The following is a 65,991-nucleotide window of genomic DNA, read 5'->3' on the forward strand; positions in this document are numbered from 1 at the left end:
CTGGGCATACATACATACATATATGTGTATATATACATACACACATATATATTTAGGGTCAAATTGCATAGTATAATAAGCACTCTATTCATTCAAAGCTAAACTTTGAGTCAAGAAACTAGAACATCCACAATTCATAATAACATAGTAACTTATCACCAGGGTGGCCACATGGTCTTAAACAGACACAAAAGTAATTTGCTCTTTTTCCCCCTCCAATACATATGGACACAAGGCCTAAAACAAAACATACTATTCAGTAGAACATAACATATACATTCTTATACATTCTTTGGGGGCCAAAATCTTTGAGGAGTAAGCTACCTCCTCACTCAGGTACTATTCCAAAATGCTTGTTTATACTACTCAGGGAGTCACAGGCCAGGGTCTTCCCTTAACACAGCACATTCCTGAGGGTAGCAGAGAACACCACATACTCCACTCCTAGGCCACAGTAGATAAAGTCCTCTTGGGGGTGTGTCATTCTCCCCACACTGCTGTTGCAGACTCCCACCTGACACTTTCAGGTGCACATATGCTTGAATGAGCCACAGAGTCTAAGTCTTAACAGTGCTTGAGCCCCTGCTTCCAAGTCCTGAGGGGTGGCTGGATGACAAAGCCAACAGGATGAGTCCCTGTTGGGGTTATAATACTTCTCCCATCCCACCATAGACAACGCCACCTCCTGGGTCCCAACACATCCTAGGGGCATGTAGCAGGAAAGCATACTCACTGCTTCTGCCTTGCTGCGAAGTTTTCATCTTGACCAAGGGCTGAGTTCTGAGCTCCAGGGTTCCTCCTCCTGCAGATCCAGGGCTGACCACTCCTTGTTCCTACCAGGGTCTACACACAGGCAGCTCTCTGCTCCTGCTCCATGTTTTACTTCATTGAGGAGGGGGCTGCTCCATTCCAAGCTCTCCCTGCTCCTACTTGGGTGCGGGCACAGCAGGCTTCAAATGCTTCTGCCCCAGCTTTTGTCTTTGGCCCACACCACCCCAACTCCAGAGCATCTTGTCCACCCCAGCTTCACATGGAGAGGGGCTGTTCCAGTCTGGGCTCTGGAAATAATAGCAAAATAATACACTAATTGGGAAATAACAGACAACTATCCCAGTGGCACTAAACCCCATACTTTCCTAATATTTATTCTAATCCAGTATTCCAGTGTTCTCACAAGGGTATTAGGGGTCTCCTCTATGTCAGAGGTCTCCTCTCCCTACTAACATCATCTGCTTATTCAGGGGAAAGGTCAGCACTCTGAAAATGGAGAACATCAGAGCGAGAGAGTACCAACATCTGGATTCACTTTCCTTAACAACTCTTATCCAGAGACTCATCCAGAACATCAAAGTATCCTTCCCATGAGTGAGCCCCCAAGGTAATATCATTCTTCCAGAATATATACACACTTTCGACTAAAAGGCACCAAGATTAGAAGGCACCAAAGTCTACGTGATTCAGTAACTGATTGGCTCAGAGTCAAAAAGCTGTGAAGTGGACAAGAGTTCAAAGGAGTAATTGACTGATCCTTCAGATGTTTACAATTTTAGCATAGGCCTAGGAAACAGATTGTTCTGGCCATGAATCCAGAAAACTAAATTCTAAGAAATAATAACAAAAACCCCACCCTGTTTGTGCTTACAATAACGAGGAGAGTTTGGTGTCTAAGCCAGGGAAGAACAAGAAGACCTCTACTGACAAGGAACACCAGACCCAGCTGTGCTACCAAGATGGGGAAGGAATCAGCACATGCTTGGTGAGTGCAGAAGCAGTGGGGTGGAATGCCACTGGCTCTGGGCAATTACAGGAGGCTTAAGATCTTGGTTTCAGTTCCAGGCCACAGGGGATAACTGAAAGAGGATCTGGGGCCAGAGGCACCATGTCCCATATCGCAGGAATAGAGATGAATACAAAAAATAAGCTACAACAATTTTTTAATGCACAGGCAAAGGAGAAAGAATCCAACCATTAAGAGTTATTAGGGAAATAGAGAAGACCAGAGTTCATATTCAGAGGAGCTTACTGAAGCAAAGGAAACCTCTTCTTCCCCAAAGAGTAATGTCAAATGGTCACCTGCCCAAAAAGAATCCACAGAAGAATTTTTAAAAAGACTAAAAAATCAAATGAGAGAGATTAAGGAAAAACTAATGAAAAAGGTAAGAACAATCCAAGAAAATCATGAAGATTATGAAAAGAAAGTCAACCAGTTAGAAAAGGAGATCCAGAATCTTAAAACACAAAACAACTCCTTGAAAATCAGAATTGGGGAAGGGGGAGCCAAAAAAATTATAAGAGATCAAGAAATAATACAATGCAATATAAAAAATGAAAAATGAGAAGAGAATGTGAAACATCTCATACGAAAAACAATTGTCCTGGAGCCAAGATGGCAGAGTAAAAGCAGATACCTGCCTGAGACCTCCCCCCAAAGTCCTCAAATACCTGTAAAAAATTACTCTAAACAAATTCTAGAGTAGTAGAAGTCACAAAATTACATTGTGAAACAGATTTCCAGCCCAAGACAATCTGGAAGGCTGACAGGAAGGGTCTATTGCACCAGATTCAGAGTAGAGCACAGCCCAACATGGGCCGCACCAACACGGATGGGGCTCCGGAGTAGGTCTCAGGGCACTAAATCACTAGCAGCTGTGGTGGCTTCCAGACTTCTCAATCCACAAATGCCAGACAAATTCAAACGTCAGTAGGAAAGCCTTCTCACCTGGGAGAGAGAAGAACATGTTCCAACTCCACTCCCAGGGTGGTCCCAGCCACTGTGGCAGCAGGCAGCTGCTTCTAGAGCTCTCAACTGCCTACAGATGTTGAGAGAATTGAGCAACTGATCTGGGTCTCAGTCCTGGGTGGTGGTCCAGGGGCAAAGACGTGTACTAGTGTGGCAGAGCTGGTGGTGACTGTGGAGAGGGAATCCTACTCGCAGTTCCAGGGCAGAAAATAGTGTTTGTGGCTGCCCACAGACTAGAGTGAAGGCCAGGAGACTAGTAAACACCTCCCACGTGATCATACCATTTTGGAGGAATTAAGAATGTATGGGTCCCTAGAGATATCTGAAAATAGCTGCATAAAACACCTGAAACTTGGAGCAGTACACCCTCCACTTAACAAATAACTCAAAAGTCAAGTGATTGACTGGGGAAATGACCAAAAGGAACGAGGGGGAAGGGAGAATTAGACTGCAGAAGGCTACTTTCTTGGTGAAAAGGTATTTTCTTACAAAAAGGAAGACTGAAGCATTCAACCAGAAGAAAATCTAAGCATACAACTGGAGCAAGAAAGCAAGGTCACGGCTCCTACATCCATAATCTGAAAGAAAAATATGCAATGGTCTCAGGCCATGGAAGAGCTCAAAAAGGGTTTTGAAAATGGAGTAAGAGAAGTAGAGGAAAAATTGGAAAGGAAAATAAGAGTGATGCAAGAAAATCATGAAAACCGAGTCAACAACTTGCTAAAGGAAAACCAAAATATACTGAAGAAAATAACACATTTAAAAATAGATTAACCCAAAAGGCAAGAAAGGTCCAAAAGACCAATGAGGAGAAGAATGCCTTTAAAAGTAGAATTAGGCAAATGGAAAAGGAGGTTCAAAAACTGACTGAAAAAAATAATTCCTTAAAAATTAGAATGGAGCAAATGGAAACTAATGACTTTATGAAAAATCAAGAAATTACAAAATAAAACCAAGAAATGAAAAAAAATAGCAGACGATGTGAAGTACCTCATTGGAAAAATATCCTGGAAAACGTATCCACGAGCAATAATTTTAAAATTATTGGTCTACCTGAAAATCATGATAAAAAATAGCCTAGATATCATCTTTCAAAAAAATTATCAAGGAAAACTTCCCTGATATTCTAGAAACAGAGGATAAAATAGAAATGGAAAGAATTCACCAAACATTTCCTGAAAAAGATTCCAAATGATAAATGGTCAAAGGATATGAACAAGGAGTTTTCGGATGAAGAAATTAAAAATATCTAAAGTCATATGAAAAAATTCTCTAAATCACTATTGATTAGAGAAATGCAAATTAGAACAACTCTAAGATATCACCCTACACCTATCAAATTGATTAATATGACAAAAAGGGAAAATGATAAATGTTGTAGTAATTTGGAACAATGCCCAAAGGGTTATAAAACTATGCATATGCTTTGATCCAGCAATACCACTAATATGTCTGCATCCCAAAAAGATCATGGAAAAGAGAAAAGGACCCACATGTGCAAAAATATTTGTAGCAACTCTTTTCGTGGAAGCAAAAAAATTGGAAATTGAGGGAATGCCCATCCATTGGGGAATGACTAAACAAGTTATGGTATATGAATGTAAAGGAATACTATTGTTCTATAAGAAATGATGAGAAGGCAGATTTCTGAAAAACCTAGAGATTTATATGAACTGATTCTGAGTGAAGTGAGCAGAACCAGGAGAACACTGTACACAGTAGTAGCAACAATGTGAGATGACCAGCTCTGATAGACTTAGCTTTTCTCAGCAATTCAATGATGTAAGACAATTCCAAACGAATCATGATAGATAATACTGTCCACATCGAGAAAAGAAATTATGGAGCTGGAATGCAGATCAAAGCAAACTATTTTATATTTTTTTCTTTCTCATGGTTTTAAATTTTTCTTCTAATTCTTCTTTCAACAATGACCAACGTGGAAATATGATTAATATGATTGTACATGTATAGCCTATGTCAGATTGCATGCCATCTTCAGGGAGAATGGAGGGAAGGGACAGAGAAAAAAATGGTACTCCAAATCTTGTAAAAGTGAATGTTGAAAACTATCCTCGCATGAAACTGGAAAATATAAAATAAAATACCCTAAGTGGAAAAATTAAAAAGTGAACTGAATGGAAATGAAACAACTCAAGCTCTGATTGCCACATAGTGGTATACCCAGATGTTGTGCCCTAAGTTGCTTTTCCAGTCCTGCCCCCTTAGGAAAGAGGCAGAGGAAGTCATGGTTGTGAACACATCTGCACAACCACTACCACATCCACCTTAAGTGTGAGCTCACCTCTCCTGCTAATGTAAAGGAAGTCCTGTTGTGAAAAAGAACACCCCTCTCATACATATGCAGGTAAAAACTGAATGCTAGATAGAAGAATATTCACAAAATACCCTAAGAAATTGGTTGAAAAATACAGAATACACTATCTTGTGAGAATTATGAAGTGATCCCATATGTCTTTTCCTGGTCCCATTTGCCAAACACAGACATACTTCATTATATGGAAATTCATATTTTAAAATTTACAGAGAAATGTACCAAAATATTTAGAATTTTGATAAATGTTTATGAATCAGATGAATGGTATTCTACCTTCTGTGTAGTGAATTCCAAAAATCAATCAACATCAAGCATTTATGGTACACAAATCACCACGAAGAATGTGTTCCTTTCTTATTTCCACCAATGTAGCCACCCCTACCCCACTATGCAAACTGCCGCATTCATCATTCCTCAAGCTGAACCACCCTAGGTCAATTAGAAGAGCTGAACTGGAAGCCATCACCGAATAGCTGAGAGTCTATTGAGAGATTATCCCAGGAAGATATCTGTGGATCCCTGGAATTCTGTTTTTCTCTCGCTCCCCATCCTAAAGCCTATAATAAGCTGGGACTTGGGATGAATACTAAGGTGGGAAAGAAATATCAAAGGGAATCTCTGCTTGAGGTTAATGAAATGAGGATACACACCTCACATCTGGGGAACTCCTGCAGTTGAAATTGACCTTCATTCACACATGCTGTTTGTGACCTTCTCTCCATCCTACAGAGGAGCATAAGAGATATTATTATACCCATTTTAGAGAGGAGAAAACTGGCATTCATTAAGGTTAAGTAATTTGCTTATGATCACACAGCTACTGTGTCAGAGGCAGAATTCAAACACACCTTTTCCTGATTCCCATTCCAACACTTAATACACTTACTCTTCTCTTGAAAGGGATTCCTGTGACTAAAGACTGTGCTGTTCTGTTACACATTTTGCTGATGCACTCAGTGAACCTGGCTCAGAAATGGTCAAAAACATTTTATTTCATTGACAACAGATATATAATCCTTCCAGAACATGTGACAAATACAAAAAGTCCTTGACAAATAAAAGGAAACAGCAAGAAGAGGGGAGTCACATAGCCAGGCAGTGCCACAGGACATATTTAAGTCCTACTCTTTCTTTCAGAGACCATCCAGTCAAAGAATCAGAGAATGTGAGAGGTGGAAAAGGCCTCAATGACCACCTAGTCCAACCCACATGAGAAAGGGATTTCCATAATAGTATGACTAACAAGTGGTTACCTCCCCCTCGCTTGAATATCTCAAGGAGCAACAACTCATCAGTTGTGAAGGTAGCCCGTTCCCTTTTGGAACATTGTTAAGGCTGTCCTTGGAAAGATACTAGTCTAATACCCTCATTTTACAAATGAGGAAATTGAGGCTCATAGAGGGAAAGAAACTTGCTCAGGGTAACCCAGAAAGTCATTGCAGAACCAGAACTCCAACCTCTGGATTCTGAGTCTCAGGATCACCAACTACCCCAACTCTTTTGACAGTTATCATACAAGTTTTCTCTGATTCCTAGGGTCAAAATGCAGCCAATTTCATGGAAGCCAAAGTCCCTAGGCTGCACGTCCTCAGGAACTGTTTCCTTTTTATCTTCATCTTCCCAGCACCTAGCACAATTGTAAGTGCTGAATCTTTAGGGAAACTAAAGCAGTCTTTCTCTCTTGCTTTAGGGGCTTTAATATATACACCTTTCTTCGCTTTGCTTGAAACATAATTTAATGATGACAAAATGTTTTCATTTGTATAGGCTCTAAGTGCACATACGTACACTCATATTCTTAGTTATGATTTACAAGTGTATTCCTTCCTCCCACAACAAAGAAGTATGGAATTCAGTGATGGAGAAAGGATGAGGGACTGGCCTTCAGGAGCCTGGTTTGCAGCAGAGAACTAGCTGAATCTATGCAAAGTAAGCACGGCAGAAGACAGCCACAGTCTGGAGGATGACGCCATTGATGCTGACAAAATTTCTTCACAAAAGCTTCTCTGATGTGTCTGTTAGCTTCATCTTGAGGGCAGCCTCCTCTTCCTTGGTCACTTTGGGCCCCTTCTCCTGGTCCAGTCCACAGAACATGTCATATGTCTTCCTGAAGCAGCTCTTATTGTCTTGAGGGACTTCTGTGTCAAAAAGCACAAGAGAATTATGGGACTTAGGGGGTGGGGGAACCTACAAACAGCAAAGAGGTAGACAGTCTCCTATTAAGAGGGCAGCCTTCCCTCTGGTTACCAGCTGTCCCAAACTGACTTTTTTCCTCCCTTGTTTACAGAAATGAAAATGATATAAAATATTTTTTCAGGAATGTGTCCAACTTGTCAGCAGTGAGATGAGCAAATAGGAGTGGAAAGAGCCTGAGTCATTGGTCTAGGACCCTTGCTCTCCAGTATGGCTAATGATACTTACACTTGTTGTAATAAGAAAATAATAATGGAAATAATAATAATTTTGAAATTTAAGGCTTTCAAAACACTTTATACATTTTTTCATTCTATGCTAACAGTAACCTGGTGAAGTAAATACTATTATTCCCATTTTGCAAATGAGGAAATTGAGGCTCAACTTACCCATAGTGACACAGTAGATAAAAGGAAGAGGCAAGATTGAAAACCAGTTCTCTTGACTCCAGTTTAAGCACTCATGTGATTTGCAACCATAAAAATCTTTGTGCAGTGATTTAGAGCTTTTTCTGTTTATTTCTAGCTTCACGATTTCATTTACTTAGTGAGACCCCAGTGATTTAATGCCCTCTACTGATGAATATTAGCAACTTGTCCTGCAACTTAGGTCTTATAAAACTGTCCAGGACACAGAGATGTTAAGTGGCTTGCCAAGGGTTACACCACCAGCACAAGACAGAGGAAAGGCTTGAACACAGATTGTCCTGACATCAAGGTTGGCCTTTTATGCCCTAATTCTCCCATAGAATTTAGTGCTAACGATTTTATTCCTCCACTAATAGCTTGCTCCTGTAGTACACTGGGACCTGGAGGTGATCCTGAGATCTCAAAGGCTATTATAATGGAGTAAAAGCGCTGAAAATTCCTTCCAAGTTGGAAAGAATGAACGTGGCTAGGTTTGGAGGGCTTCAACACTGAAACCTCTGAGCCTGGGATTTCTTCAATAACTTTGTGAAATGTTGGTAAAATTGACTATAAATCCAGGAGAATGCTTGAAAGTGCCCAGGAAGCTGTCCATGGTTCTTAAACCACACTACTGTTCACCCAGAGGAACGCAGGTTATACAGAAGCCTCCAGGTGATGAATTTATCAAAAGAAAAAATTGAGTTTTTTTAAACCCTTTCTAAAATATACGTATATGCTCAATTGTGAAACTAATTGCTCCTCTCTGGCTCCTTAAATGAGGTTGTATTTGTATTATTAGCTGTGTAACCCTAAAGCACTATATAAAGGCTAGCTATATTTGCTATTATTCCCTCTCCCCCATATAAAGTAAGCTACTTGACAGCAGGAACCGTTTTCTTTTTTGCCTTTGCAATTTCTGGTGCCTGACATAGATTAGGTACTTAATAAATTCCTGTTGAAGGGGTGGATGCATGGATATATGGATGGATTCTCTGCAAATGCCCAGAATGATAATCACTCCAAGTCACCTGATCATAATTCAGACAGGTGTTCTTGAAAAATGCACTAGGATGCAAAAGGTTGTTCTATGGCACAGTAACAGGGATAATTTGCTATTCAACTTTGGGTCTCATCTTTCCATGATATCTCTTTGAGGGAATAAGGTGTTTCTAGGTCTTAACTTGTCTCAAATCTTTCTAGGTCTTAACTTGTCTCAAATCAACAGAGTTAGTCTTGCCACCTCAGAAATCAGATTCTCTCCTTTTATCTTCCTTGACCATCTTTCACTTCTCCAGAGGGGATGTAGGAGAGTCATGCCCATAGAACTGAGTCAGTCCTGCTGTAGGAATCAGTAGACTAGGATTCTAGTCTCTAATCTCTCACTAAGAATCTAGGCAAACTTCTTCCCCTCTCTGGACCTCCTTTTCTCATATGGAAAATAATCAATATACTCATTATCTTAGCTGCCTTATGGGACCATTGTAAGATCACATGAATGAATGAGAATAAGAGTGCTTTTGTAAGTTATAAAGCACTTGATGAATGTAAGGGCTTAATATCAGAGATATCTAGTAGTATCATATCATTCATTATGAATGGTAACAATGATAGAGTTATGTCATCCTTCCATCAGAGACTCTGATGGTATAGTAGAAACAGTGCTGGACTTAGATTCAGAGGACCTGAGTTCAAATATTACTATACTACTTACTTTCTGTGTGATCCTAAGCAAGTCCTCTTTCCAAGCTCTTTCTCAATGCTAAAATCTATGACTTTTCTGAGATTCATTATGGGACTGAACTAAAGGATTTTAAGGTATCTTCTGCAATCAAAAACCCTATTAAAATTCATAATTATTCCAAAGGGATAAAATCAAAAAGGAAAATAACCTACATGTACAAAAGTATTGCATCTTTTTTAGTGGTTACAAAGAATTGGGAACTGAGGGGATGCCCATCAATTGGGAAATGGTTGCACAATTTGTTGTATACTATTGTGATACAATACTATGTGTATAAGAAATGATGAGCAGAATGGTTTATGAAAACACCTGGAAAGACTTACATGAACTGATGCAAAATGAAGTGAGCAGAACCAGGGCAACAGCATACACAGAAACAGCAATATTTTATGATTATCAGCTGTGAATGACTTAGCTATTCTTAGCAATACATGATCCAGGACAGTTTCTAGGGGCTTATAATGAAAAATGCTATCTACATACAGAGAAAGAACTGATCGAAGAGAAAGATCAAAGGATGCTTTTTTTTACTTCATTTTCCTTGGTGAGAGTCTGTGTTTTCTTTCACAACATGACTAAAAGGAAGCATATTTTGCATGACTGAACATGTATAACATGTCAAATTGATTGTTTTCTTAATTAGGGAGGAGGGGAAAGAGGGTGGGAGAGAATTTGGAACTCAATGTTACAAGTAATTGGTGGGAAATAAGATTAAATAAATAATTCAAAAAGTGAATTAAAATGCATTAATTATGAATGGTAATAATTTTATCATTTATTGATTTATTTTACACATAGTCCAGGAATGGATGATTAGTATCTCTCATATCTAGGGACAGGTGCTTTATATAGTTCATGCTTTGATATATCTGGGACTAAATGCACCAGTGACTTTCATTTCTCCCCTCCATTCTGAGAATGATATTTGTTAGTAGTCATGTAAGCCAGCAGAGCACATGACAGGCTCTTTTGCTACTAAGACAGAATTGCTGAAGGGTTCTACATACACTAGCCTGTTCTGGGGAACCAGATTCTGGTTTCAGAACCATGGACAGCTCCTGAATACATTCAGGCTAGCTCTAGCATTCGTGGCCAATTTTGTCAGAATTTTACAAGGAAATGGCTATAGGCTCATAAGTTTCACAACTGAAAGAAACCTTATGGATCATCTAGTATCTCCCTCTCTCCGCTGCTAATTTTACAGATAAGGAAATTGAGGCCCAAAGAGATGAAATCACAAAAGTAGTAAGTTCAAGTCCAGTCCTCCAACTTCAAGTCCAAGGTTCTTCCTGATACACTAAAAGACCATACTGTCCAAACTCATTTTATAAAGTAGAAAACTGAGACCCATGGATGAGGAATCATTTTAGCAAGAATATACAGCAAGTCAGTGGGACTGGAATCCAGTTCCCTTTTCTTAACTAACAAAATATAAGGGAAGCGGGAATGACTATGACAGCATAACCATAGTAACATGTTTTTGATTCTACCTCTTCTCTGATTCTGGTTCTACACCCCAATCCAGGCTGAATTACACAGAAAGGGTTCTCTTACTATCACTGTGGGAAGAAATAATTTGAGGTCTGTAAAAAGAATTGGAGTCCTAACTCACCTATTTCCAACTTGTCTTCAGGATCATCTGGGGCTTCCTTCTCATCACTTGCATCCAGAGCAATGTGCTCTTCCTTGCTGTTCCTCAAAGTCCAACACAGGTGGTAAAGCTGAGGGTATGGGAAAAACAGAAGCAGATTATCCAAGGGAAACAAACAGGACATAGCTGTTGGACTACCTACAGTTCCCAGAAGGGATATATCAGATCCCTGTGAAGGAAAGATCTTTCAGGAGGTGGGAGGGGGGCAGTTAGTGGTAGCTAGACTGGGAAATCAGGCACACTGATTCACTCTTGGCTGTGAATTGATCTAGCTGCTTTTACAAAGCAATATGGAAAGCAGTGTGTTCATCCTTCATTGCCAAAGAAGACCATGCCATCACAGAAATAATGACATGACTTGCACTTGACTGTTTTGAGTGAGGGAGGGCTGTGCAGGTCACCAGCCTCACTTCTTCTCCAGAGCCATCTGAATCCAGTGACCAGATATTCATCAGGATGACTGGAGATAACCCAGGATGAGGCAGTTGGGGTTAAGTGACTTGTTCAAGGTCACACAGCTAGTGAGTGTCAAGTGTCTGAGGTGAGATTTGAACTCAGGTTCTCCTGACTCCTGCACTGGTGCTCTATCTACTGCACCACCTAGGCGCAGTGGATAGAGAGGTGACCTCAGGAAGACTCAGTTTCAAGTCCTGTCTCTGATACAAATTACAGTGTTACTCTAGAAAGTTGTTTAACTTCTTAGGAGCTATAGAAAACTCTCTGAGACTGTAATTTATAGAGCAGATGTCGATGTGCATTGGTAGGTGGAGTTTCCTCACTGAAAGTTCTCTATGCCAGTGAAATCACAGATCCAATAAAAAGGAGGAAAAGCAAAACTATACCAAAAGATTACTGAATTGCTCTTCCACTTTGATGCAGTGATTCAACTGCTAGATTTATGCTCTCAAGGAAATCTATGATAGGAAGGAAATATTTATCTGTACAAAAATATTTATAGTAGCGCTATTTGTAATGGTAAAAAAATTGGGAAAAAAGTCTGTTCCCAAGCTGGGGAGGCAGGTGCCCATTATCATCACCTTTTTGCAGATGAAAAAAACTGAAGCTAAAAAGAGGTTAAATAATTTCCCCAGGGTCATATAGCTAGGAAATCCCTGACACCAAGACAAGAAGTCTATCTACTACGGCTTCTAATTGACCTGCTCCAATGCTTGGTACCATATCTGAGTGGCTTGGGGTTGGAGTCCATTTTTTGTAAAGGGCTGAATCTGTGATAAGATTTATCAGAGCCAAGCCTGACTGCATTGCCTGATGTGAGACTCTATCCCATTAACCTCAGAGTGTTCTGGGGAGGCCAAGTGTTTGGTTAATGTCATCTATCTCCTGAAATCACCTTGTATTTACTGAGCTATTGTATATATATGGTATATCTCTTGCAGAGTGTGAACTCTTTGGGGACAAGGCTGGTTAGTTTTTGTATCTACATCCCCAGCGCCTAGGGTAGTGCCTTGCACAGACACATTTAATAAATACTTGATGAATTGATTTGAATTAATCCAGAGTGAAGAATCAGACTGAGTGTGTTTAGGGCTCTACTCCAACTCTCTAAAAATTGTAGGATGTCCTCATGTAAGTACTCCCTTCAGTGATGAAGGCCATAAGTCACCCATGACTGCCTATTCCTTTAAAAGCTGAATAAATCAAAAATAAATGCTGCCAAATAACAAAGAACAAATTCCATAGATTTTGTGGAGTGGAAGCAAAACAAGAAACAGGAAGACAACTGTCAATGGAAGGAGAATGAAAAAGTGATACATGTATATCTGGGAAAGGCCTCATCAAGAGAGAGACAGTTAAAATGACAATGACGGACATGACAAAGAGGATAATGGCAAAGTCGGAGTAATGAACACCACAGATGATCATGGGATATGCTGGACTCCATATGGCTGCCTGCTCCATAGGAGAACTCTGCAATCATTCAAGACAGTACAATCAGGAGTCCCACAATCAAGCCCCAAAAGGCACCCTCTGAAAGGACAGAGAAGGCATGTTCACTGTGAAGGTAGACACTTTTCCTGGGCAGCCAAGCCTCTAAGGTTGAGGAGGTGGCTTGATGTCATAGACAAAGCACTAGACATCAAGACAAAGCAGATTTGAATTCTGCTTTCAGTCAAGTCATAGAACCACTCTGGGCCTTGATTTCCTCATCTGTAAAATGGAAATAATGACACTGTACTAGCTACTCCACTTTTTGTGATACATATGTAAGTCTTGCATCCTTAATGAAGTGGAAAACTCCTCAGGGGAAAAGATACAAAGTATGTCTTGCACTTGGACAAATGAACTTATAGGTGTGATGGCGGTCTTAGGTGAAGAAGACTTTCTCAAATAACCACATTTTCTAGCAGGAACCTAGGCTCAGTCATTGCTTGCCTGGACAGTCAAAGCACAGAATCTTAAACTAATTAACTATTAACCTTCGCAAAGGGAACTCTTGGTCTCATGCCTTTCTACCTTGGCTGATATCATCTGGCACAACTCCCTCATTTTACAGGTGAATAAACTGAAGCCCAGAAAGTAGAAGAGGCAGAGGTCTCTCAATTAAGAATTTGCTTCAAGGAGATCAAAGACAGAAATATAGATCCCATGGAAACCAATATATTCATAGGAGTTTGATCATAAAGAACTGAAAGCAAAGGATATGCCCATTGATTAGGGAATGACTAAACAACTTTCGGTACATGAATGAATGGAATATTACTGTACCATAAAAATGAAGGATATGAAATAGCATGAAACATAAGAAAACTTACATGAGCTGATGTATGTGTGGTTTGTCCTTCATTCTTAAAGAGGACCATGGCATCAAGGAGATGATGACATGACTTGCAATTGACTTGGATTTGAGTGAGGCAGGGCTGTGCCAAGTCACCAGCCTCACCTCACCTCCAGAGCCATCTGAGTCCAATAGCCAGATATTCATCAGGATAACTGGATATGGCCCAGGATGCAGTGGGAGACCTTGACCTGTTTTAGCTAAGGTCTTTTCAAGTTCTCACTTTGAGTGAGGCAACGCCCATTCAGTGGATAGTTCTCTTTAAGAAGTGAATCAAGGGGGGGGCGGAGCCAAGATGGCGTAGTAGAAAGACGCACATACACATAGCTCCGAACCCACAACCCATAGAACAACTACAAAGAAGTAACTCACGGCGAATTCTGCACCCAGAGGCCACAGAACATTGGAGCGAGGGAGATTTCTGTTCCGGAGAGACCTGCAAACCTCTCGTAAAAGGTCCCTCGTGCTGCGGACTGGGCGCCGGGACTGGGAGCTGAGTACAGCCCTGCCGTGGCCGCGGCACCGAGAGGAACAGATCCGAGCGGGCTTCAGGGACGGGATCTCCAGCGGCCGCACAAGTACCTCCACCCACAGGTGACGGGGGTCTGTGAGAGAGTCCCTTTGGCGGGTCGAGGGGGGAGTGGGGTGCCCCCATGGCTCGGGCCCCCTCGGGAGACAGAAGCTGAGGGGCAGCGGCAGACCAGGGCTCTCCAAGCAGGCAGGAGCCTGGATCCATTGTTGAAGGTCTGTGCATAAACTCCCTGAGGGAACTGAGCCTGAGAGGCAGCCCTGCCCTCACCTGAGCATCTGAATTTAATCTCACACTGAATAGCAGCCCTGCCCCCGCCCAAAGCCCTGAGGCTGGAAGCAGCATTTGAATCTCAGACCCCAAACACTGGCTGGGAGGATCAGGAGGTGAGGTGGGTGTGAGGAAAATATTCAGAGGTCAAGTCACTGGCTGGGAAAATGCCCAGAAAAGGGAAAAGAAATAAGACTATAGAAGGTTACTTTCTTGGTGAACAGGCATTTCCTCCCTTCCTTTCTGATGAGGAAGAACAATGCTTACCATCAGGCAAAGACACAGAAATCAAGGCTTCTGTGTCCCAGCCCACTCAATGGGCACAGGCCATGGAAGAGCTCAAAAAGAATTTTGAAAATCAAGTTAGAGAGGTGGAGGAAAAGCTGGGAAGAGAAATGAGAGACATGAAGTCAAAGCATGAACAGCAAATCAGCTCCCTGCTAAAGGAGACCCAAAAAAATGTTGAAGAAAATAACACCTTGAAAACTAGCCTAACTCAATTGGCAAAAGAGGTTCAAAAAGCCAATGAGGAGAAGAATGCTTTCAAAAGCAGAATTAGCCAAATGGAAAAGGAGATTCAAAAGCTCACTGAAGAAAATAGTTCTTTCAAAATTAGAATGGAACAGATGGAGGCTAATGACTTTATGAGAAACCAAGAAATCACAAAACAAAACCAAAAGAATGAAAAAATGGAAGATAATGTGAAATATCTCATTGGAAAAACAACTGACCTGGAAAATAGATCCAGGAGAGACAATTTAAAAATTATGGGACTACCTGAAAGCCATGATCAGAAAAAGAGCCTAAACATCATCTTTCATGAAATTATCAAGGAAAACTGCCCTGAGATTCTAGAACCAGAGGGCAAAATAAATATTCAAGGAATCCACAGAACACCGCCTGAAAGAGATCCAAAAAGAGAAACTCCTAGGAACATTGTGGCCAAATTCCAGAGTTCCCAGGTCAAGGAGAAAATATTGCAAGCAGCTAGAAAGAAACAATTCAAGTATTGTGGAAATACAATCAGGATAACACAAGATCTAGCAGCTTCTACATTAAGGGATCGAAGGGCATGGAATAGGATATTCCAGAAGTCAAAGGAACTAGGACTAAAACCAAGAATCACCTACCCAGCAAAACTGAGTATAATACTTCAGGGGAAAAATTGGTCTTTCAATGAAATAGAGGATTTTCAAGCATTCTTGATGAAAAGACCAGAGCTGAAAAGAAAATTTGACTTCCAAACACAAGAATGAAGAGAACCATGAAAAGGTGAACAGCAAAGAGAAGTCATAAGGGACTTACTAAAGTTGAACTGTTTACATTCCTACATGGAAAGACAATATTTGTAACTCTTGAAACATTTCAGTATCTGGGTACTGGGTGGGATTACACACACACACATGCACACACGCACACACACATAGAGACAGAGTGCACAGAGTGAATTGAAGAGGATGGGATCATATCTTAAAAAAAAATGAAATCAAGCAGTGAGAGAGAAATATATTGGGAGGAGAAAGGGAGAATTGAATGGGGCAAATTATCTCTCATAAAAGAGGCAAGCAAAAGACTCATTAGTGGAGGGATAAAGAGGGGAGGTGAGAGAAAAACATGAAGTCTACTCTCATCACATTCCACTAAAGGAAAGAATAAAATGCCTACTCATTTTGGTATGAAAACCTATCTTACAATACAGGAAAGTGGAGGATAAGGGGATAAGCAGAGTGGGGGGGGATGATAGAAGGGAGGGCATGGGGAGGAGAGTGCAATTTGAGGTCAACACTCATGGGGAGGGATAGGATCAAAAGAGAATAGAAGTAATGGGGGACAGGATAGGATGGAGGGAAATATAGTTAGTCCTATACAACACAACTATTATGGAAGTCATTTGCAAAACTACACAGATTTGGCCTATATTGAATTGCTTGCCTTCCAAAGGGAAGGGGTGGAGAGGGAGGGAGCTAAAGAAGTTGGAACTCAAAGTGTTAGGATCAACTGTAATGTTCTTACCACTAGGAAATAAGAAATACAGGTAAAGGGGTATAGAAAGCTATCTGGCCCTACAGGACAAAAGAGAAGACAGAGACAAGGGCAGAGAGGGATGATAGAAGAGAGAGCAGATTGGTCATAGGGGCAATTAGAATGCTTGGCGTTTGGGGGGGGAGGGGAGAAAAGGGGAAAAATTTGTAACCTAAAATTTTGTGAAAATGAATGTTAAAAGCTAAATAAAAAAAAAAAAAAGAAGTGAATCAAGGGATGACCCCTTTGATTAAAAAATTAAATGGGGAGGGGAAAAAAGAGAGACAGTTACTATTTACATTCACTTTGAGCCAGGAGGGCTCCCCAAAAAATCACCATTAAGTGGTGCTTGAGCAGGAACCTATTATTGTTCAATCCATGAGCTCCAGAGTGAATTGAGTTGAAGGTTTGATCTTTGAGAAGGAAATATATCCAGTAAAACCCAAGTTAACTGTGTGAAGTCCTAATTATGACACCTACTAGGTGTGAAGTACTGGGTAAGTCACAACCTCTCTCTGATTTCAGTTTCCTCATAAGGAAAATGAGAGGAATGCACTAGCTGGTCTCCAAGGACCCTTCTAAATGAAACATTTTTGTTCTATGACCTCATGCTCTTGAAGGTTCTTTCTAGCTCTAGATCCAATGAACCCTATGAACCTGAATTAAAGCCCTGACACTGCTACTAAATTATCCTGTGACCTGGAAACCTTCCCTCTCTGAGTCTCAGTCTTTTCATCTGTAAAATGGGGTTGAGGTTATTGATGGATGATTGATTTTTAGGTTTCTTTTTTCTTCTAGCATTTTATGACTTGGCCTAAAACCTGAGGTTGAAAGTAACTTCATAAGGATAGCTTCAAAATTACCAGATAAAGGCAATGTTCAAGGAGGATACAAAAATAACCACAGAAGGACATTCATATTCCACATAAGCCCTGGCCAGTATGGGAGACATGGGTATGAGAAGGGAGCTATTGTGGGTCTATCTCAGTATACCTAGTTTTAAGGTCCCTCTCAACCCTGGCTTGCAATGTTCTGCTTTCAATCAATAAATATGTATTAAGCACCTATTATGTGCCAGGCTCTGTTCTAAGTACTGGGGATAGAAAAAAAAAAAAACAAAAGACAATCCCTGCCCTTGAGGAGCTCACAATCCAACAACATACAAACAGCTATGCATCAATAAGTTATAGAAGGATAAACAGGAAATCACCAACCAAGGGATTACTCTAGAATGGAGAAGGTGGGAAAAACTTCCTGCAGATAGTAGGATTTCCTGCAGAAGAGGAAAGCGAGAGAGAGTATTCCAGGTATGGGGAATGTCAATGAAAGTGCCTGGAGGGGACAGATGGAGAGTCTCCTTCAGGGAACTGCCAGGAGGCTAGTGTCACTGGAACAAAGAAGAGGGTAGAATGGGCAGAAGTATAAGATGACTAGAAGGGGAGAAGAGGCAGGTTAGGAAGGGCTTTGGATATCAAATGGAGGATTTTGTATTTGGTCTTGGAGATGATAGGGAGTAACTGCAGTTGATTGAGTTAAGGGGGAATGAGGTAGGGTGATGTGGTCAGACTTGTGTGATGGGAAATCACTTTGGGACCAGTACAGGATGTGCTGGAGTGGTGAGAGTGTCAGGCAGATTTTCCAGTAGCCATTGCAATAGTCCAGGTGTGAGATAATGAGGGCCTGCACAGAGGGGGCCAATTGCAGAAGAGGGACGAGGGTTTATTTGAGCGATGTCCCATATGGACAGGCCTTGGTAGCAGCATGGTTATGGTGGAGGAGGGTGAAGGAAAGTGACAAGTCAGAGAGGATGATGGTGCCCCCAACAGTATTGGGGAAGTTTAGAAAAAGGGAGGGTTGGGGGGAAAGATTGTTGCCCGGGGCAACTCCCGGGCCTTCGCCTTCTGCTTACCTATCCCCGGTCCTCAGACGTCTCCGGCCCTCCTCCTGGTTCAGGGGAGGGAATTCCCTCTCCCTGTTGGGGAAGGGGAATAAACAGGCAGAGCACCCGAAAGGAGTTGCAGCCAGCAAGCTTTATTCCGTTTCTCTCTCTCTCCAGCTCTCATGGTCATCCCCTTTTATTATCCCCTGTCTCCTCCCCCGTACCTCCCATGGGCGGGCAAGCTCCTCCCAAGTGCCTCCCCGTGGGTGGAGCCAGCCTGTTACCAGGGCCATCCCAGTACCTCGTGGCTTGCTAGACCAGCTAGCCTGCCACGTAAGCAGGTTCGGACCCTCAGGCGTCTCACGGTCCTCACGGGGGACCCCGGTCCAGAGCTGTCCCCCAACAGATTGTAACTTCAGTTTTGGAATAAGGTTTCTTCCCGCTCACTCTACCTTCTTAGGCATGGAAGGTCCTCCATGTTTTGACATTTTGTCATCTCTGGATCCTTACAGCTAACACATGCAATGTTCTAAGGTCCTTCCTAGCTCCAATATTCTAAAGTCTATCCAGGTCCTGACAGTGCTGTCCCAAAGTCATTCCCAGTTCTGACAATTCATGTTCTAAGCCCTCTGCTAACTCTAACACTCTATGCTCTGAGGTCCTTCAGTTCCAAAAATTCTGACATTTTATGTCCTAAGGTCCTTCCCCATCCCCACCCCAGTTCTGACATCCTCTGTCTCAAAGGCCTTCCAACTTCTGACATTCCATGTTCTAAAGTCCTTCCCACCTCAGACTATATGGATTCTAAGGTCCCAAGAAGCATGTCTTTGTATCATTCCTCAACCTCTGCCAAGTTTGGCAGAAATACATCCAAACTGGGAGTCAGGAGACCTGGAGGAAAGCTAGGGCTCTGGCCCCATGTGCATAACCTAGAGAGGGCCATGATATGTCTAAATTCACACAGGGAACTAAGCTCTAACCCATATACCACACAGTCAGTCTTCCTTACTCTCAATTCTGTGGCTTTCCCACTGCCACACAGAATATGCTGACCAATGGTCACCTTTGCTTGAAATCTTTCCCAACATGGCCTCCCAAAGCACATCCTTTCACTTTGGCACAGCTCACATTATCACTTTGCCTGTTGGGGCCTCAGTTTCCTCATCTCTAAAATAAAGATGGTAAAATGCACTCTGCCCAATGTAGGAGGATGGATGAGGTTAAAATAAGGCTATGGATCCAAGTCATCCACAAGTGTAGATTAGTCACCTATGATGACTGAGGCAATGTAGGGGATCCAGGGCGTGTGAGAAGCTTTGTGAGATCAGCAGGAGGGATTATCAACTACTATTCTTCCAGTCTGATGGGGAGGATGAGACTGGGGAGGGAAAAGAGGAGAGAGTTTAACATTTTCCATCAATTCAGGTCAACCCACAAGACATGGGGAGACCTGGATCTAGAATCAGACACCCTGGGTTCAAATCTCAGCTCTAACATTCTATCACTCTGTGATCTTCCAGGTAATTGTAACCCCAGTCTAGCCATGTTTCCCCAGGGTAAGAAACTTCAGAGGGGGCCAACAGTATCCACCAGGGGTGTATTTTATCCCCTCCCCCTTGGCCCTCCCCATTCCCACCACTGATAACATCAGCCTCATTGGATCATAGAAGAGACCACAAGGACCAAGTTCAAACTCTACATTTTACAGACAAGGAAACTGAGGCTCAAAGATTGGAAGGACCTCACCCAAAATCACAGAGATGAATAAGGACTTGACTCCAGCGCTAGTGTTCCCCCTTTATACTCCACTGCCTCATACCAAAACATTCCAGTAACCATTCAGGTACCAATTCAGACACCATCACCTACATCCTCAACAAATGGGTAGCAACTGCCTACATGGAGGTCACCATAGCCCCAGCTGGGACCCAAACAGCCACTTCAGCCTTTTGTTAATTATGAAGCTTGATCACCAGGCATTCCAGTCTCTGAGGGTGGAGGAGTGTCTGAGAGGTTATTAATGATTACCTCTGGTTGTTGTTGGTTTATATTTTTTTGTCCAAGGTTATGAATTACATCTAGGTGGGAAAACTCCACATTCTTCCCTTAAAACCCAAGGCATAATATTCCAGGCTAGTGTATGGAGTCAATAGCTGCTCATGTGACCTTGATTAAGACCTTTCCCCATCCAGAGCCTTCCTTGAGCTCAAGATGGGATAGGCATGGTTAAACAGCAGTAGGTACGAAGAAGATCTTGGGATCTTAGGGAACTGAAAGCTCAATATGAATCAGCTGAGTAAGGCAGAGACCAAAAAAGAAAAGAGGAAAAAAGGAATAGGATCTTAGTTTTCGCTCAGAGAGGCCAAGATTCCAGGAATGGAGAGGTGACAGCCCCACTGTCCTCTGCCCTGGTCACACCTCACCATTCTGTTCAGCTCTGGATCACACAGTTAAGGATGTGAATAAGCCAGATTGGGTAAGGGTATTGAGACTGAGGAAATGGGAGTGCTTACCCTGGAGAAGAAAAGGGTCTGGGGGAGATATGAGAGCTGTGTACAAGTGTCTGAAGGGCTTCATGTAGAGCAGGGGTTGCATCTACAGTGTCTGGTCCCAAGGCGGGCAGAACCAGGAAGTGGCACACAAGCCAAATCTGGCTTGATGTCTGGACAAGTGTGTGATCCATGAGAGCTGCCTTAAAGTGGCAAGGCTTACAGCAGAGGTAGTGAGCTCAACCTGCTTGGAGGCATTCAAGCAGAGATGGAATGAACTTTTGCCACTGAGCATCCTTTCCATGTGGGTATGCATTGGACCAAATGGTCACTGAGGCCCCTTCCAACTCTGAAGCATTGACCCCTTGAGTCTTCTTGTTCTTTATGTGACCTTGGGCAAGCCAGCTAAACTCTGGGCCTTGTGAGGTAATTGGAGTAAATAACCGATGATGGACCTTCTTTGGCCCTGATGGCCCTGACCAAATGCAAATACTTGCATGGAAAATCACTGTGGACCCAGTCCCTCCACCAGCCCCTTCCTTCCCAAGATCCCCTTGCCACTTTCTCTCCCAGAACTGGTGCTACCAGCCTAGCCAGTCCTTACCATTTGGCATGATTTCCACCACCAGGGTTGGGAAGACAATGTTAGTACAGCCTACTTTGGTCCCACATTGGGCTTCACACTCTGAGGGAAGTACACAGACGACCTTATCTGGAAAGAGAAGGCAGGTGGAAGGGATGAGAACTTGAACTTAGGATTCCTGCCCCACTGGGACCTCATCAAAAGCCTACTGTCATCAGATCACTCCCCTATTCAGTAACCTGCCTTGGTTCTCCACACCAAGATCCAAACAATCCCTTTGCCTAGCATCTCCAGGCCTCCATAATCTCCCTGGATCTTCCTCAAAGATCCAGCAACCCCTATGCCCACATGCAGTTGCTCTAGCCCCACCCCAAACCCTGGATGAAGGCAAATATAGCTTTTGGGCAGGAGAAGAGAGAGGGGAAGTTTTAAAGGTGGAACTGGAGGAGGAGTCCTATACCTCTTTGCTGTGGGAACAATTGTTTAGTTCCTCCTGAGAGGTGCAATGCAGAAACTCAACTCAACAAACACTGCTACATGCAAAAGACTAGAGATGCAAGGACGAAAAATGACAAAGTTCCTAGCCTCAAAGACAGTTTGATCTAATAGAGGGTATATCCCCCTCCCTGCCTCCTCTGTCCTGGAAGCATCCATCCCACCCCCATCATTTCCTTCCTCTCTTCCTTCAGAATCCTCCACAATCTGACTCCCACTTCTCTCCCTAATCCTATCTCATATTACTCCCCTTCATTCAGTCTCTCTGTCCCTGTCAAATTGGCTGGCTAGCCATTTCCTCTACACAACATTCTCATCTCCCACCTTTGTGACTTTGCACAGAGTGTTCCCCACTCCTAGAGTGCCATCACCTCCACTTCACAAAATCCTTGGCTTCCACGCAGGTGCCACTGCCTACATGAGCCTTTCCTCCTCTGCACAAGTGTTAGTACTCTCTCCTTTTTTAACTGTTTTGTAGTGATCTCATGAAGAGTGTTGTATATACATATCTGTGTATGTTCTGTGGCTCCCAGAAGAATGTAAGTGGCTTGAGGAACAGGGCTGATTCATTTGTGTCCTTGTACCCCTGGCACTCAGCACTGAGTCTAGCACACAGTTTGTGATTAATGAATGATTGTTGATTGAGTGGTTGGTCTGGTCCAGTCTCCTCTTGAGGATGAGGACAGATTCATCTTTGTTTTTGTACCTCAAAACCTTGCATTCACATGAATGCCCTCTTAGGGGATGGAGAAGAGATATAATTGAAAATGAAATTTATGTCTAATTTAATATGCTATGAAAACAAAAGAGCAATAAGTATTTTCATAAACCACTAGTTTGTTAACTAAAACTGGAGAGCATTAGATTCGAGGCCCACTACAGATGGTGGCCCTTCTGAGCATACATACTCACTTGACCCCTTCTTCTCCCTTCTAAGTTATGACTCCCTCCTGGAACTTCTCAGAGAGCTCTACCATGCTTCCTTCTGCCTGGACCCCCACCAAATTCCCTCCCTTCCTCTGATTTATCTTGAGCATGTGTCACATCCCCCCATAAGAAAGTCAATTTTCCAGGGGTAGCAAATGAGGGACTGGAGAGTGGAGATAGGAACAGTCTAGACTCTTGACAAGCAAGTAATGACCAAGTTCAAGGCTAGGCCAGCCTCACTGAGGAGCCAAGGCAAGAAAGGAAGGGGTAGAAGAAGCTGCTGAGAAGGGGTGGGCCTGGGCCTACAGGAGCTGGATGCCTGTATAGACTATCCAACCGATCATGCCAGGCATCATCATAAGAAACATGGGCAGCAGTTTTATATAACCACACATTATGCAGCCAGTCTTCATGTGGGATATGTTCTTGCCTGAGAGGCACCTCTGCACAATGACTTGCCAAGAAAACCCAGAGAATGAGGGGCACAGGCCAGGGTCTTCCAGCCCCACCATGCCTGCCACCTCCACAGCTAGAGCTCTTGAGGACTTTCATTGAGTGGGAGATGGGCTGACAGTCTCTCAGCAGCAGAGAAAAAAATGATTGAGCTCAACTCAAAGAAAAATTCCTTTATGTAGGATCACCAGGTGCTTTTTCCATCTCCCACCCCCCATGGCTGTTCATCACCCCTACATTTCAGGTCATTTGACCCAGAACACTGCTAACTATCTTGTATCTATCTTGCAAATTTCCTGCATCTATACTTGTTGTCTCTCCCATTAAGAATGGCAAGGCACATTTGTGGGCAGGGCACATTTCAATTTTTTGGTTTTGGAGCCTTGGTTCCTAGTGTAAGAAGTTTGCTTCCTCCAGAGAGAAAATACTTATGAAGCTAGGAAAGTTCCTATTACATTAATTTTACATTCATTGTGAATGGGTAACTCCCTAATGGAGTATGCTTGCTCAGACAAATGCAAAGCTATTTATGCTCTGTTCCCAATTCAAATTCTCCCCCTTGCTCTCCATTGGCTAGATGCAACCTCCCGAACCACCCACTTCATGTTCTCCTCCTTGATATGCTCCCCCTCAAAGAGTTCATTAAACATATGTACAAGTTTCTGACCTTTTACTTAATCAGAAGCCTAGTTCTAGTAGGTCACAGCTCTGATTAGAACCACTTACCTCTCACTTACATCTGTTACATCTCAAAGCTGAGAACAGTTTTAATCCCAGTGTGGTCTGGGGACACATGGACAACCCTGAAACCTTTTTCAGGAGGCCCCTTGGGGTCAAACTATTTTTACAATAATACTAAGTTGTTTTAATTACTAATGTGGTAATTGTTGATGTTTATAACCCACAAAGCTCTTGGAGGGACTTGAGAAATTTTTAAACTATCATAGTTTGAGGAGTACTAGATCACGTCACGCTGCCCCTTAGCTGAGTCTATTCTTTTAATGATTTGGTTTTCCCATTATAAACTTGACCTTCTCACAAAAATTAATAAACAATTGAAATAATATTGCAGCTGAAACTGTAAAAACTGGTGCTACTCTCCTTTTGGTTAAAATAAAGAGCTAACAGAACATACACTTTAGCAGAATGAGGAGGGACAACACAGCATGCTGGAGAGCCAGCCTCTGGCTCCATCTGGCTCCAAAGGGATGGGGCCCTGGACTTGGAGTCAGAAAGGCTTGGGTTCTAATCCTGCCTTAGCCTGCTGTGTGACCCTGGGCAAGTTGGATTCCCCTACTCAGTCTCAACTTCCCCATCTGTAAAATGAGAGAGTTGGATTCAATGGCCTTGACACCCCTTCCAGACTTACATGTTGTGGTCCTACCACCACACAAAGAAATCAGAATAGAACCCCTGGTGTGACCTCATGCATTTCAGGGCCATTGTAAGATTCTTGGGAAAGGGCCCAGTGTCAAGTTTAGAGATCCCCAACAAACCCATTGGGTGGGCAGCAGGAAACACACACACACACACATTCAAACTCACACAGAGATTTGCACAGGCACACACTCACAAGTGCTCACACTGACACACACTCTCATGTGCACATGTACACATGTGTTCAAACTCACATGCACAGACACACATGCACAGACACACACGTACATATGCACGCACACACATTCACACTCACACACACACATTCACTCACTCATAGGGGTCTCTTACCTGATTAGTATAGCAATACTACAGGGCAAAGATGCCAAGGCCAAAGATAAGACCTGGCCAGGAGAGGTCCCATTTATGGGATCACAGAACAGATTAAATGAATGTGCCCTTGGTGTGTAGCACTCAGGGTTAGCGGTGATATTCCCATTAGAGATTTTTCTTGGAATGGCTTTCATGTACTTTGCCATAAAGGCATCATAGCTTCCAACTTCATTAAAGACTTAAAAAAAATCACAAGCACTGCTGAGTAATCAGTCCCCACCCATGGCAATCTATTAGTATCCAAGGAATACCCAAGGGGAAGAGGAACCCAGGCAGAAACACAGCTAATAGGCTAACTGGTGGGAACCCTGAGTTCCAGGCCTTGATGGGCAATTCCTTTACCCTCAGAGGGCTTCAGTTTCCCCATCTGTAAAATTAACGGGAGTTGGACTAGATTCTCTTTTAGGTCCCTTTCCAGCTCTGACACTCAAAAATCTGTAGGTTTCTGAGGAGGAGAGGAGAAAGATCACATCAGATTGAGGTCAGGAGGCTTCTGTTTCTATCACAAACTCCCTGGGTGATCCTAGGCAAGACTCATCTGTAAGAAGGACCTAATGAGTCCCCTCCCTGCCCACCACTCAGGCCTCCTGTGAGAATCAAATCAAATTATTCATTCATTCAACAAATATTTCATTAAACTTCTGACAAAATTAGGTTTGTTCACTGCAAAGCCCTGTATAAATATGAAATTGTTTATAATTTTTTAAAAAATACCCCTCCTCAGCATAGCAGAAAGGACAGTGATGAAAACCTGAGTTCAAAACCCGCTTCAAACCCTTCCTAGCTGTGTGGCCTTGGACAAGTCAAGTGACTTGCCTTCTGGTGAATTCTCTAGGTCTTATTGCCTGGATCATAGAGAGCAGTGCAATCTATCTTAGTGGAAGGAGTTTCCCTAGCCTGTTGGACTCCAGAAACAGACTCACACTGACTTCTCTTTCCTTTCCCTGCCTCTGGAAGTGTGTGCACATGAACACCCACATGGGTGTGAGGAATGATTAAAACGTTTGTTTTCACAGAAATTATGTAATATATGACTTGTGAAGTCTAGGGGATTCACGTATGCCAGATAGTCTTTTGACTTGCAGCAAATGCAGGAAAATAAATTGATTGAAGAAGACACTATCAATATAGATGAGTACTAGAATATCTTCTAGCAGAAGAAGAGGAAAATTGAGAGACATAACGGAGAAATTGATTTCCACAAATTCAGAATAACAGTCAACAGAATGTGAGAGATGACAAAGGAGTTCTATTTCACACAGAAGATAATGGGTAAAGCAAGGACTTAATTGGCTTTTATCTTGTTTTAAGGTTAGAAGTCAGCTAAGTAGAGTAAAAATTAAGTCTTACTTGGAATGCTTGTGTGTAATAAGCTGATTATAATTAGTCCTCTGGGAAGACTGAAGGCTCATTTAATAGCCATATAATGTATGTAGTGGGAGGAGGAAACATATCAAGGGGAACTATGTAGTAGGCGTATCAGAAAGTTGTGCACCCTATATTACTCAGCCAGTGGGGAGACAGGGGAGGGACTTTGTGGTGAGACATACGTATTTAGGTTTGCTTTTGTTTCTATAGAAAAAAATATGTAGCTGTATATAGCTCTGGGTACCCACATTTAGGAAAGACCTTGGTTAGCTGGAAAGCATGCCAGGGATGGATAACTAGGATGTGGGAGAGGTTTGGGGAACTATGCCATATGAACCCAGGTGATAGGAAATGGGGGTGTTTAGTCTGGGGAAAATGACACTTGTGACAGCATGGGACAAGTGATCCTGTCGTGGGGAAAGAAGGATTTGACTTCTTCTTAGGGCAGAACCAAGAGCAGTGGGTGGAAGTGGGGAAGTCAGATTTAGGATTGATTTAAAGAAAAATATCTTAACACTCAAAACTCTCTCCAAGAGTGGAGTGAAAATTTATAATAATACAAGTCATTCCACAATTGATAAATGGACAAAGGATATGAACAGTCAGTTTTCAGATGAAGAAATTAAAGCCATCTTTAGTCATATGAAAAAAAAAGCTCCAAATCACTATTGACTAGAGAAATGCAAATTAAAACAACTCTGAGCTACCACCTCACACCTGTCAGATTGGCTAATATGACACACACAAAAAGAAAATGATAAATGTTGAAGAAGATGTCAGAAAATAGGAACACTAATACACTGTTGATGGAGTTGCGAACTGATCAATGACCCCATTCAGCCTCAACTTCCTCATCTGTAAAATGAGAGAGTTGGATTCAATGGCCTTGACACCCCTTCCAGAACTAAATGTTGTGGTTCTACTAGTGTCCACCATACAAAGAAAGCAGAATAGAACCCCTGGTCTGACCTCACGCATTTCAGGGACATTGCAAGACTCTTGGGAAAAGGCCCAGTGCCAAGTTTAGAGATCCCCAACAAACCCATTGGGCAGAATGGAAAGGAGTTTGGAACTATGGCCAAACAGATATAAAGCTGTGATTACCCTTTGATCCTATTATACCACTACTAGGTTTGTATCCCGAACAGATCATTCAAAAGGGAAAAGGAACCACATGTACAAAAATATAGCAACTCTTTTTGTGGTGGCAAAGAATTGGAAATCGAGGAGATGCCCATTGTTTGGGGAATGGTTGAAAAATTGTGGTGTGAATGTAATTAAATACCGTTGTTCTGATTACTGAGCTGATGCTGAGTGAAGTGAGAAGAACCAGGAGAGCATCATACACAGTAACAGCAGCATTGTGTGATGACCAAATCTGACACACTTCACTCTTCTCAGCAATACAAAGTTCAAAGACAATTCCAAAAGACTCAGGCTGGAATACGCTATCCACATCCAAAGAAGAAGCTATGGCGTCTGAATGCTGACTGAAGCACGCTGTTTTCTCTTTTGTTCCTTTCTCATGGTTTTTCTCTTTTGTTCTGATTTTTCTTTCACAACATGACTAATGTGGAAATATGGTTAATATGATTGCATTTGTATCACCTATGCTGGATTTCATGCTGTCTTGAGGAGGGGGGAGAGGAGGGAGGGAGGAAAAAAATCAGAACTCAAAATCTTAAAAAAGTGAATGTTGAATTCTACATGGAATTGGAAAAAAAATAAAATACTTTTAAAGGGGGAAAAAAGAGTGGGTCAGACCATCTCGATGAGTTTCCCACTTGCTGGAATTCTCCCAGTGAAGCCTGGATGATGATGTATTCCATGGAGGGGGGACCTTGGTCAGGACCCACTTGGACTAAATGACTTGGGAGGGTCTTTCCAACTGAAATTTTGACAGCAGGAAAATCTAGATCAAGGGTGGGGAACCTTTGGCCTCGCCTCAAGGCCTATACATCTTTCTAGGTCCTCAAGTACGGCCCTTTAACAGAATCCAAACTTCACAGAACAAATCCCCTTAACAAAAGGATTTGTTCTGTAAAACGTGGACTCAGTCAAAAGGTCACACTCAATGACCAGAAGGCAACATGTGGCCTCAAGGCCACTGAGTCACCACCCCTGATCTAGGCTGCTCTCTGGATGAGTCCCATACTGAGCTCTGATGACCCAAATTTCAATCATGAGAAAAGGTGTCCTCTATTCCTATGTAACTGATTATTCACTTAGTTTTGTGTATAAAACATGAGCTCATCTTCCTTCTTGGTATTAAAAAGGATGTCTACTTCTGGAGTTTCTTTGTTTTTCTTTTTGTTTTTTTTCTGAGGAGACATTGAACCAACCCCCTCACGTCAGTCTCTTTCTTCCCCTGTAGGACAAGTTGACTACCCAGAGAACACATCCACAAGACCAATAGTCCCACAGACCACCCTCCCTTACTCCACCTATATTCTGTCCCACACCCAAATCCCCATTCAGTGGTGGCCAGTGTTTTCAGGATTTCACACACACAGACACACACGTGCACACACACACATCTCCTACAGCCTCACTTAGCAATCCCTGTCAGGATGAGGCACTCCAACAGCATGATCCCAGTCTGTAAAATGTCTGTATAGATCACAGTTGCCAGGCCTCCTGGTAAGCAGAAGGAAACAAAATTAGACCCCATCAGAGGACTTTTCTCCAGAGCCTTGGGCTTAGAGTCAGGAAAACTTAGATTCAAATCACATCAGTACCAGCTGTGTGACCCTGGACAGGTCACATTATCTTTTTCACCTCAGTCTCTTCATCTGTAAAATGGGGAGAATAATAGCACCTACTTCACAGAATTTTTGTGAGGATCAAATCAGTGTCCCCTGGGCTATTTGGGACAAGTTTGGAGACAATGGAAATGAACAAAAAGTAGGGACAGGAGGTGATTGATGATGATGATGATGACTTGCTATGTGCCAGGCACTGTACTAAGCACTTTGGAAATATTATCTCATTTGATCCTCACAATAGCTCTAAAAGGTAGGTACTATCATTATGTCCATTTCAAAAATAAGACAATAGAAAACACTTGGTAAACCTTTAAGGGCCATATATATTTGAGTCATAATTATGGTGACACAGTAGACAGAGAGGCAGCTGCAGAGTCTGTAAGTCTCACCTCTGACACATGCTGGGCAGCCAGGTGGTGCACTGGACAGAGAACCCAGTACAGAGTCAAGAGGAACTGAGTTTAAATCCAGCCTCAGACACTTACTAGCTGTGTGATCCTGGACAAAAATCACTATATGCCTCAGTTTCCTCAGATGTGAAATGTGGATAATTATAGCACCCCTCCCAGAGTTGTGGAGAAGATCAAATGAGATAAAAATTGCAAAGCACGTAACACAGTGTCAGGCACATAGCAAGTGCAATATACATGTTAGCTATCATTATTATTAGCTGTGTGACTCTAAGCAAATCACTTAACCTCTCAGTGCCCAAGGCAACTCTTTAAAGGCATGAGGTCCACACCAGTCTGACCTGCTCCACTTTGGTGAAGGAAGTCTCTATCCATACTGAGAGTCCCCCACACCAATGAAATTACAGGTCTGGACCCTTCCCCCAAAATATGTCATTGTTATTGGAAGCAATGTGAATGGAGGCAAAGCCAAGATGGTGAAAGAGCTGGAGGGAGCAGAGGTGAGCTGCTCTCCATAAAGCTCCAAACAGAGCTAAAAACCAATGACCAGACCAAACACTGATGGGAAAAGCTGGAAGCACTGGGTCACAATGGAGACAGCCCTGAGTGGAATCAGAGGACCTGGGTTCAAATTCTAATCATGTCATGTGCTACCTAGTGACCTTGGGCAGCTCATTTATCCTCTCAATGTCTCAGTTCCTCATCTCACCTCTGATATTACCTGTATGACTTTGGGTGAGTCCCTTCCCTTCCACCTCAGTTTCCTCCTCTGTAAAATTTGGGGGTTGGACTAGATGACCTCGAAGTCTTTGATCATCAGTTCACTCTCCTTCTCCTAAACCATTAGCTATATCCCTCAGCTTCTGCTTGTGTAAGGAAGAACCCCAGTCTTCCCCCAGAAAAGGACACAGGAACAGTGAGAGGAGAGAACAAGGAAACTGGATGTATTCTAGAGGACCGTTCCTCAGCCCCCTGCCCCCGGCTCATTCTTGTCTATTGGCACACTGCCAAACACAACTTGAAGTAAAGTCTGCATTAACTACTTGGCCACAAGAGGAAGCACATGGGTCAGCAGCATGTGATTAGTCCCATACTCACAGAGCATTTTAGCTTGAGAGGATCAAAGGGTTCATACAGGAACATAGTTCTTGTACAAAAAGGGACTTTAAAGGCCATCTGGCCCAACCCCACATTTGACAAATGAGGAAACTCAGGTTCAGACTTGCCCAAAGTCACACAACTAGTAAGAGTCGAAGTCAAGATTTAGATTCAGTTCCTCTGACTCCAAATCCAGCATTATTTCCACTCAATCTTCCCATTTTCCAGATGAGGAAATTCAAGGTATGACTAAATGCTGAACAGGTTGCCTTAGAATTTAGTGAATCTTCCTTCCCCTTCCCCCTTCACAGAAACTCTTTAAACTAAGATTGGATGTCATCGAAAGGGATCAATTCAAATCTGGGTTGACCAGGGCCACTGAGGGTCTCTTCGACCTGGCAGGCTGCTCCTTCTCCATTTCTTTGCTGGATCTGCACCCAGATCATTCCCACAAACGCGGGGAGGGGTAAGGCTCTGCTCTGGGCAATCCTCTTCTCCTTCTAGATAATTTTCCTTGGTCATCAGTTCCCATGAATTCAATGATCATCTCTGCGCAAATGCTTGCCAGATCTATAAATCCAGCTCTAATTTCTCTCCTGAACTCCATGTCACCAACTGTCCCTTACACATCTCAAACTGAGTCCCATAGTCATCTCAAACTCAACAGATCCCAAACTGAACTCATTCTCTTTCCTCTAAATCCAAGCTTTCCTATTACTGTCAAGGGTACCTTCATTCTCCTAGTCACCAAGGCTCACAACCTCAGTATCATCCTCACTCCTCATCCTCATTCTTCTCCCATATCCAATCAATCTGCTGTCAAATCTTTTCATTTCTATACTCATGATATCTTTCACATTTATAACCTTCTTCTCTGACAGTGTCTCCACCTGGTGTAGACACTTACCATCTCACACCTGGGTCTGTCTGCCTCAAGTCTCTCCCCACTCTAGCCCATCTTCCATTCAGTCACCAAAGTGATTTTCCTAAAACAAAGGCCTGACCATGTTACCCCTCCTACTCAATAAATCCAGATGCCCTATTGCCTCCAGGATCAAATATAAAATCCTCTGTTTGACACTGAAAGGTCTTCACAACTTGGCCCCTTCCTACCTTTCCAGTCTTCTCACATCTTACTCTCCTCTAAACCCTTGGTGATCCAGCTACATTGGTTTACATGGTGTTTCTCAAACACAACACTCCACCTCCCATCTTTGTACCTTTGCACTGTCTATATTTCCCCTGCCTAAAATACCCTCCTTCCTCCCCTACACATTCAAGACTCAGCTCAAATTTCACCTTGTGCAGGAGACTTTTACTGGTCCCCCTAACTGCTCATGCCTTCCCCTCTGAGATTACCTCCCATTTACATTGGATAAACCTTGTATGCCCTTCTTTATTTGCATATTGTGTCTCCCCTTAGAATAGCAGCTCCTTGAAGGCAAGCACTGATTTTGCCTTTCTTAAGATCCCTGGCTGCCAGCTCTAGTAAGCCTTTAATAAATGCTTGTTGACTGGCTCACAGGTGGGAACTGTGGGATTCAGAGGCACCCAGCCCCAGGTTACAAATGAACAAAGGGAAAGTCAAGACTGGTACCATGGAGAGAGCACTGGGCTTGGAAATTAAATTCTCATATCAGATCCTTGCTAGCTGGCTGGTGAACTTGAGCAAACCAGTCCATTTCTCTGAGCCTCACTTTTCTTATCTGTGGTATCTCCCACCTGATGCTTTCCTGTGAGGCACATGTCAAGCTTATTGCAAACATTTCAGCAGTTCCATATCTCAGTTGTTAATATGATTAATATTAACACTAGTTAATAATTAATCATCCCAGGATTGTTGTGAAGATAAAATAAGCTAATGATTGTTAAAATGCTCTGGAAACTTTGAAGTTCTGTATAAATGTTGGCTGTGATTTTTGCTGATTGCTTCCTGGCATTGTATATGGAGTTGGAATCAGAAGAATTGGTTTCTAATTCTACTTCTTACACTGGGTGAACTTGGATGACTTCTCACATTTCCAGGTTCACATCTGGTCCCATGCAGGCTCGATATCTAATTCCAGATGCCGCAGACCACAGTTACCTCTTTCCTACCTGCCTCTAGTGCACTTGGTCCCTTGGTATCTTGAAGACATTCATCTGAGACCTTGTCTTATATCAGTGCTTAATGACTTTATGGTTGTAAACTTTCTAACCTTGCTTTCTAACCTTGCTCTCTGAGAGCAGAAAGTGCTCTCCCACTTTCACTTCTGTGTGTCTCTCCAGAATGCCTGGCACAGAGCTGGCCACAAAGAGCACACTCCAAGTCTACTCCTCCTTCTCCCAGTGTCTCACCTGTGATGGCATAAAGGCCTCTGAGGGCCAGGAGGATAAAGATAGCCAGATACAGGTCAAGCCCCAAGGCCAACTTAATGAATATGGCTCCTGAGAAGATGTCAGCCTGAAAAAGAGAAAGAGCCATTGCAGTCAATGGGTACACAGTAGAACTAATGTTACTTTAGCTTCATCCTAACACCTAACTTTGCCATCTAGGTTGATGGAGCCACCATTTTCCCAGGCACCCAGGCTCACCACCTCAGAATTCCCCTGGGATCTTCCTTCCCATTGTCCTCCAATCTGTTGTCAAGTTTTGTTGACTCCCCCTCCACACCATCTCTCCCATCCTCACTCTATTCACACTGCCTCCACCTGGGGACTTTCCTGGTGGCCCAGAGTGTTTCCCCTGACACACCAATAATCACCTCATATTTATTTTGTCTCTATTTTGTCTATGAGAGACAGTGTTGCATAGCAGCAAGGAAGACCTGGGTTTGAGTCCTGCCTCTGACATCTTGACTATGTGACCTTGGGTATTAAATCTCTTATCTTCTCAGAATTCTAGCCAATTCTCTTCTGTTATAAGTTAGCAGAGGAGGCACTGACTTGCATTAGTAAAGAGTTGCCTTCTCCAGGAGTTCTCTAGGTCAATGAAATCATTGACCCATGCCATATTCTTGTCCTTATACTTAGGAACAAATTGGTGTATACAAGTTGTACACCTCAGCAGAAAGTAAGCATCCTGAGGGCAGGAACTGTTTCATTGTGTTGTTTTGTAGTAAGCAAAGAAATCTGAACTCTCATCTTCTGAGTCCAGTTCTAGTTTCTCTCCTTTTTCTTTCTTTCTTTCCTTCTTTCTTTCTTTCTTTCTTTCTTTTTATATTTCCATATATGCATGTTATCTCTTCCATTAGGCTGTAGTTACTGGAGATCAGGGACTGGTTTTTGCTCTTTATCTATCCCCAGAACTTAGCACAGTGTCTGACACATAGTAGGACCTTAATAAATGTTTGTTGACTGTTGACAGACTAAATGATGTTTGATCCTATGACGAGTGCACATATTAGACACTTGGTAAATACTTACTTAATTGAATTCAATTAGATAAGATTGAATTGAAATGAACTTGTAAAGAGGCCAGAGCAAAAATACAAGGAGGTGAAAAAGAAGGGATTGTGTGAAGATTTCAGTCTATCCCCAAGAGAAATCTTCTCAACTATTTTCACAGCCCCATCCTCCAAGGTGATCCTGTCCTGCTCCCTGTTTCATCATCCTAGATCAGTGACAATGAACAGGGAACTCCAAGGACCTGGATTCAAATCCTTCCTCTCCTATTTACTGGTTGGCTGGTTTCAAGCAAGCCAATTCAATTGCTCTGAGCTTCTACTTTCTCATTCAGAAAAATAAGAGTCCTGAACCAGATGACTTCAAAGGGTCTTCTGAACACTTATACTGGGAGGAGTTGGTTTCTGCATTGCTGGAAAAATTCTCCCACCAATAAAATCACAGATCCCTTCTAAATTCTAAAGAAGAACAGATCCTACATCCATGTATTTGTGGAAACCCTTTCAGTCTCCAATTATACACTCAGCCAATAAAATGAGAATGGATGGATGGATGGATGGATGGATGGATGGATGGATGGATGGATGGATGGATGGCAAATTCTATCTCTTGATTCATCTTCATGTAAGGCAGAATTTTATGCCCTTCTCTTTACTGAGTATAAGTTCAGGGCATTCAAGAGAATTCTTTCCTTTCCCTTCCTGACAGAAAAGGTAACAACATGGTATAGTGGGAGTGAGGACACCTGAGTAGGAAGCCCAGATCCCACAACTATCCCTGAAGAACTGATGCCCATAGGAATTCCATTCGCCTGAATGGAGTGGAACTCCTGGAATGAATGGAACACCTGGAACTCCATTCTCTCAACAGTAAGACAAGCACAATAATTCTTTCATTAAGGGGTTGTCATAGAGAAAACATGCTGTAGATCTTGCTGTGTTCAAGAAATGGAAATTATTAAAGAAGGGGAATGGGAAGAAGGGGAAGGAAAATAAGGGTAGTAGAGGAGGAAATATCACAAGATTTTGGTGTCATAGATGATCCTAAGACTGCCCCCAGATCAAAAAAACTCTGTGGGTCTGCCCTCCTAAATTGTGTAGCTCATGAGCCCCGCCCCGCTGTTTCCCTTAGTTCTCATCAGCCAGAGGATACAATTAACTTAAAGCAAACTCAGTCCCTGAAATGGCATAGTCAAGGGAGAGGAACTCACTGAGATCTTGGTAGAAAATGTAAAGGAACAACGAAAGGACATACAGACAGACTTGTATACCTTTCCCACCAAATCTCTTCCTTAGATATTCTGACATTGTCAACACCTGTAGTATATGTAAGATATAAGATCAGTTCTAGACAGGTCACATAGAATTCTAAAAAACAGGAAATTTCTCTTGTTGAAGATGGCATCAATCCATAATTCTGAGTTCCCAGGCCCTGGTTTAGTGATGGCTGGGATAAAGACAGTTCTGACTTGACTGTGGATTCCCAGTAGTCTGTTTTGTATATAGATAATAAAAAAGATATGTCACACATAAATAACAAAGAAACAACTTTTTTTAGGTGCATATATGGAAGTATACTCTGAACCATGGGAACCCTGAAGAGCAAAATGTATTATGTGCATATTCCCACAATTACGCAATAACCACTTCCAACTTCTGTGGGGAGGAAAAGAAACAGAGAGAAAGACTTAAGCTGAACAAGCAGAAAAAGGAAATTGTGACCTGAAGGAGATTTGACTAGTGAAGAAGACCAGAGATTCAATTTGGAAGAACTGAAGATGAAGCCAAAGCAGAGACACCTATGTGAAAAGAGATGAAGGGATCAATGTGAAGGAGGAAAAAGATTAAGGAAAAAAGGTCCTGAAGACCAGAACACAAGGAAAGGGGAAGGCAGTTGGTGAGACAAGTACAACCAGTAAGTGAAACAAACAGGTGTAGCAATTAAGCATTTGGTAAGAGAAGAGGAAGGACAATGGTCAAGTTTTTGAAAGAAAAGTTGTATCAGCCATCTCAGGCACATTTATATTCACGCTTTCAAGAACGTACCCAGAATCTCTCAGACACAGGCAAAAATTCCATAACCAGCGCTTAAGTGCACACTCACACAGATTGACACAATTGGAAGCGAACACCTCCACATTCACACACATTCACATTTGTAGACACACTGTCCCACACAATTCCAAAATATACACAAACATTTAACTGTTGCATGCATTAACAAGTACACTTGTGGGCAGACCACTTCTCTCATACACACACACTTTCTCACTAATCTGTAGTTTCCCCCACACTGAGACCAGATGAACATTTGTCAGAAGGAATTCTCATCCAGGTAGAAGTTGGCTCTGTATCCTTTTGATCAATAAAATCCTGTGATTCGGGACAAGTCAATAGCTTGGGAACTCAGGGCCAAAGACCAGAAGCTAGTCAGTTGTGTTTCCCCAGGATTTTATCAGCTCACCTTTAACACTTGCAGGTAGGCAACCAAGTTACAGAGTACAAATACTCACCCCAGCCTTGATGTAGATTAGTACAAACACCCAGCCCAGGACAACCACAAACACCAGGGCCTGAAACCAAGAAGGAATTCTTTAGAAAACAACGCAATTTGTCTTCCATCCTGGCCTATGCATTACCTGCAAATCTAATGACCCTAGTGGATTTGAACTAAGATGGATCATCAGATGATCCAGAGGTGTCTTTTGGCATCCAGTATAATATAATTAAGCTTTTCCTTCCTTTTGTCCTTAAAGAAACTTAAGGATAGAATTTCTTGGAGAGCATACATGGGCTGGACCATTCCCCATCCAATGGCCCCAGTGGGGACAGGACTTGGTGGACAATGGAGAAGAACTCAGAAAGTTCCACATTCTCAGTACAGACTCAAGGCTAGCAACATCTTTCCACAGTTCTCTGACCTCCAGATGAGGCTACATTCTTACCTTTCAAAGATAATCTAATGAAAATGTTTAATGAGGAAAGTGCCATATCCCTGACAAGAACTGATAAGGTGGATTTGTGGGGTCAAAAAGAAGATAGAAGGAGCAAAGATATTACTGGAAATTTGCTATATATCACAGGCCAAGTCATTTCTTCTCTGTGACTCAGTTTCCTCCTCTGTAAAATGAGGAACTTGGTCTAAATAAGCTCCCTTCCTAACTCTAACATTCTTGATTTTAAGGTCCCTCCCAGTTCTGACATTCTCTGTTCAAGGACCCCTCCCAGCTCTGACATGTATGTTCTAAGGGTCTCTCAGCTCCAACATTTTCCATTTTCTATCTACAACTGTTCCTCCTAACTCCAATGTTCCATGTCTTTTACTCAAATTCCATTCAAAGCCTCCTGTGGTGATGCCTACTGCTGCTCCAGTCCCAGCCAACCTGACAAAGTGGCCACTGCTAATATTACTGGCAAAGAGAGAGGCACCAATCTGGAAGGAAAAGATAAGCCAAGTCAGAATCCCTCATTCTGGACCCTTGGAGATCATCTCATAAAAGATTCGTTCCCTGGAGCTCTGGTCACCATCAGGAGCCATGAAAGAGAGCAAGGATCCGGCTAAGTCAGAGTTCAATTTGGACCCACATCCAAACCTGGATGGGGAGAATTGGCAGACAATGCTGATGAGATGATGATGGATTTAACTTAAAGAAGGAGTAACATGAACATTCAATTTGGTATGAAAATCTATCTTACACCACAGGAAAATAGAGGGGAGGGGGATAAGGGGTGGGGGATGATAAAAGAGTGGGCAAATGGGAATAGGAGGTAATTAGAAGTAAACACTTTTGAGGAGGGACAGGGTTAAGAGACAGAATAGAATAAATGGGGGGGCAGGATAGGATGGAGCGAAATACAGTTAGACTTTCAAAACATGTCTGTTAGGGAAGTGTTTTGCATGACTACACATGTATAATCTATATTGAACTGTTTGCCTTCTCATTGGAGGGGTTGGGAGGGAGGAAGGGAGAGAAGTTGGAGCTCAAAGCTTTAAAAACAAATGTTAAAAATTGTTTTTACATGCAACTGGGAAACAAGACATACAGGCAATGGGGTATAGAAATTTATCTTGCCCGACAGGAAAATAGAGGGAGAGGGGATAAGAGAAGGTAGATTGTGTTCATCCTTCATTGTCAAAGAAAACCATGCCATCAAAGAAATGATGACATGACTTGAACTTGACTTTGTTTTGAATGAGAGAGGGCTGTGTAGGTCAGCAGTCTCACTTCTCCTCCAGAGACATTGGTGTGATAGAAGGGAGGACAGATTGCAGGAAGGGATAATCAGAATGGATGCTGTCTTGGGGTGGGTGGAAGGGAGAGATGGGGAGAAAATCTGGAACTCAAAATCTTGGGGAATTGAAAGTTGAAAATTATTAATAAATTTTTAAAAGAAAAAAGCATTTAACAAAATAACATACTAAGAAAACCAACAATAAAAATTATAACAAAAAAAGAATTACAAATTGAGGGGAAGCCTATCAACTGGGGAATGGCTGAGCAAGTTGTGTTATGTGATTTTCATGGAATACTATAAGAATCATACACACACACACACACACACACACACACATATATATACATATACACATGCATATGTATGAGTGTATATATATGTATATATGTGTGTGTGATCTAGCACTATAAGTACCATAGGAAATGATGAACAGGATGCTCTCAGAAAAACCTGGAAAGACTTGCATGAGTTGATGAAAAGTGAAATGTACTGTGTACAAAGTAACAGCAATATTGTAAGATGATCAACTGTGAATGACTTAGCTATTCTCAGCAATGCAATGATTCCAGACAAATCTGAAGGACCTGTGATGAAAAATGCTATCTATCCATACCCAGAGAAAGAACTGTTGATGTCTGTGTACGGACTGAAGCATACTTTTTTAACTTTATGTTTTGAGGGGTTTTTCCCGTCTGTTTTCTTTCTCAACATGACTATTCTCAATGGGAAGAGAGGTGGGGAGGAAAGGCAGGAGAGAATTTAGAACTCAAAGTTTTGAAAACAAATGTAAAAAAATTGTTTTTAATTCATTTGGGGAAAATAAAATGCTAAATAAGAAAAGAAATATGGACTCTGCCACTTGCTTCCTTTACGACTGTGGTCAAGTCCCTTGACCATGGGGGAAATAGGCACAATTGTGTAAAGAAAAGAGCACTGCATTTGGCATCTGCGAAACCAGCCTCAAATGCGAACTCTGCTCCTGGATACCTGGGAACCCCTTCTCCAGTCACTTGTCCTATCTACCTCAAGAAGGTCTTGTGAGAAAATCCATTCAATCTGAGGCAGTGTGGTCTAGTGGAAAGAGAGCTGATTTAAGCATAAAGCTTGGGAGTGCTAGACTTGGAGTCAAGAAGACCCAAGTTCAAATAGAGCCTCAAATACATACCAGCTGTGCGACCCTAGGTAAGTCATTTCATCTCTGCCTACCTCAGTTCCTTCATCTGCAAAATAGATACAAGAATAACAACTACTTTATAGAGTTGTCGTAAGGGTCAAATACGACAATATTGGTAAAATGCCTTGCCATTTCGTAAGTACTATATAATAAAAATAACAATGATAAACATTTATAGCTTAGCATTTCTCTAGTGCCTTAAAGTTTCCAGAGCGCTTTACAAATATTATCTCATTATGTTCTCACAACAACCGTGGGAGGCAGGTGCTGTTATGATTCCCATTTTACAGATGAGGACACTGAGTGGAAGGGAAGAATAAGTATTTATGCAGCACTTCTTATTTGCCAGACATTGTGCTAAGGGATTTTTACAAATATCTCATTTGCTCCTCACAACACTTCAAGGTAGATGCTCTTATCCCCATTTTTGTTAAGGAAACTGAGGAATATAAAGGTGAAGTGACTTGCCTAGGATCACACAGGTAGTGACTGTCTGAGGCAGAGTTGGAGCTCAGGTCTTCCTGACTTCACATCATCATAGTTTTTAATATTCTTTTTTTATACATTTTGAGGTCCAGATTCTCTCTTGCCTGCCCCTCCCCCCCATTGAGAAGGCAAACAGCATATCAATTATACATGTAAAATCATGCAAAATATATTTCCATATTATCCATACCACAAAAAAGGCAAAAAAATTAATGAATCGAAAAAAATCTACTCCAATTCATACTCAGAGTTCATCATGCCTCTCTTTGGAGATGGATAGTATTTTTTTAATCATGGGTCCTTTGGAATTCTCTTGGATCATTGTACTGATCACTGTAGCCAAGTCTTTCACTTTTGGTTATCATTACAACATTGCTGTTACTGTGTACAATGATCTCCTGGTTCTTCTCACTTCACTTTGTATCAGTTCATATAGTTCCTGCCATGTTTTTCCCCCAGAAACCACCTTCTTAATCATTTCTTATAGCAAATAGTATTTCAACATAACCATATGCTACAGCATGTTCAATCATTCCCCATTTGATGGTAAGCCTCAATGTCCAATTCTTTACCACCAAAAAGAGTTGCTGTAAATGTTTTTGAACTTATAGGTACTTTTCTTTTTCTTTGGTCTTTTTGGGGTATGGATTTGTAGTGGTATTGCTGGGTCAAAGGGTTTTACAGCTTTTATTGCTGAAGGATTATTATCTTCTGGATCTATTTTCCAGATCAGTTGTTTTCCCAATGAATTATTTCATGTTTTCTTCCTTTTTTCATTCTTTTGACTCTGTTTTATTGTTTCTTAATGTCTCATGGAGTCATTAGCTTCCATTTGCTAATTTTTAAATAATCATTTTCTTCAGTGAGCCTTTTGAAGTCTATTGCCATTTGGCCAATTCTACTTTTTAAGGAGATCTTTTCTTCAGTGAATCTTTGTGTATCTTTGGCTACTAGGTTAATTCTGTTTTTCAAGGTGATATTTTCCTCAGTACTTATGCCTTTTTTAATCAAACTTAATTCTCTTCTCATAATTTTCTGATGTCACTCTCATTTCTTTTCTCAAGCTTTCTATTACTATTCTAATCTCTTTCTTTAATTCTTCCACGAATTCTTCTTGTGCGTGGGTGCAATTAGCATTTTTCTTTGAGGTTTTGGTTGTAGCCGTTTTCACATAGTTGGCTTTTTTTAAGTTTATGTCTTGGTCTTCCCTGTTTTTTGTTGTTAAATATTTGCTGCTGATGTTGTTTAATCATTTTCCAGCCCATTTCTCATCTTTGAAATTTGTGTTGAAGTTGCACTTAGCTCACCTTGTGATGGGGAGGCACTCTTCAAGCATCAGGCTTCTTCAGGGATCTGTTTGCAGAGTTAGTTCTGGAAGTCTGCAGGGTTTAGTGTTTCCAAGATACTGTGATCCTGGGAGAAGTGTGGTCACTGCTCTCCTTGTCTATACTCTGCTCTTTACCAAGAAAGCCACAAATACTACTATTGCTCCTGTCTTGGAACTGAGACCAGGGTCCCTGTTCCCTTGGGACCAACCACCAGCACTCTTCTCTGCCCTGGAACTGCAACTCAGAACTGGTTATGAGGAATAGACTTGCAAATTAGTTCCAGCTGCACCCAGTGCCAGCAATTGTTCCCTGTAATCTCTTTCTGACCAGCTCCTCACTGTCTCTGGGCTGAGAGCTCCTGAAGCTGCTACTGCCATAGTGGCCACCTCCAAGGCCCACTGTTGGTGGTCCTACCATCCTCTAGGCTTCTATGCACCCTGATGTGGCAGACCTCTCCTATAGACCTCTAAAGTTGTTTTAGGGCAAATAAATATCTCCCTCTGACCTTTCTTTGTCTCTGTTGCTCCAAAATTTTATTTAAGGCATTATTTTAAACTTGTTTGGAGGGAATGCTGGGAGAATTCAGCTAGGTCATGGCCTATACTCCCCCATCTTGGCTCTGGCCATCATGGCTATTATTACTCCTTACCACATACTCTGTGTGTGACCCAGACAGTGGCCTTTCAGTTTCTTCCTTTGGACAATCCATCTCCTCTCTCCATGCCTTTGTCCCCTTTGTTCCTCATACCTGGAATATGTGCCTTCTTCACCTTCCAAACAAAACTGAAACATCCACATGAGATTTTCTCTGATCTTCCAGATGCTGTTTGCCTTCCCCATTCCCAAAAGTATCTTGTATCTCTTTTGTGTGTGCCTATGGATGTATATATTGTCCTTCTGACTAGAATGTAAGGCCCCTTGAGGGTATAGACTGTTCACCTTTGCCTTTGTGCCCCTAGCACTTAGCCCAGGGGTTGGCGGGCTCATACCATAGTGACTGGCCTGGAACAAATCACCCTTCTGAGCCTCCCCCAAGTAAGACCCTGAATTATAGAGTGAATGCTTCTCCATCTGCCTAGGGTAGAGAGGGAGGCAGCTTGGTATAGTAGGCAGTGTTGGATTGGATGTCAGAGGAATTGGATTTAAGTTACCAGCTTTAGAAAGTCCCTTTCCCCCTCTGAGTTTCAGTTTCCTCATCTGTAAAATGGAGAAGTTGGATTTTATTTGAGCCCAAGGTCCTTTCCAAATCTATACTTGATGATACCCCTATCAATGAAATCAGTAACAGAATGTACCAGTCTGATATGAATTATTACTGTTACAACTTTTTCTATAAACCCAGCCCCCAACCTACCTTTTGTAATGTTAATAGGATTGAAGATCTTTCCCACCCATTAATAGGCTTCACTGGAGCCCATTAAGGACAACTTGCCTAGGGGAGACTTGTTTACTTGAAGGCTTTTACATCTTTAGGTAATTAGGCACTGAAGCATGTGGGCTCTCTATATATTCTGAGGTTAGCATTTTGCTTCAGGGCTCACTCATTAAAAGGGTATTCATGCCATTTGGCCAGACGAGACTCTGAGTAGCTATTAAGGAGCCCCCCAGCTTTGAAAACACAGATATTGATACTTCTTTCTCTGGTAAATATGTATATCTGTAATGGTCAGACAGTTGGATCTGTCTGTTGATCTTTAATACATGTATTGCTTATGGTCAGACAGTTAGAAGCCCTATCTGCTGGTTTTTGTACTGTTTTCTCTGTTTGTATTTTCTCTGAAGTTCAGGGTATTGACTTTTCCCCTGAATTAAGTGAATAATATATACATTTAATTAAAGTGATTGGTGATTCCTTAAAAGTTGCTTTCCTTTAAGAAAAGTAGATCCAAGAACCTGTGCTAGTAGATCATCTTGAATATGCTAGAGTGCTGGCTGTTATACCTTTGCAATCCCATAAATGTAATGATGAAGCCAGCCTATGCGTAATGGCATGACTCCTGTCTCACCAATCAGTTATCTTTTAAAATCACAAGGTAGTTGGACTTGCTGGATATAACCATGAATATAAGTTCATTATATAGATATCATATATTCACATCTCTTAGATGCTATGTATGGTAGGTGCATTAGATATAAAATGTGCTATATATGTACATATATTATATATTTGTATTTGCTTATCGGTGTTCATGTTACCCACCAATCCTCAGTACAATGAGCCCTTTGAAGACAGGGGCAATTTCCTCTTGTCTTTGGGTCGCTGACACCCAGGAAGCACTTTATGAATGTTTGTTCAATTGTCAGGAAGCACCAGAGACAAAATTAAAACAGCCACTGCCCTCAAGGAAGTTATATGGGGAACAATAAGAACACAGATAAAGGGTGTAGGGAGTTAAAACAAAGTGACTGGGGGAGGCGAGAACAGAGTGAAAATAAGAACCAGTCTGCAGGTAGCAGTTAAGCCAGGATCTGATGGACAGCGCCCATGTCAGGGCTCCAGGTAAATGATCAGCCTTGGTCTGGCGGAGGAGGGGATGGCAGAGGAGCAGTAGAGGGTGGAGCAGAAGAGGGATTGCACCAGGTTTAGGGGGCGAGGAGTGGGTCCTTCCTGGGCAGGATGTTGAGTCGTAGAGTGGGTCCAGGAGTAGAGTACCAGACTCCTGGGATTCAGAGAAAGGCACATGCTGGGTCGGGGCAGGGAAGAGTAGGTGTACAGGAGGGTTCAGGGAGGAGCCCAGGTTCAGTTTCAAAAAGTGAAGACAAGGGGTGAGGGCAAGTCAGTCCTCTTCCAGGGGTGAGCAAGTCCCACAGATTGTGCTATGAACCCTATGAACTTATTAGATAGTAAACTCCCTGAGGGCAGCGTAATCTTGTAAGTGCAGGTTATACCCTAGTACAGAGCACAGAACTCTACTCAGAAGCAGTACTCGACAAATGTTTATTACATTTTAATTATCCATCAGTAAATAAGTATTTAAGCTTCTACCATAGGCCAGGCACTATGACCATGAGCTCCTCAAAAGCAAAGAATGTCTTCTGCCTTTCTTTGTAACCCCAGCATGTAGCTCAGCACCTGACACATAGTAGGCACCTAATAAATGTTTAGTGAATAAGTGCTGAGGATAGAACTAGGAACAAAGCTATGCTCCCCTCAGTTGTATGAGACTGGAGGGACAGATCAGAAGCAGTCCTCAGAAGGCCTTGAATGTCAGACAAAGGAGGAGTTGGGGGTGGGGGAAGGAAATTAAATATATTTCAAAAAGTATCTGAAGGACTGTCACTTGGCAAAGGGATTAAACTTGTTCTGTTTGGTCCTGGAGGGGCAGAACTAATGGAAATATGATGAACTATTAACAATGCAAGCTGGGCACAGTTGGCTGCCTTGGGAGGAGACTTGCCCAAGAAGTTGTAGAAGGGTCCACAGGGGTGGGATTCGATTTCTTCCAAGCTTCCAGCTCTGAGATTCTGTGGATTCACAGCTTATTGGGTAAGGGGAAGCTCATTGAGAGACCATATGAATGGCACTTATCTAAGAACCAGTTTGGATGGGGAGGGAAATTACAGAGACAAACTGGGGAAGTTTTCATTCCAGTTAGATTTGGAATCAAGAGAGATGAGGTCAAGTCCTGTGTGACTCTGGGCAAGTCATGTAACCTCTCTGAGCCTGTTTCTTCATCTGCAAAATGAGGGTGATAATAATAGCAACCACATCAAAGAGTTCCTGGGAGGATCAAATGAGGTATTGTTTGAAATACTCAAGCAAAATATGCCAGTGTTGAGTGAGGGAGGGAAGTAAAAAGATCTCTGCATTCAATGGATTAGCCTGGTGGGGATGTGTAGGATGAATTGGAGGGAGAGGCTGATACAAGGAGAAGTGGAGACCACCTGGGGTGAATGACCAAGGTAGCTATGAAGACCAAAAGCAGGAGGTGGTTAGGGAAGATGGAGAAGACAAAGAAATGACAGTATTTGGGTACTGGTTGAATGAGGGGAGCAGAGGAGAGAAGGAGTGAGAAATCAAAGATGACTTGGGTTTTGAGGTTTGGGTGCCTGGGTACCATTACCAGAAAGAGGGAAAGGAAAGGAGAAGCAGATTGAAAGCGGATGAGAGAGTGGGATCCCTCCCACTCTGATACTCTGGCATCCAGCCAAATAACTCTTTTTTCTGTCCATCAAATACCACTGTCCATCTCCAATTTCTGGGTCTTGCTCTGCCCATCCCACACACCTGGAAGGCACTCCCTTCTTTCCACCACCTCATGTAGCTTAAGCATTACCTTCTATGTGAAATCTCTTATGACTGTAACATCCCCTAGGCAGGGACTGTCTTTTGCCTTTCTTTGTATTCCCCATGCTTAGGAGTGCCTGGCACACAGTAGGTGCTTAATAAATACTTGTTGACTTAACTGATTGCCCCAATTACTAATTCCCTCCCTCCCAAACTACCTTATATTTTACTTTGGGTTTATCTGGATGTATTCTCCTTGTATTCATTCTGTATGTGTTTATTTGTTATCTTTCCCATTAGACCATGAAGTTCTTTGTGACTAGGAATTGTTTCATTCATTGTCCTTGTAATTCCAACATCTAACCCAGAGAATAGTAGGCATTTAGTAAATGCTTGTTGATTGATTGGTTGACATGTTAAGACTAAAGTAACAGTGGGACATCCAGATAGAATCTAGAATTCTAAAAGATGGCCCAACTTAGGGCTCTGCCTCACTAAAATTCAATTCATGAGCAAGTCAAGACATTACCTTTGTGATGTCATCGGTCCTCTTCCAGAACAAAACATGAACAACAATAATACCTGAAAGCTATGACCAAAAAAAGAGCCTGGGCAGCATCTATCAAGAAATTGTCAAGGAAAACTCCCCTAATACCCTTGAACCAGACAGTAAAATAGTCATTGGAAGAATCCACCGATCCCCTCCTGAAAGAGATCCCAAAATGAAAACTCCAAGGAGTATTGCAGTCAAATTCCAGAATTATCAGATCAAGGAGAAAATACTGCAAGCAGCCAGAAAGAAACAATTTAAGTAACGTGGAACTACAGTCAGGATTCCACAGGACCTAGAAGCTTCTACAGTGCAGGAACAGATATTCCAGAAGGCAACCAAGAATCAACTACCTAGCAAAACTGAACATAATTTTTCAGGGGAGGAGATGGACATCCAGTGAAATAAGGGACTTGCAAACTTTTCTGATGAAAAACTAGAACTGAACAGAAAATTCAATCTTTAAAAGAAAAAGCATGTTATTCAATAAGGTTAAACTGTTTACATCACTATGTGGGAGGATGGTACTTATAACTCTTGAGAACTGTATCTTTATTATGACATTTAGGAGGAGTATACATAGACAGAGGGTGTGGGTATAAATTGTCTTTAATATTAGGATAAAAAATTAATTAGAGGTTGAAAAAAGGATTGTCTGGGGAGAAGAGAAAAGAAAGAAGCAGAAAAGGGCAAATTACCCCCACATGAAGAGGTATAAAGACTTATTACAGGAGAGGGAAAGAAAGGAGAGAGGCAAGCAATGTTTGAACCTTATGCTCATTGGATTTGGCTCAAAGAGAGAATAACATATACACTCAGCTGGGTATAAAATTCTATCTTACCCTATGGCAGCACTTCTTAAACTATAGATCATGGCCCTACATGAGGTCATGTAACTGAATGTGGGGGTCATGAAAAAAGTTTAGCAACAGTAAAAAGGTTTCTGAACACACAACCAAAAATTATCTAAAAATCAAATGCGTAATGAATCCAAGGTGATTCTGGCAGTGCCTGTCCATGTTGCATCATGCAACTTCACTGCAGTCTTGGTTCTGAACACACAACATGCACACTTTGCAAGCTGTCATGACATGTAACACTAAAGAATGCTGCCAGAAACACTTGGCTCAGATTTGAGACTATTGCATGTTGTGAATTGTAGTGTTTTTACTGTACACACAAAATAAATTAATTTTGGTTTGGGATTGGGACAGAATTTCCAACAATTTCTGGAATGGCCCTAAAGATAACTCTGTCATTTTGTGATATGTATTTATGAAAGTGATGTTCTCAGCATTGATGATTATAAAATCAAAATATCAATCAATTCTGCAAAATGTTGAAGATGCTCTATGTACTGCAGTATCAAATATTCCGCTATAATTTAATTCTTTATGTAAAAATAAACAAACACATCCATCCCACTGGCAATCACTAAATTTGCAAATTTGCTTTCTTCCTTAATAAGTGGTAAAATTATATGTATACCAAATAATTGTTTTTAAATAAATTTTTTATGATTTATTATCAGTAAATATTTGATATGCATATCTATTTTATATACCTACATACCCAGGTTGCAAAAAAAATCTCTAGGGCAATAAGGGGTTGCAAGTGGGAAAAGTTTAAGAAGCCCTGCCCCATAGGGAGCAGGTGTGTATTCATCGCGAAGAAGACCATGTCATCAGAGAAATCATGGCATGACTTGCACTTGACTTTGTTTTGAGTGAGGGAGGGCTATGCAGGTCACCAGCCTCACTTCTCCTCCGAGTCATCTGAATCCAGTGACCAGATATTCATCAGGATGACTGGAGATGACCCAGGATGAGGTAACTGGGGTTAAGTGACTTGCCCAAGGTCACACAGTTAGTGAGTGTCAAGTGTCCGAGGTGAGATTTGAACTCAGGTCCTCCTGACTCCTCACTGGTGCTCTATCCACTGCACCACCTAGCTGGACAGGAAAAGGGAAAGAAAAGGGAGTGGGGATGAGCAAAGGGAGGACAGATGGAAGGAGGCAGTGGTCAGAAGCAAAACACTAGCAAGGAAGGAAAGGAAGAAAGGAGAGAGAAAAGTATCAATGGGGCAGAGGCTGAGGGTTATAGCATGGAGACAAAGACACAGATAGTAATCATAACTGTGAATGTGAATGGGATAAACGCTCCCATAAAACAGAAGCAGATAGCAGAGTGGATTAAAAATCATAATCCTACAATATGCTGTTTACAAGAAACACATCTGAAAAACACACAGAGGAAAGGTAAGAGGCTGGAGCAGAACGTATCTTCTGGGATTTTTCCAACTTGGGTAACTCAGTTGGAGAAGGGAGGCCTGAGGAGTGGCTCCTGCTTTGTCTGGATAGAAGAAGGAGTTTCTCAGAATTCCCTGTAATAAGCAGCCTCCTTCAATGGGTGTTTGATATTATTGGTGAACTTACATGCAATCTATAAAAATGGGCATATACATGCACATACAAAAAGACATACAATGCTGGCACACCTATAGCACATGCACACACACACACACACACACACACACACACACTTTAGAAAAAGGCACACCAAGATACTAATATGCATGTACACAGGAACCTGAAAATGTACATACAAGCATATTGACAAAACACATGTATATACACACATTTACAAACACAAATAAACAAGGAAAATCCTCCAGCTGACATGTGACATATATATTATATGTTAACAATAGCATACCTCTTCTGTCTTCTGGTGATTAAAATTCCTACTTAGAGCTTCATTCCTTTTGCTGGAAGGTCTGAGCCCTAAAGAAATGCAAATGACCCTGAGAAGGGTCACTCTGAAACCAGTTTCTGTCGTTGACATCTTACCTCAAATGGAATGAGAACAAGCTCGGCCAGATCCCAGGATCAGAGAGAATTGGAAAGGAGTTACGGTTACGGGTCACCCAGTCCAACCCCCTCATTTAACAAAAGTCAAAGCTGAGGCCCAGAGAAGTTGAGGGACATGGTCAGGGTTATACAAGTAGTAAGTGGCCAGGCTGCTTTAGCAGACTCTTCAGAAATCAATGTCACCTCTGATGGATACAAACCAAAACACACAGGTGCCATCATAATATACAGAGCTCCATACAAACACACACACACACACACACACACACACACACAGATATGTGGCACAGTGGAGAGGAGTGCAAATTCAGTTTCAGACACTCTCTGTGTGTGACCCTGGGCAAGTCAATTAACCTCTCTGCCTATTTCGCCATCTGTAAATTGGGGATAACAATGATTGTTACAAAGATCAAATGAAATATAAAGTGTTATTATTGTTTTTATTACAGCTTGTAAATCAAACATTCAGAGCACATCTGAGAGCCAAAGGTCATCAACTAAAGGAGGAGGAACTCGATAACCCCAAACATCAGATAATCCAAAAAGCAATTCCCTTTGGCTTTGGAATATGCACCAGGCTTATCAATATGGAACCTGGGAGGCTGTAGTGGGAAGAATGTTGAATTTGAACCTGAAGGACCTGGGTTCAAATTCCAGCTCTGCCCCCTTCCTATTTAATGGGTAATTAACAGTGGGAAGGCACGAGTAGTGGGAGGGGACTAGGAAAGGCTTCCTGTGCAGGGTGGGATTTGAGCAAAGTTTCTAAAGAAGCCAGGAGATGGAGACCAAGAAGGAGAGAATTCTAGGAACGGGAGAAGAGTCAATGAAAAGGCCAAGGTCAAGAGAGTGGGAGGGAGGGAGAAAAAGAGAGAGAGAGAGGAGGGAAGATGGGAATTTAAGAAGGAAGTAAGGAGGGAGAAGGAGAGGAGAGAGAGATGGGGTGGGGGGGAAACAAAGAGAAAATGAAGACACAGAGAGACAGATATAAAGAGAGCATGTCCTGTCCAAGGAACAACAAGGAGGTCAGTGTGGATGGTTGTAGGCTATACAGAGGAGAGGCAAGTGTGAGCAGCCATATCACAAAAACAATAAAGTCAAAAAAAGTGAGAAAATTGTACTTCAAATTATACTTCTCTCTCTGAAAGTGGAGAGTATTTTTTCACTATTGTTGTACAGTCATTTCATTCATGTCCAAGTCTTCCTGACCTCATTTGTTTTTTTCTTAGCAAAGAAACTGGAGAGATTTGCCATTTTCTTCTCCAGGTCATTTTACAGATGAGGAAAATGAGGCAAAGAGGGAGTTTAGATTTGAACTCACAAAGAAGTGACCTCTATCCACTGCATTACCTAACTGCTCCACAAGCTGGAGAAGAAAATGGTAGATCACTGCAGTATCTTTGCCAAGAAAATCTCGAATGGGTCATGGAAACTTGGATGCAACTCAACAACAACAGTTTCCTAAATATTTGAGAAATGAGGCCTTTATCAGAGAAATTTGTTATAAAATTTTTTTATACTGCTTCATTGTCTATGTTACTTTTCTGCAAATGTAGTTTCCCTGATTATTTCTTTCATTTAGGTCTAATTTTTTTGCTTTGTCTGCAATGATTGCTACCCCTGCCTTTTTTACTTAATCTGAAACATAATAGATTCTTCTCAGGCGCTTTATTTTAACTGTGTCTTTCTGTTTCAAGTGTGTCACTTGTAAGGAAAATATTTCTGGATTCTGGTTTCTAATCCATTCTGCTATTGTCTTCCATTTTATGAGTGAGTTCCTCCCATTCACATTCACAGTTATGATTACTATGTATTTCCCTTCATCCTGTTTTCTTCTGTTTATCATTCTCCCTCTTTTTACGCTGTCCCTCCTCTAAAGTCTGTTTTGAGTTTAACTACCGTCTCCTTTAATACACCTTCCTTTTTTGTATCTTACTCTGCCCTCTCATATCTCTTATCCTTTTCCCCTCTTATTTCCCTATTGGGTAAGATAGATTTCTATACCCAACTGAGTGTGTTTGTGTGTGTGTGTGTGTGTGTGTGTGTGTGTGTGTGTGTTTCTACAGGCTTTCTTCTTTGAACCAATTCTGATGAGAATGAAGATCAAGAATTGTCCACCCATTTCCCATTTTCCCCTTCATTATGAAGGATTTCTTGCAAGCCCTTCATATGAGAAAATTTTCTCCATTCTATCTCTCTTTTCCCCTCCTCCTATTGTATCCCTCTTTCTCACCCCTTCTTTTTGTTCTGAGATCATCCCAACATAATCAACTCACACTCATACCCTCTCTCTTTATAGATTCCTTTTAACTGCCCTAATGATTACAAAATTCTAAGGAATTACATGTGTCATCTTCCCATATATAAAGTTTAACTTTACTGAGTCCTTTCTTTCATGTTTAGCTTTTTGCATTTCCCTAGTCTTCTGTTTGAATGTAAATTTTCTGTTCATTTCTGGTGTTTTCATCATAAATGTTTGGAAAGTCCTGTTTCATTTAAATATCCATTTTTCCCCTGGAGGATTATACTCAGTTTTCTTGGATAGCTTACTCTTAGTTGTAATCTCTGCTGCTCTGCCCTCCACAATATCCTACTCCAAGTCTCCCAACTCCTTCACTGTGGAAACTGCTAAATCTTGTGTGATCCTAACTGTGGCTCCACAATATTTGAACTGCTTCTTTCTGACTGCTTCCAGTATTTGCTTCCTGACCTGGGAGCTCTGTTTTTAAGGTAAGACTTTCTTCAGTGTTTTGGTGCCTCTTTTACCAAGCTATTAATTCTCTTTTCATAATTTCCTTGCATCACTCTCATTTCTTTTCCAAGTTGCTCCCCTACTAGTTTAATCTCTTCCTTTAATGCTTCTAAGAATTCTTGTTGGATTTGAGTTTAATTAGCATTTTTCTTTGAGGCTTTGCTTGTAGCTGTTTTTACACTGTTATCTTCTTCTGAGTTTGTGTCTTGGTCTTCTCTATCACCATAGGAGCTTTTGATGGTCAAGTTCTTTTGTTTTTGTTGTTGTTTGTGCATTTTCTCAATCAATTTCTTGACTTTGAATCTTCTGTCAAAATTGGGTTTTGCTCTTCTGGGAAGCACTGTTCAAACTTCAGACATTTTCATGCTGTTGTTTTCAGATTTAGTCTGTGAGGCTGCAAGTTTTAGGTGCTTCCAAGGGGAATGATCCTGGGAGATGTATAGTCACTGTTCTCCTTGTCTGTGGGACAAAATTTGTACCCAGGAAGAGCCCCTACTCCCCTGTAGCTACAAAACGCTAACATTCTTCTTGGCCCTAGAACTGTGACCAAGGCATCCACTCCCTAATGACCAACCACAAGTGCTCCTCTCTGCCCTGTATATAGGAAATAAAGTTGCCACTTGGTTCCAAAAAAGAGTCCCCTTTAATCTCTTTCTGACCAGTTGTCCAACGTCCTTACCCCTCTGGGCTGAGAGCTCCCAAAGCTGCTGCTACCACTGCTGCTGCCACCACCAGTGTTGTGGCCACCTCAGAAGTCTGCCATTGGCATTGCCTCCATGTGGGATTTGGCCTACCTTCTATCTCAAGGTTACAAGCCTATCCTGCTGACCTCTTTAGTCATCTTAGGCTGGAAAAATGTCTCACTCTGACCTTTTGTTGGTGCTGCTACTCCAAATGTTTGAGATGTTATTTTGAAGGGAATGTTGGAAGAGTTCATCTGGGTTCCTGGCTGTATTCCACCATCTTGTTTCCACCTCTGAACACCAACTTTTAACTGAGGACCAGAGATTTAAACAATCAATTAGTCAACTAGCATTTATTGAGTGTCCACTGGAGATACAAAGAAATGGAAAAGACAGTCCATGCTCTCCAGGAGCTCCTAGTCCAATGGATACACAAAATGAAAAAAAAATTATATACATAGAAGATATGCATGAGAGCTTCAGAGGGAAGCTGATGGGGTTGGGGTAAGGAAGGATTGGGGTGGGGAGTGAAATGAATAGGGAAAGTATTGTGGTCATGAGAGACAGTCAAAGTAGTACCCTGGGTTCAAGAGATCTTGTGTCATGAATGAGGAACAGCAAATAGACCAGTGTGGATATATTATAGAATATGTGTTAGGGAATAAGATATAAGAGCACTAGAAAGTAGGAAGGGACCAGATTATGAAGGACTTTGAATCCTAAACAAAGGATTGAGCCTGGAGATGATAGGGAGCCACTGTGGTTTGCAGAGTAGGAGAGCAACATGGTCAGCCCTGTGCTTTGAGAAAATCACTTTTGTAGCTGAATGGAGGATGGATTGGAAACAATTTGAGGAGGCAGACTCACCAGCAGGCTTTTGCAGTAGTCCAGGCAGGAGGTGATGAGGGCTTGCATCAGAGGAATGATAGTGTCAGAGGAGAGAAGGAGATTATTCAAAAGATGCTGCAAAGGTAACATGTCTTGACAACAGATTGGAATGATAGTGAAACAGATTGGGAGATAGTGAAAAATTCCAAATAACTCCTATTAGCCATGGGTACTGGGACGGTGATTAAATTCTAGATAATAAGGAAATTTGGACAAGAGAAGAGACAGAAGGGGAAAGATAATATGTTCTGTTTTGGACATGTGAAGTTGAAACAGTCATTGTTCAAATAAATAACAAGGGTATGGAGTGGGACATACTGGCCACCACACCATGTCCGTACCAGCCAAGAAAAAGCCTCCCACTATCTAATTGGTCTTCAACATGACCTGGGTAGAAAGGAGAAAATTGGACGCAAGATATAACAGAGCTGAAGATACACAACAGAATCAGTTTTAAAGGAAGGATTCTAAAAGATAGAGGTAATCAGGAAGGGCCTTGTAGGTATGAGGTGCAGGCTATGCAAAGTAATGGAGACAGGAAACAAAATATAGTGAACAGAGAAGAGCAAATGGGCAAATTGACTTAACTGGAGAGTGCACGATGAGGAATAATGTGGAATAAGCCCAGAAAAAGAAGCTGGAGTGAGATTGTAAAGGAATTTAAATGCCAAATGGAAGAGCTTTTATTTCATTCTAGAGGCAATAGGGAGCCACAGGAGCTTCTTGAGTAGGAGGATGACATGATCAGGTCTGTGCTTTAGATGTATCCATTCAGCAGCCATATGGATGAAGGGAGAGACTGAAAACAGAGACACCCACTGAAATGCTATTGCAATGGTCAAGGACAGAGGTTCTGAAGGATCACACTAGAGTGAAGAAAAAGGGATGGATATGAGAAGAGAACTGGTTGAGAAGAAGGAGCTCATGGAGCCTCTCTTTTCTCAGTAATACATGAGATGTCCTCTACTGACAGGTTTGAGTAGGAAAAGAAGGGAAGTGTGAGAGGATCAGGGAGAAAAGAGAAGGTTTGGAAGAGTGTCTGTGGAGAGAGAGAGATTCAATTAGTGAGGATTAAAGGGATTGCTTTGTTATGTGAGAGTCCAGTTGAAGTTAAGGAATGTTAATTGTAATGGATCTGGCTGGCTCAGTCATATGACTTTCTTCAACTCTGTTCAGCTGCTGAGATGTCAGGGTAGAGGAGGTGGACGATGGGGGTTTGGTGAGGCATGAACATTGACAGGACAAGGGAGCAAGGGATTTGAGAACATCAGGCTGACCAACCAAGATATCAAGAATTGAAAGGAAAGCCAGAGAAGGAGTGGTGGTCAGAGGTGGAACAATAGATTTAGAAGTGAGGGACAAAGAGAGAGATGCATCTAGGAAGGGATGGTCCCCCACAGAGAAATTTCAGAATTCTCCATCCTGAAAGTGGAACACCTGTGTAATCACAATAGTGTGATCACTACTGCATGACTTTGGCCTGGACATTCCGGTCACCAGCCTTCTGTACTCCCAGGACTTGCTCCTCCACTCCACACAAGACTGCCATAGTATCACAGATGTGTTGGAACAGAGCTTTGAGGTCTATAAAGTCCAATGCCCTTATTATACACATCAGGAAACTGAGGTTGAGGAAAAATTACATTGAGTGAGACAGAACATGAGCTTGTTCCAATAGTGTGAAGGGCTGCCTTGGGAGGCAGTAGGGTCTGTATCCTTGGAAGTCTTCACAAAGGTTCTGGATGATCATTGGTTGGGCATGTTTGAGACCAGACTCTTGTGGAATTTCAACTTGGATGGTTGGTCTCTGAGGTGCCCACTGAATGAACATACACTGGAGTCACAGAACCTCACAGTCAGAAGGGGCAACCAGAAGTCATTCAGTGCTATTCTTGCTTGACCAGTGCATCTAAGGAATGCTCATCCAGCTTTTGCTTCTAAACCTCCAGAAGGGGAAGCCCATTACTTCCCAGGACATCCCAGTCCCCCCGGAACAGCTCCAAATGTTAGGAACTTTCTACTTCAAGTTGATATTTGCCCCTTTGCCATTTCTCCCTCCCTCTCCCCCCATCACTCCTGGTTCTCCCCTTTGGGGCCAAGAAAGAAGTGTCATCAGCTGGGTTTGAACAGTTCTTCCTGATTCAAATTTCCTAGTGCAAGTTGGAGTCTCATAATTTAGAAGAAAAAAAATATTCTAGAGGGCTAGCCCAGAAGCCAGGAAGACTCATCTTCCCAAGTTCAGTCAGGCTCAGAACTTAGTAGCTATATAAGCCTGGGCAAATCACTTAACCCTATTTGCCTCAGTTTCCTCATCTATAAAATTTGCTGGAGAAGGAAATGGCAAACCACTCCAGTATCTTTGCCAAGAAAATCCCGAAAGGGGTCATGAGGAATCAGACACTACTGAAAAATGACTCTTCCTGACTCCATCCCCACCACCAAGCTACTCCACATCCACTGCAAAAATATAAATGGATAGAATAGAAAAGAACCTGGATATTACGTAATTTTAATGACAAAGCTTTGCCCCAAAGATAACAAGGTTCACCATCTTCCCTTCTTTGCAGAGATGGAGGACTATGACGCTAGGTAGCACAATGGACAGAGCACTAGACCTGTAATCAGAGAGATCCGAGTTCAAATCTTGCCTCAGACATTTACTAGCTATGTGACCCTGGGAAAGTCACTTGATCTCTCTTAACCTCAGTTTTCCCATCTGTAAAATGGGGATAAAAGTAGGACCTACTTCCTAGGGTTGTTGTGAGGATGAAGTGGGATATTTGTAAAGTGCTTTGCAAACCTTATAAGCCTACAGAAGTGCTAGGTATGGTTGTGGTTCTACCAACAGACTTGGGTGGTGTGTTGGTTGATTCTACAGAATTGTCCTTTGTTATTTTCTTTCTTTTTTGGTTCTTGTTACAAGGAATGGATGCGTAAACAGGGAAGAGAGGAGGGATTTATTTAGAAACGGAGATAATCTAAAAACAAAGGATACCACTCCATATGGCTTTATTTTTTAATGATTTCAATTTTATTGATATCTGTTGTTTTTCATCACCCTCATTCCCAGAGCTATTAAGAGAAATTGTTATTTTTTTAGAGAGAATTCTGCTCCTTGGCATCAGATGGCAGAAACCAGAGCAGGGGGTGGGTTGTGGCAAGGCAGATTTAGGCTGGATGTCAGGAGAACTTCTGCAGAATCAGAGCTGTCCCATGGGCTCTGGTGGGTCCCTCTAAATGGAGGTCCCCAAGCCAAGTGGAGCTGAAAGTTTCTCCTGGTTGCTATAGACAGAAAGGATGGCCTCATTCACTTGGGAGACCCTTTGCAGCACTGAGATGCTTTGAGCCTGTGGACTTCTGAGACGAAGGTCATGAGCATTCACTGTCCTCACCACAGCTCTCCAGCTTTCTAATCTCGGCATGGTGCCGAATCTAGTTGCCTTCTCTGAAAGTCTGAGTGAAGTGAGACTGCAGCCCACCCCACTTCCTGCCCCAGCACCATGTAGCCAAGCAAAGGAATTGCATGGCAATATTGCTTGGGGGGAACCTCTAATTTTGCAAGCCCAGGGACACAGTGGCCAATGCTATCACAAGAGCACTGAGCTGGGACTCAGGAGTCATTGGCTCTAGTCTCTCTAGTAACCACTTGGGTGACCTTGGGCAAGTTCCTTCCCCACTCTGAGTAGAGTTTTCACTTTAGTTAATGGTGAAAGGAGGCTGGAGTGAATCATCCCTACTGTCCCTCTCCACTGACATACTCTGTTCCAAGGTCCCTCCCAGCACTGACATTCTCTATCCGAAGGATAGTTGAAGTTCTGAAATTCTTTGTACTAAGATCCCTTCCAGGCTTGACACTCCTTGTTCTAGGGACCTTCCCAGTCCTGGTGTTGCCTGTTCTAAAGCCCCTCCCAGTTCTGATAGTCTTTTCTTCTCAGGCTCCTCTCAGTTCTGTCATTTCCTATTTTCAGGCCCTCCTAACTCTGACCTTCCATATTCTAAAGCCCCTCCAAGTCTTGACATTCTCTATTCTAAGGGACCTCCCAGCTATGAAATTCCTTGTCCTAAGATCCTCCAAGTTCTGAAATTCTCTCTTCTTAGAATCCTCCTGGTTCTTACATTCTGTGTGCTAAGTAGAGGCAGAGGATCCTCTGGAACAGAGGACCTATGAGCAATCCCCAGACTCAGGGATCCCTGGCAATATTCCCTTTGCATGTAGACCTTGAGACCACCTCCCTTTGATCTTGATTGGGAGGCAGCTAGGCATCACTGACCCTGAAGTCAAGAAGTCCTAAATTCCACTTGGCCTCAGACACTTCCTTGTCCATTAGACATCCCCTTGTCCAGTTACCCTAAGTTCTGTAAAGGGCCTCTCCATTCTTCAAGGTTCAGTTCTAATCTCACCTCCTCCAAGAAACTCCCCTAGATTCTACTGAAAGTGATTCCCTTGGGGTGATAAGGCAGATTGCTTTGCTGGAGCTTTGGACTCCTTTGATATTCTAATATGTTAGTGCTTACTTGCGTACGTGCCTTCTGTCTTTTATTGCACTCTAAAGTCCAAGAGGCCCGAGATAGTATTTAAGTCACTTCTGGATCTGCTGAATCTGAGTCCATCAGCCTATTCAGTGATTCACACCTTTTATCATCTGGAAATAGACCATTCAGTTTATGCCATTCAGGGTCTCATGTCCTTTCCATGGTACAAAATGATACACTCACACTTTGAAAGATCCATGTCTTTTACCAGTTGAAAATATGACATCCCCAAATCTGAAAGGGGAGCACTCTTTACAGGCTACAAATGTGACTGTTACCTCACCTTTATCTTGTAATTTCATCAATTGTTAGGGGCAGGGACCCTTAGTTAATGAAGGTTGCCCTGATAAATTCTGACCCCAATATGATAAATAATTTCAGAATTCTTGAACAATGAAATCAAACATTTGTAGGTGTTAACAAGATCCATTGGATGGTCATCTCTATATAGAGAATGGAGGAATAAAGTTGGTTATAGATGTTGAGTAAATTAAAAAACTGGAAGGCCAAGGTTTTGCTGTTCCCTGTGGTAGTCAATTATTTTATCTATAACTTTGGTGCAGATTACACAAAGGTGGGAATGATGTTCTCAGCAATACTATCAGAAGGCAAACATTCCAAAAGACTAGAACATTAGATGAAATCTTACAAAATTTCAACTTAATAGGGAGTCCAGCAGTGGAAAAAAAGGGAGCAGGATTAAAAATTAGCTTCACAGGTAAAAGATGAGTAAGACATGATTACACAAGAGTTTTCAGGGAAAAAAGAGATCATGGGGGTTTGGAAGCCCAGGGAAGGAAGAGTTAATAGACTACAAGCCCAATAGGAGGAGGCAGTTCAATAAGACAACCAAAAAGCTGAAAGATGGGGTTGCCTTCAGATATCAAAGTGTCCAGAACCATGGAGGCAGTGGTCCTATTGGGCTCTGCCCTGGTCAGACTACATTGGGTTAGGGGTGTGCTCAGTCCTGGATCCCAGATTTTAAGAGAACATTGATAAACTGTTTGGGGTAGGATAACCAGACATCACTGGTGGAAATGCAGATATTTAGCCCATAGAAGAGAAAACATAGAGGGGATAATGTGATAATTTTTCAATTTTAAATTTTTAAATATTGACCAGGCTTATGAAGTGATGGAGACATAGAGTCACACATAGAAAAAGAGATGTAAGGGACCTCGGAAGTCTTCCAGCCCAATCATCTCTTTTTGACATATGAGGAAACCGAGGTTTAGAAAGGGATTATGGCTTCTTATATCTAGAGTTGGAAGTGACTTCAGAAGTCATCTAGCATAACCTCCTTTTTTTACAAATGGAAGAAGTATTACCTTTACGCTACTTTGCTCCAGAGGCTCCATTCAGGGCGTGGGGAGAATTAAAGGGACAGATTTAATATCCTCATAAGGAAAAACTTCCTAACAACTGGTGGTGTCTCAGAATGGAATGTGACGCCACTAAATGTGCCAGCCTTTCCTTTCCTTGACCTCTATTTGTAGAACCCTGAGCAGAAGTGACATAGTCATCACTTAGTAAATGGTCATTCCTTTCACCTTCTCTCCTCTTCAAGGGAAAACAGGATAACCATCAGGAGGTGTGTTAGAAAAGGGATGCTGAGTCAACTGCTGGTAAGACTACATAGCCTCTGAGATGTCTTCCCACTCAGAGATTCTAGATTCCTGTGTCTTCTGAGGACCCCCTCTGCCTAGAAATATTCCTAGAGATATTAGAAGTCTCTGCTGCCACCTGCTGAGTATTATAAGTATTTGCTTCGTCTTTTGGTGCCTAGACTACATAACTTTGGTGGGATTTCTTGTCTCCATAAATAATGAGTAGCAGGCATGGTACTTTAGAAGAGTTGCTTATAATAGAACTAGATCTTGTGGCTCAATTTCTAGTTTTTCATAGTTTAATTTCATGTGAACCTGCTTGTTGATCTGTAAGGGATAGATGTGTAAAAAGATAAAACAGATGTTAGTGAAATATGTTCATTTTGTCCATTGCATTAGGAAATTTTCACCATTCCCTGTCTTTTTTTTTTACCTTTTAGATCACTAGTGTTCCTAAAATACAGCAAAGGCAGTAGTGATTTTTTTTTTAATTCCATACTCCTAATCTTTTGGTCTTCCCTTGATTTTTACTAAAGTACATTTGCATTTCTTCAGGGTTTCAATGGTGTGTCTTCAGTCTTTCCTTACCCACTGGTTACCTCTCACCTGCCTACAAGTATACACAAATTTTACTCATCCTTTAAAAAAAGACCTTCTCTTGTCCCTTTGATCTCTTCAAGTTATTGTCCAAGTACATATACTTTATATATGTATGTATGTATATATATATATATATATATATATATATATATATATATATATACCACCTTTATATAACTAAACTCCTAGAAAAAGCTTTCTACAGTCTGTGCCTCAATCTCCTCATCTCTCACTTTTCAGCATCTTGCATTCCAGATTCTGACTCCACCACTACAGTGAATTATTCTCACGAGGCTGCCAAGAGTTTCTCAGCTGTGAAATCCAATGTTCTTTCCCTAACCATCATTCTTTTTGAACTTTGCCATGTTTGACATAATTAACCACTTTCTTCCTCCCTTGGTTTCTGTGATATTTCTTTCTCCTGGTCCTTTTCCTCCCTGTTTGACTGCTCCTTCAAAGTCTCCTTTATTATCATTCCTATCCTTCCCCCAAAGAATCCCAGGGCTCCATCCCCTAGAGTTGCCTCAACTTCTGGCCCCAGCTTCGTTCTCTCTTTGTGTTTCTCTGTGTCTTTGTGTGTCTGTGTGTATGTTTCTCTTTTACTCTGTGTGTATCTCTGTCTTTCATAACACTTTGTGTGTCTGCCCCTCTCTATCCATGTCTATGCAAATGGCTTCCAAATCTATGTGCCCAGTTCACATCTCTTCCACATGTTCAACTGTTTCCTGAGGGTCTCAACTTGGCCATCCTGACAATACCTCAAACTCAACATGTCAAGAACAATTCAATTCTTTCCAAAAACCTATACCTCTTCCTAGTATCCCTGTTTCTGTGCATGTGGGGGCACAGGCAGAGAAAAGAATGTAAAAAAGTAAAGGGAGAGGGGAAGGAACACCTTAATAATGAAAAGGAAAGGAGGAGGAACTTATTTCTCCTAATATCACTATTAGAGTAGCACAGAAGTTTTCACAAACATTGGTAAGTATGAGGAAGTAGGGATTACTTGTACTTCATTCTTATTAAGCTAAATGAGAGAAGACTTGGGGAGAGGAGAGGAGCAAAGTATGGAAAATAACAAAGCAATTATTGATTACAGAACAACAAATTTAGAATTAGAAGGGACTGGGAGGAGCCAAGATGGCGGAGTAGAAAGACACACATATGCTAGCTCCGAACCCACAGCCCATAAAATATCTGTAAATAAGAACTCCCAACAAATTCTGGAGCAGCAGAAGCCACAGAACAATGGAGCGGACAAGATTTCTGTTCCAGAGAGTCCTGAAAACCTGATGCGAAAGGTCCATAGCAGAGCCCAGCCCTGCCTTGGCCGCATGGCACCGAGAGGAGCAGATCTGAGCAGGCTTCAGGGATGGGATCTCCAGCTGCCATGCGGGTCCCTCCACCCACAGGTGGCAGGGGTCAATGTGAGAGTCTTTTTGGGTGGCTGACAAGGGAGTGGGGTGTCCCCGTGGCTCGGGCCCCCTCGGGAGGCAGTGGCGGGGGCAGCAGCAGACAGGAGCTCCCCAAGCAGGCAGGAGCTCAGATCCATTGTTGAAGGGCTCCACATAAACCCCCTGAGGGAATTGGGCCAGCCCTGTGTGGTGACCCTGCCCCCACACAAGCACCTAAACTTAATCTCACACTGAATAGCTGCCCTGCCCCGCCCAAAGCCCTGAGGCTGGGAAGCAGCATTTGAATCTCAGACCCCAAGTGCTGGCTGGGCGATCTGGAGGTGAGGTGGGGGGTGGAAAGAAAACTCAGAAGTCAAGTCACTGGCTGGGAAAATGCCCAGAAAAGGGAAAAAAAATAAGACTATAGAAGGTTACTTTCTTGGTGAACAGATATTTCCTCCCTTCCTTTCTGATGAGGAAGAACAATGCTTACCATCAGGGAAAGACACAGAAGTCAAGGCTTCTGTATTCCACACATCCAAAATAAATATACCATGGGCTCAGGCCATGGAAGAGCTCAAAAAGGATTTTGAAAATCAAGTTAGAGAGGTGGAGGAAAAACTGGGAAGAGAAATGAGAGACATGCAAGCAAAGCATGAAAAACAAGTAAACACCCTGCGAAATGAGACCCAAAAAAGTGCTGAAGAAAATAACACCTTGAAAAATAGGCTAACTCAATTGGCAAAAGAGGTTCAAAAAGCCAATGAGGAGAAGAATGCTTTCAAAAGTAGAATTAGCCAAATGGAAAAGGAGGTTCAAAAGCTCACTGAAGAAAACAGTTCTTTCAAAATTAGAATGGAACAGATGGAGGCTAATGACTTTATAAGAAACCAAGAAATCACAAAACAAAACCAAAAGAATGAAAAAATGGAAGATAATGTGAAATATCTCATTGGAAAAACCACTGACCTGGAAAATAGATCCAGGAGAGACAATTTAAAAATTATGGGACTACCTGAAAGCCATGATCAAAAAAAGAGCCTAGACATCATCTTTCATGAAATTATCAAGGAAAATTGCCCTGAGATTCTAGAACCAGAGGGCAAAATAAGTATTCAGGGAATCCACTGATCACCACCTGAAAGAGATCCAAAAAGAGAAACTCCTAGGAACATTGTGGCCAAATTCCAGAGTTCCCAGGTCAAGGAGAAAATATTGCAAGCAGCTAGAAAGAAACAATTCAAGTATTGTGGAAATACAATCAGGATAACACAAGATCTAGCAGCTTCTACATTAAGGGATCGAAGGGCGTGGAATAGGATATTCCAGAAGTCAAAGGAACTAGGACTAAAACCAAGAATCACCTACCCAGCAAAACTGAGTATAGTACTTCAGGGGAAAAAATGGTCTTTCAATGAAATTGGGGACTTTCAAGCATTCTTGATGAAAAGACCAGAGCTGAAAAGAAAATTTGACTTTCAAACACAAGAATGAAGAGAAGCATGAAAAGGTAAACAGCAAAGAGAAGTCATAAGGGACTTACTAAAGTTGAACTGTTTACATTCCTACATGGACAGAAAATATTTGTAACTCTTGAAACTTTTCAGTATCTGGGTACTGGGTGGGATTACACACACACACACATGCACACACACAGAGAGACAGAGAGCACAGAGTGAATTGAATAGGATGGGATCATATCTTAAAAAAATGAAATTAAGTGGTGAGAGAGAAATATATTGGGAGGAGAAAGGGAGAACTGGAATGGGGCAAATTATCTCTCATAAAAGAGGCAAGCAAAAGAGTTTTTAGCGGAGGGAAAAAGAAGGGAAGTGAGAGAAAAACATGAAGTTTACTCTCATCACATTCCACTAAAGAAAGGAATAAAATGCATACTCATTATGGTATGAAAACCTATCTTACAATACAGGAAAGTGGGGGAGAAGGGGACAAGCAGGGTGGGGGGAATGATGGAAGGGAGGGCAATGGGAGGAGGGAGCAATTTGAAGTCAACACTCTTGGGGAGGGATAGGATCAAAAGAGAGAACAGAAGTAATGGGGGGCAGGATAGGATGGAGGGAAATATAGTTAGTCTTGCACAACACAACTATTATGGAAGTCATTTGCAAAACTACACAGATATGGCCTATATTGAATTGCTTGCCTTCCAAAGGGAATGGGTGGGGAGGGAAGGATGAAGAGAAGTTGGAACTCAAAGTATTAGGAACAATTGTCAAGTACTGTTCTTGCTGCTAGGAAATAAGAAATACAGGTAAAGGGGTATAGAAAGTTATCTGGCCCTACAGGGCAAAAGAGAAGATGGGGACAAGGGAAGGGAGGGATGACAAAAGAGAGGGCAGATTGGTGATAGGGGCAATTAGAATTCTTGGTGTTTGGGGATGGGGGAGGGGACAAAAGGGGAGAAAATTTGGAACCCAAAATTTTGTGAAAATGAATGTTAAAAGTTAAATAAATTAATAAAAAATAAGTTAAAAAAAAGAATTAGAAGGGACTTTAGAGATTATTGAGCCTGATCCTCTTGTTTTGCAAATGAAGATACTAAGGTCCAGAGAAGGTAGAAGACTTATGCAAGGTCACATACGTAGTAAGTTCCTGAAGCAACGTTGAGAGTACCACCATCCTCCTACTCAGTCAGGTTCCCAACCTAGGAGTCATCCTCAATTCTTCCCTCTCTCCTCCCATATTCAATCAATAAAGTTCTATTTTGTACTCCCATAAGTGAAGCTGATGAGACAGTAAAATCCATATGGAGACTACCATGTACCCTTTATATTTGGCTTGAGCCAAAAGGCTCAAGATGTTATCCTTTCCCCACATGGTCTTTGAAACACATCAGTAAAAACAACAAAACTCAGAGAACGGCTGGGGAATTGGGATGTGATACCTTACTGGGAATGACCAGATGTCAATATTCAAAAGAATTTGGAGCAGATGTTGATTTTGTTTTCACTGAAAACAGTGTGTTGTCTGAAAAGTTGTGATTTCAGAGCACCCTGGGAGCAATGGATTGTCAATTCCTTGTGATTTCTAATTTACACTTTTATCTTGACCTTTTTTTAACATTAAGTCGAACTTACTCCAATCGAACCATCCCAGCCCACTTGAAGTAAGTGATTAGATGTCCTGATACCTCAACAAGTGAGAATAAATTTCAATCAATCAATTAAACATGTTAGATTAAATTTGAAAAGTCCTTGGAACTGGAATGATATTTCACAGGAATGATGTCACATTGTGGGGGTCTACTATCAAACATCAAGCTAATTAAGAGCCAGCATTATTCCAGAGATTAGAGCAATTGTGGCACCTCAATACCTCAAAGATGGATCATTTAGGGAGTGTGAGGAAAGGAGAAGCCTTGTCTTTGGCCTCAGCCTAGGTCTCCACCCTCTTTGTTTGACCTTCAAAGAATCCAGTGAGTTTGGGATGTCCTATAGACTTCATGGCATTGCAAGGAATGATTAAAACTTTTGTTTCCACAGAAATTATGTAATACATAACTTATAAAATTTAGAGGACCCATACATACCAGAAAGTCTTTTGACTTGCATCAAATGTAGGAAAATAGATTGTAGAAGAAAGCCAGGGGGGGGGGGGGGGGAACAACGGGTGGGGGGGTAGTGTTGATTAAACATTTTCACTCATCAGACTACTCAGCACACCTAAGAGTGAATATTCTAAGGAAACTCAGGAATTGCCTCTCTTTTGTCAACAAGAAGGGCCAGATGAAGCTTAAAGCATTTCTCTGCCCATGGCTATTATGGATGAGACCTGGGACACTATTAACATAGATTAGTGTTAGATTATCTTCCAGCCGAAGGCGAAGGGAAGACTTAATAAAAGAATTATGTCCCACACAGAAGGTAATGTGCAAAGCAACTGGTTTTATTCTTGTTTTGAGGTTAGAAGTCAGCTAAGTAGGGCAAAAGTTAAGTCTAACTTGGAATGCTCCTCATAATAATCTTATGAATATTAACTTCTCTGGGAGAAGTAAAGGTTCATTTTAATGGCCATACAATGCATGTAGTGGCAAGGGAAATATATCAAGAGGTACTGTGTAGTAAGCATATCGGAAAATTGTATACCCTGTAGTACCCAGTTTATGGAGAGAGAGGGGAGGGACTTTGCGGTCAGCAGAGGATTTAAAGGCTTACTTTTCTTTCTGGAGAGTGTGTCTCTTTTATGAGACATCCGTCACTGCAGTCACGTGCAATAAATTTATCCTTTATCTTCACCCCTCCCGAGTCTGAAAGAGTTATTTCTCGCAGCATCATCCCCTTAGGACAGCAGCACTTGGATATGATGCAGGGAGACATGTGCATAGCTCCACAAGAAGCATA

The 65,991-nt window shown here is 41.9% G+C and overlaps 1 pseudogene; it reads right to left on the reverse strand.

Moving 5' to 3' along the window:
- Positions 1-6,998: 6,998 nt before the first annotated feature.
- LOC140502160 (sodium/glucose cotransporter 1-like) lies at positions 6,999-56,921 on the reverse strand (annotated as a pseudogene).
- Positions 56,922-65,991: the final 9,070 nt, after the last annotated feature.

Source organism: Notamacropus eugenii, chromosome 4, assembly GCF_028372415.1.
Source record: "Notamacropus eugenii isolate mMacEug1 chromosome 4, mMacEug1.pri_v2, whole genome shotgun sequence".
In the NCBI taxonomy this organism is placed as follows: domain Eukaryota; kingdom Metazoa; phylum Chordata; class Mammalia; order Diprotodontia; family Macropodidae; genus Notamacropus; species Notamacropus eugenii.